This window comes from Rhinolophus hipposideros (genome assembly GCF_964194185.1).
Source record: "Rhinolophus hipposideros genome assembly, chromosome: 12".
Classification (NCBI taxonomy): domain Eukaryota; kingdom Metazoa; phylum Chordata; class Mammalia; order Chiroptera; family Rhinolophidae; genus Rhinolophus; species Rhinolophus hipposideros.
Genome location: NC_138058.1, coordinates 31232302 through 31303187, shown reverse-complemented (window position 1 = coordinate 31303187; position 70886 = coordinate 31232302). Strand labels below are relative to the sequence as shown.

General features: G+C 42.3%; 2 protein-coding genes across 6 annotated transcripts; one reads left to right on the top strand and one right to left on the bottom strand.

The window, feature by feature from the left end:
- Window positions 1-13600: 13600 nt before the first annotated feature.
- On the top strand, window positions 13601-41147 carry CEP68 (centrosomal protein 68). Of its 5 annotated transcripts, XM_081067865.1 has the most exons (11): window positions 13601-13750; window positions 15636-15731; window positions 25899-26276; window positions 27856-29364; window positions 30781-30903; window positions 33249-33345; window positions 36551-36723; window positions 36931-37089; window positions 37429-37521; window positions 37624-37693; window positions 39548-41146. In XM_081067865.1, the coding sequence occupies exons 3-10, from the start codon at window positions 25935-25937 to the stop codon at window positions 37645-37647; spliced, it is 2520 nt and encodes an 839-aa protein (XP_080923991.1). In that variant the 5' UTR covers window positions 13601-13750; window positions 15636-15731; window positions 25899-25934; the 3' UTR covers window positions 37648-37693; window positions 39548-41146. The 5 variants fall into 5 exon arrangements, with proteins under 5 accessions (XP_080923991.1, XP_080923992.1, XP_080923993.1 ...); XM_081067866.1 differs by lacking the exon at window positions 36931-37089 and having other exon boundaries at window positions 39548-41147; XM_081067867.1 differs by lacking the exons at window positions 36931-37089; window positions 37429-37521 and having other exon boundaries at window positions 39548-41147.
- On the bottom strand, window positions 40718-69725 carry RAB1A (RAB1A, member RAS oncogene family). The gene is made up of 7 exons (XM_081067869.1): window positions 69444-69725; window positions 68442-69327; window positions 54016-54088; window positions 49600-49695; window positions 44188-44283; window positions 42772-42903; window positions 40718-42527 (listed from the first exon to the last, which is right to left on the bottom strand). Exons 2-7 carry the CDS (start codon window positions 68462-68464, stop codon window positions 42330-42332), a joined length of 618 nt encoding a protein of 205 aa, XP_080923995.1. The 5' UTR covers window positions 68465-69327; window positions 69444-69725; the 3' UTR covers window positions 40718-42329.
- Window positions 69726-70886: the final 1161 nt, after the last annotated feature.

Genomic DNA, 70886 nt, shown 5'->3' with positions numbered 1-70886 from the left:
CAGAGCATTTGGCCTAGAGAGTTTCCCACGGTCTGGATTTTGCTGATTTTAACTCTATGGCGGCATCATTTCATGTATTTCTCTGTCCTTTCCTTTGAATGTCTTATAAATTGGATGTTGGAACTAGAGGCTCCTTCACATTCCAGTGCGGTGTTTTCATAAGCCTACTTCCTGGGGATTGGTGTGTTCTTCTAGCAGAAGGCTCTTTGTGTCTGGTTGTCTCTCTTTTTGTTGTGACAACAGGTATGGGCACTCAACACTTAGAACCTTTAATACATTAAGTCTTATCAAATGGTGACAGTCTAATTCCATCATTCTCCAAATAGCACTTAAACAAAGACACCCTTCATTTACTATTTGGTTACCCAGCGGTAGAGTTCATACAGGAGAGCAGTTTCTTTATCAGTTTTCAAAATACCAAGTTGACTTTAAATAGATTTGATGTGTTCTAATCCACCGCAGTTTTTATCCTTGTTGATGCTGAGCCAGTGAGAGGCTCAAGTTGACTCCTGAGTCCTCTTGGAATGATCCAAATCATCTTTGAAAGCTTCCTTACTCTCTAATATGACAAGATCTTCCAGGAGGTGGACAAGATCCACCTCTTATATTTCTCAGAGCCAACAATTTTTCCGAGGAGTACTGGCTCCTTTTAGTGGGAAATGGTATTTTATATGTATTAATCATGTTGTAATTTTATGATGTTTTGACATCTTGGGGAGCCTTGCTGACTGGGATGACACTGCCCTTCCTAGGGCTAGCTAATTCCTAAAATCATAAACCACTCACCTATAAACATACCTTTCATATGCAGACAAACCAATCCTCAGTCCATACCCCCTTACCATCTCCTTTATCTAACTCTCACACACCAAGCCAATACTCCCCCCATCTTGTCCTAAATCAACCCAGAACCAGGTACCAGGCAAGCAGAGCCCACCCCTCTAGCCCAGAGTCCACCAACATTATTCAAACTATCCAGACCTAAACTGTTTACCCTACCCTGCCTTGCCTTTCCCACAGAAAACACATTAAAGCCTCTGGACCATGCTTTCTCTTCCCTCTTTCTGCCTCCTGATAAAACGTGGTGCCTCCCCACATGGCCCTGCATTGCATGGCATGCTCCTTCTCTTGGGAAATGGAAGTAATAAGTCTTCTTCCTATGACATTACCTCTCCGTGTCATTATCACTCAGTCAGCTGTATAAATTAATATCCTATGGGTGCATTTTAATACATGAGACCACAATCTGGAGGCTAAGAGTACTCACTACCACAGGGGTGGTCATTATTTCTAGGTTTTTTCCATGAACAGAGCCAAGAAATACATTCTGGATTCATACTGATGCAAAATCAGGACCACAGGGATTTTATTTGACCTCTTCTATCTTACTTCCCTATCTCCTTTCTCCCACACTGAGAATTCTGGTTCTCATTTATGCTGGGAGTGAATTACAATGTCACATATTGTATTGCTTTATCATACCACGACAAACATACAACCATCTCAGAATACCAATTCTGCTAGCAAAAGTATGATTATTTTATACAGCATAATACTTTCATTTTGGCAGTTGTTTTTTTGTCCTCTGGGTCTATCCAATCAGGGATGTACATTTAAATGACTGGGTGTTACAGTCACTTAGAAGAGTTCCTTTCCTGAGTAGTTAATCCCCAAAACTGGTTTGTTTTTTGATTTGATTTTTTATTTTTAGGGGTGGCTTTAAAATTTTTGAATGTTATTGTACAATTATGTAAATTACTTCCATGGCTGCAAAGTCAAATCTACAAACAAAGATATGTTCAAAGAAGTCTCGCCCTATGAGCCCTGTTCCTGTCTTCTACAGGTAACCATTTTTAATTTTATTGGTTATCCTTCTATTATTTGGTTATATATTACAAATATTTAAATATATAATTATAAATATATATCATGATCATTACAAATATTTATATTTCTAAATTGCATATTTAAATATTTACATGTAACATGGTTGCATATTCTAGATACCTTTCTCTACCTTGCTTCTCTCACTTCACAATACGTGCTAGAGATCACTCCATGGCAGCATTCAGAGATACTCTTTATTCCTTTTACTTCGGTAACTGCCAACTGTGATTGCGTGCTTGGTTTACTGATGTGCCAGGTACTGTGCACAAATAATCCCATTTAATCCTCAGGACAACCCAGCACTATTGGCACTATTGTTGGCACTATTATATTTGCCATTTTACAAATGAGAAATAAAGGTTAAGTAACCTGTCCAAGGTCACCCAGCTGAAAAGCAGTCAATAATCTTTGGAGATAGAAAGAGGCAATGGATAAATCTTTATGTCTACATTATCTATACATTTCTATATCTCTAGTTAAACCTACGGATAGAGAAAACATTTACACCTGTGAATCAGCAGACGTCAGTGTGCCAGAATTCTCAGAAGCCCGGTCTAATTTGTAAAGAAGTCTTCATGGAAAAGTCTCTATGATGTTGAGGGCTTATCAAAAAGGGCAGACAATTAAAATGGACACATAAACTAACTTGAAAACCATTTTGAAAAGCTATTCTAGCATGTGAAAAAAATGCAGTGTAGATTAACTATATAAATGATATAAATGGTAATTTAGAATCAGTGAGAAATCAAAGTAGGTATAATATCACAAAAGTCATTTGGGGATTATAAATTCTTTGGACACAAAAGTAGAGACATGTCTATGGACATACTCCATCTCTTTTTCCATTTTGTTGTTCTTTTTTTGTTTGTTTTGCTCATAGCAGGGTCTCTTTTTGCCATCAGCTGCTGCTGGCCCCTACCTCAAGCAGGTGGAACAGGTTCCAGAGAAAGGGGAATGAATGGCTGGTGGCTGGGATGACACACCAAATGACATATATCCCAGACATATATCCCTTACAATGTTTTGTATTTGTTACTCCTATGCTTATTTTCACCTTTCTTTTAGACTATGATTTCATATAATCTTTACTACTCTCTTACTCCAAATGCAAACAAACTGGGGATTAGGACTTCAACATTTGAATTTGGGAAGAGGGGACACATTCAGCCCATAATGTAATCTAATGTAGTGGTTAAGAATGCAGGTTATGGAATCAGATTGCTTGGGTTCAAATCTTGGCTCCATCACTTACTAGTTATATGACCTTAGGCGAGTTACTTAAATCTCTAAGCCCCTTAGTTTCTTCATCTATAAAATGAGGATGAAAAAGTACATGCATACCAAAAATAGTATTTGATGATAATCATAAAACTGTTGGTGGGACTAAATGAGATTTATTAATATATAAATTGCTTAGCACTGTCTGGTACACAGGAAATGCCCATTAAATGTTAGCTATTATTGTAATGCATATTATTAATAAATTAGAAGTTTCAATAGAAGTGCCAAGATACAATAGATTTTTCATGCTAATGTGAATTGTGGGTTACATTAATCTGTAGGATTTCCAAAGTAGAGGGCTGAGATCTGTTAGACAAATTATCCAGATTGAGGATATCAAAGAGTACTGGTATTTAGAAATGAGGAGAGAAGATTTCCTGGAGCATTGTTTTAGAATAATAAATAAGGGATGTGGCAGTCATTAAGCTAAAGTTTCTCAGCTTCAAATCCACCCTCCGCACTAGGCTTTAGGATTCTGGAGTGGGGCTGCTCTTTTGCCCGCTGCTCCTTTTAGGCTCTGCCATAGGGGAGTGCTAGAGGAAATCACAAGGCTGGAGGAGCAAGAAGGATTTTTTTCCTTCCTGTCTGCTTACTAATCCTGCTTACTTCACCCGAGCAATGCTTCTTCACCTTGGCAGCAACAGTTCATTCCAATAGCAGTAGTTGATATAAATTTATAATTTTTCCACCTCTCTCTGACATAGCTAGTCACTCTCCCTTGAACACCCAGCACCAGCTGGCTGGTACCCCTTCCTCAGAGGTTTGGCTCCATAGGCCCCTCTAACAAGTGTCTTCATTTAAATAATTTCAACTGCTTCTTTTTGTGCTCCCAGCCCTAGGTGTGGTAGTGGCTTCCTGGAGTTTCTACCTCCATGATATCTTAATCTTCTCCTGTGGCTTTTTCAGTTCTTCAATACCTAATGAACAATTATTTATGTTAAATTTTCTCAGTTAAAATAACTGATGTGGTTTCTGTCTCCTGACTGGACCCTGACTGATTGGGTGGGGCAGTGCCTGCCTTCACCCAGGTTAGGTGAAAAGGGCTTCAACCAGAGCCCTTGGAAAGCAGGGTGTGTGTCTCCTACAGCTCTGGAGGCAGAGTAGATGAGTGTCTTGCTCTCATTCAGGAAATCTAGATGCAAGAGGTGGGCTGATGAGCTGCTCTGGGAGGAGACTGAAGAAGAGATACTGCTGCACTGGGATGGGCCTGCACACCCAGTTTCTCAGAGCAAGGACAATGAGAGAAGGAGAGTGTGTCTCATGCACCTTATGGAGGGAGAGCGAGAGAGAGAAAGCGGGAGAGAGAGAGAGAACCAGTATTGTTGTTCTAGACAACCAATAGGACCATCTGCAGGGGTGTCAAAACTGCGGCCCGCAATCCATTGTTAATTGGCCCGCAGCAAATTCCAAAAATATATTTATATTATTATATATATATTATATTATATGTATATTATATATATATAATATATTATTATATTATATTACTTAAATAAACCAGGTGAGGCAAAACGTACTTCACCTCGAGTGAGTGGCCCGGTTGTTTGTGTATTTTACTGCATATGGCCCTTGGTGAAAAACGTTGAAAAAAGTTTGGACACCCCTGATCTAGAGGAACAATGATCCTCAGCGAAAAGCAGTTTGAAGTGTATTCTTGTATTCTTAGGGACTGTGGAAGGAGCAAAAAAAAACAAAGAAACTGCTGGATTCCCAGGTCAAGAGAATTCATGTGAAACCAGCAGTGTTAGGGTTCTCAAAAGAGAACCCCATGAGAAAATCAACTTTAAACACCCCCAGGCCTGGAGAACATGAAGTCATACTACTATAATGCCAGTCCAGTAAAATTGGACCTGGCACCCTCCCACTCCTACCTCCTGTAATGCAGAGGGGTCCAAAAGCAAAGTTAGAAAGCTGGGGTAGAGGGTGTAAGACTGGAGCTAGGAGCAGGCGGAGACAGATTACTCCTTCCCCCGCATCCCCACATCTCATAGTATGCCTTTGTAGGGAGAGGGGAGATTTAAAATCACGTTTGGAGTTCTGATTACTTGGACTGACATCTTAATGGCTAAATTGAGATTGTGTTTATGATTTAAAGTGATGACCTCTTTTTACTTAAAGTGACCTGAAAAATAATGGGATTTGCAAAGTTTAATGTAGGTGAAAGGGAAGAATTACTTACCCCCACCACCACCACCACCACCCAGCGTGATAATGGGATTTAAAACGAAAGTTGCTGTATGGATTATAACGTGAACCCAGTTTTTTTTCCAACATGGTTAGATTAAGAATGCTGATAACAGTGTAATTCCTGTTAATAAGATATTTATTTTCTCTAGATAAAAGTTTACTGTCCCCCAACACTCTCTTTAGGGAAGATCTTCAGTCGGAGTTCCCCTTTTCAAATGTGTCAATGTCCTTGGTTTGTTTGTTTGTTTGTTTTTTAAAGTGGGGCAGTGGGAAAGAGCTTTAGTAAAACACCCCAAGAAATCTCTTGAGTTCTGTTAAATGTCCCCTTTTTTTCTAAGTCCATTTTCAGAAATAGAAAAGTACTTCTAGCTCTTAGGGAACCCGGTGTGCGTGTGCAATTGCCTCTACACCTCGTCAGATGTATCAGTGAACATCCTGGAAGGAAAGCTTCCCTGATCAGGTCAAAGGGTAAACCCCATGCTTTGGGGCAGCTGACAGCCCTCCCATCAGCTGCAGTCCCCGCCATACAAGTCAGGGAGCTTCTGGAAGGCAGAGTCCAGCACGGGGAAAATGCTCTGTGGATGTTTTGCTGATAAATGCGTGCTGCACTCCCATCCCGTCAGTCAACAGTTTAAGAAGCTCTTTGCGACAAAGCAGACTCCACCTTGTGGTCATAATGCACCACTGCCCTCTGGCTTACCCCCAAGGACAGCGAGATCACCACCCCCTCTTTCCTAGTCCTTCTCATACCTCTAGGTCTCTTAAAAAAGTATACCAAGATAAAGTCTACTGTGTGGAATCTCATGCTGACATCTTGAACACAATTTATCTCAAACCAAATATACTCTGCATTCTCTAAGTCTCTACATCTTTATTCTGTCAATATTATTGGTTTTCTTTAATTTCTTCAAAGCCATAGTAGGCCAGGTGCTTTAAAAACATTTTCACATTTAATCCTTACAAAAACCTGGGAGACTGACAAATGTTACTATGGCCATTTCACAAATGAATACATCTAGGCAAATGAGCTCCAAGTTTCAATAACTTGTCCAAGGCCACACAGCCAATGGGGGGAAGCTGGGATTTAAACTAGGTCAACTAGATCCACAAAACAAGTTCTTTCCACCAAACCACACTGCCTCTTGGTAGGATTCTCATCCACTCAGGTTTTGAAGCTGGAAATTGGTAAGGCGTTCTTGATCTCTCTCTCTCTCCTTCACCCATATTCGGAGATGGTTTATTGATATCACCTCCCAAATGACACCGGAATTTGTCCCGTCTTCTCTACCCACTGCCATAATCTTACTTTGACCCTTCCTCATGTCTCATATGAACTATTGCAATGGCCTCCTACTAGGTTTCCAATCTCTCCCCAACCCTACCCACTGCAGAGATGTCCCAGTTTTAAAATCCAAATCGGAAAAGGCACAACCCATCCAGAGGACATTTGGGCCATATGTCCAAGAGCCTTAAAAGTGTGTACACCCTTTCAATCAGCAATTCTACTTCTATGAATCTACCTAAGCATCCTGTGTATGTAGAAAGAGCGAGACGCACAAAGATGGTCAGAGCAGTGTGATTGATATAGTATACTCATCCCCTACAACTCTTACAAAACTCAGCTATGGAATACATGATCTCAATCAAGTTAATTTCAACTCCAAACCAACGGGAAATTCTGCTTCATGACATCCTTTAGAGGTCCTTGGAACACCCTGCAGTGACGGATTATCCGTGGTCACTGCCAAGGCCTCCAGCATCTCTGTTTACCTGGTTCTCTCAGTTCTAATAGCCCACTAGCTTACAGGCCACCCTTGGGATATAATGGATATTTGGTGAGGCTGGGAACCCCTCACTGCTCCTTTCTAAGGTCTGGCCACCTCCTTGAGGTGTTGTCAAGGAACAGAGCACAGGTCCCAGGTCCCAGCTGTTGAAGGAGCCTGGAGCCCCCACTCCCCACCCCCACTAGCCTGAGGACGTCTTTTAGCCTGGGGAAAATCCACCAATGCCTGCTCAGCTTCCCCTCAGAGCCATTTCCTTTTTCCTGTATACTAAGTCACCTCAGTGGGATTAGACTTTTAAAAACAAAGCCAGGAAGGGAAGTGTTTTGCAGGCAACTTCTTTCAGCTTGCCCCAAACCTCCCCAAGGAAAGTAAACACAGAGCTGGATACCTGCTTGAGGAGGGGGAAAGGGGAAATCCCACATTCGTATCACACAAAAAATGATCCTACTTTGAGAAGCTCAATGATCAGGCAATGTCATTAAAAGTGAGTGTTAGATGTGAAGTCTGTGGGCGACACACAGCTGCTGACACAGTCTGGACTTCTGACAGTTTAGTTTGCAAAATCTATTCCCTCTACTTGTTACGCTAGATTCACATTTCTGAAGTTGTGGTGAAAAGGGTCGAAAAATAAATATTATTTCATTAATTTCCTTTGCCTTTTCCAGCTTTCCGGTCTCTTCTATGCCTATGGAAATCTCTGTCCTTTCTGTAGCTTTGGCTATCACATCTATATGACCCACTATCTCCAGCCCTGACTTCTGAACTTCAGCTCCATGTCTCCAACTGACTACAAATCAGCACCACCTGGACATCTCACTTTCATTCTCTGTCTGAAATCAACCGCATTGGCTTTACCCTAGGACAGCTTCCTCTGTGCAAGTCTGATTTCTGCCAGTGAATGGGAGTGTATAGGCCAAGCTGTTACCTGGAAATGACATTGAAACCTCGGTTCTGGTCTTCTTGAAGGAAAGACTTCAATCATCCAGAGACAGAACTTTGCACAGCATGAACAGCAGAAGTTTATAGAAAAAGAAAGTACACTCTGAGACCTTGAAGGGCTGACCGAGGAGATGGAAGCAGCAACGCCTTACGTTGTATGGAAGCTTTTATTTCTGTGGCTAGAACTGCCTCCCTTTCTCTCTTCCCTTATCTCTCTTTCTCCCTCTGAGTTGCCTCGTCCTTTGGCATGTAGTGATGCATTTCTTTGATTTAAAGACGTCCCTTTGGGTGTGTGAAAACCTGGAATCCTATTGGGCTGTTGGGCTGGTAAGGTATTGATGGTCCTGACAAACAGGATGTGTGTCCCCCACCCCTACCCCCTGCATTCTCTGACATTTATTTTTTAGGTCCCCAAGAACTTTTTTTGAATTTGTTTATTTTCTTCACTTACAGTTGACATTCAGGTTTTTTTTTTTTTTTTTTTTTTTTTTAGTTTCAGATGTACATTTAACAACATATTTCTTTGATTTGGAGTTATGTGTAAGCCTGGAATCTTGCGGAGCAGCTGCCAGGGGTCTTAACCCAAGTAGGAGCTGCAGCAAGGGGCCTTCTAACTGGGGCTAAATTTCTCCTTCTCCTGCTCATGTCTACCTATCTACCTACCCTATCAAAGCCAAGTTCCTTCCTCTACACTGATCCCTTCTAGAAGCCTCAAAATGACTGTGGAAGTCCCCCGTTTGGAGGCTTTATTTTGCAGAACTTGTTCTGTCTGGTCCCACCTCAGAGGCAAATGAATGGACCAGACCGAGCCCCATCCCAAGGGCACCCAAGCTAGTGGCCACTTAGACCTTCTCAGATAGTTTGGAGTGAAAGCACTGACCAGTAGAACATTCTCTATTAAATAGTAATCATCTCTCTGGTGCCTTTAAAGAGCCAGACGGAGGGGCTTGATACTAGCAGGAGAGTAAAAGTAGAAATGGGGATTGATAGTAGTTGAGCTACCATAATGAGTACCTAAGAATTTTAGTCATCAGGAACTCTCCATGGATGCTGTTCTCCCCTACAGCCCGTGAGTTCTCCTGACAATTGAAGAGTAGGGAAGTAGAAGGAAGTACTATAGGAGATGTTTTCTCCTCTCTTCTCTTTTCTCTCTCCTCCCTCTCTTCCTACCTTCTTTCTTTTTTCTTTATCCTTTCCTTTTCCTCTCTCTCTCTCTCTCTCTCTCTCTCTCTCTCTCTCTCTCTCTCTCTGTCTCCCCCTACCTAGCTTCTAAATAACCTCCCAATTTGAGGGGGACGCCCCATCGTATGACTTCTGGCAGAATGCAGGGCCACAATTCCCACTATGGAAGCTCAGAGACTCAGGTACCTTCTGGCTTCACACCCTGAAAGCTGAAACTTGGGCACCTGATGATCCTGCTACTGAATCAGACACTCAAAGTCAGTTGAGAAATAATTTACTGCAGCAGAATCAAATGTCAGCAGTGGCAGCATGTAGTATGCAGTAGCCATAGTGCCAGTGGCAATGTGCAGGCTAAACTGTCCCTGTGGTGAGAAAAACAGCAAATCTACAGAAACATGGAAAGAGTACAGAGATCTACTCTTTATTTAGTAAACACTTGCTGTAAAATCAATTACTCCACAACAAAGCAGCTTAAAGAAACAAATATTTATCATGCCACACTTTCTGTGGTTTAGGAACCTAGGCACCACTCAGCTAGTGCCTCTGGCTCTGGGTCTGCCCCCGAGGTTGCAACCAAGGTTCTGATGGAGATGCAGTCTCACATGAAGGCTGCTTTTGAGAACCATCTGCTTCCCAGCTCACCCACATGGTTGTTGGCAAGATTCAGCTCCTTACAGATCGTCGGACTAACGGTCTCAGTTCCTCACTAGTTGTTGGCCTGAGGCCTCCCTCAGTTCCTTGCCACATGGGCCAGTTCACAGAACGGCAGCCAGCTTCCATCTGAGCCAGTGAGGAAGAGAAAATATCCAAGATGGAAGCCACCGTCTTTTTGTAACCTGATTACACAAGTGACATCCCATTATCTCTGCCTTACCTTGTGCTATTTGCTAGAAGCCAGTCACTAAACCTAGCTCTTATTCAAGAAAGGGGTTATACAGGGTGTGAATTCCAGGAAGAAAGGGCAGGATTCATTGAGTGCCATCTTAGACTCTGCCAACCACAGATTCATTGATTGTTAACATTTTACTACATTTGCTCCTCCTCCCCATTATGTAGATATGGCAATGATTGATTGACAGAGAGATCTGTATATATCTGTGTATATATTTTTTTTGGTTAAACAACCAAAAATAAGTTACAGCTGTCAAGATGCCAAAATGAAAGCTATTATCCATTAGTGGTTACTTCCCATCCCCCCCAACTCCCTTAGCCCTAAGCAACTACATATTAACCTACACTTTGTCTCTATAGACTTGCCTATTCTGGACATGTCATATACATGGAATTATATAATATGTGACCTTTTGCAAATGGCTTGTTTCACTTAGCATTGTGTTTTTAAGGTCATCCATGTTGTGAAATATGTATCAGTACTTCCTTCACTTTTGTTGCCAGATAACATTCCATTTTATGGATATACCACATTTTATTTACTCATTCATCCGTTGATGAAATTTGAGTTGTTTCCACTTTTTTGTGGTTATGAGTAATGCTGCTGTGAACTTTTATGTACAAGTGTTTATGTGAACATGTTTTAATCTCCCTTGGGTATATACCTAGGAGTGGAATTGCTGGGCCATGTGGAAACTCTATGTTTAACCTTTTCAGGAGCTGCCAGACTGTTTTTAAAAGTGGCTGCACCATTTTGTATGAGGGTTCCAATTTCTCCAACACTTTTTATTACCTTTTTTATTATAGTCATTCTAGTGGATGTGAACTAATATCTCATTGTGGTTTTGATTTACATTTCCCTGAGGCTAATCATATTGAGCCCACTTTTTCAGGTACCTTTGGTACCTTTCAAAAATGCATGTCTTATATTTCCTTGAAAATTTCCTTCTGTTATAGCTTTGTTTTACTGTTACGTTTTTCTCCTTTGGGGACTCTGATGATACATATGTTGGCTCTTCTTTGTCTTCTGTGTCTCTAACTTTCTAGTGTTTTTACTTCTTTTCCAAAGTTTTTTTGGTTCTTTTGATTGTTTAACTTTTTTTTCAATGTTCCTTATTGAGTTCTCAGTCTCTCTGTTTTCCCTTGGACACCGTGTAATTACACAGGCACATGACCAAGACTAGGCCAAATCAATGGTCCTGCCCAAAACTTGAATCTTTAGTGGATACTTAAAATCACAGAAGAGCTGAAAAATAATTCATGGTGACACCAAAATGCAGGCATGCATCCTAATCAGAGCACTTGAGGAGCTACATATTGCTGCCTGGCCTTGCTGGGTTTCTACCATTTCCAGACCTGGTTCTCCTGCTTTTCTGTTATATAGATTATAACCAAACACAGCTCTCAGCTTACTTCACCCACGCTTAGAGACACCAAAGGAAAAGAATGATCCTCTCTCCCAGCCTCCTCTGTAAAAGCCCAGACAAGAGCTCAGACCGTCTCAGGTTGGGTCATATCTATGAGGACTAGAGGAGGGAGACTAGATTTGGCCAACCTGGGGCTTCATGCCTCCCTCTCTCCCCACCCTTCCTGCCTTGAGAGGCCAGGGAAGTGTGATACCCTTAAGAACGATCTGATCCAGGGGGGTTCAGGCAATTCCTCAAAGGAGAGATTACTTGTCAGGCAAAACCAAAAGATGCTCACAACACAAAATTACAGAATATCAGAGCTGAAAGGAACCTCAGGAGTCATCTGTCTTATCCCCTCTTACAGATGAGGAAACCATACAGGGTATAAAATGATAAATGCCATAAGAAAGGCACATACCAAGTGCTGCAGAGTTCAAGGGAGGGACAGTACACATCTGGTTGAGGATATCAGGGTAGGCTTGTGAAGGTGGTGGGATTTGACCTGGGATGTGACACACAGTGTGGGTCAGGACGATGCTGGCTTTTTGCTAATTTCAAATTTTAGTTTTTTTGCTACTTTTCTGCTCATAGTTTGCTTACATCCGATTCCACCACCCACAACTTCCTTGGTCTTTTGAGATCTTATTCATTTGGCCTTGATCTTTTTCTCAAGTTCCCTACACTTGGATTTGGTGTGCTGGATCTCCTGATTGCCTGTTTGGACTTGGCCCTATTCTCTGTTCAGCTGGGTGTCTTGGCTAGGAAAGACCCAAGTCTCAGCCAGTGAGATTAGCTTTTCTGTGTATTCAGAGAAGACCAAGGGTCACAAACACAAATGCCTTCAGATGTCAGGCAGATAACAAATGTGTGAAGTGGCTGGCTGCTACTTAACACGCAAGTGCTGCTTGTGGGATTTGAATTCTTATTAAAAAATAAAACCAATGTGCTGCCCAAGCAAAACCATGTGGGGGCTAGTTTCTGCTTTGCTGTCAAAAGTTCGTGACTCCTGGAGTAGACAAAATCTCTATCATGATAGGTTCAAGAAAACCCAGCAAGTCTGTACCTCTTAAACTGCCTGGGGTCCAGGAGCTCCAAGGGAATTTGTACACTGGGGTTCATATTGCCCACAACTGGGATTCAAACATTTACAGGCTTGTTTTATGAACAAGTGAGGCCTTCAATGGAAGCCAGATCGCTGAAAGTGCTGCGGGGAGAAAAGCATCAGAAAGGAGGATGGGTCTGACATGGGCTCCCATGTGCCCCAGGATTCCCCCGAGCAGTAAAGCTAGAGTTGTGTTTTTAGGCAACTCGGCCGTCTGTTGGAGGCGGTGGAGAGGAAGGGGAAATGGTGGAAGGGGATGCGCATCACGGCCTCCCACAGGCTAGTTCCCACTTCCCCTTGGACTCCATCACCTATTTCCCATCAGACCAGGCAGCTCAGAAAGTCACGAGGCAGATCCCGGGTATTTACCCACACTTCTCCCATCCTTTCCGAGCCTGCGTTAAGTTTCACCTTCCCCCTGAAGCCGTCTCCAACCACCCAGCCTGGAGACATCGCCCGCCTCCGGGGCTAAGGGCCCGTGGCACCTGTTCGGATCTTGGTCACAAGCTTGGTTGTTAGATGAGAATGTAAACACGCCCTAAGACAGTGGGACCGCCTTCCTGGCAGTGGCGCGCCTGGAATACAGATGCACGCCCTGAGCAAAACGCATGAACGAATGCATGAGTCAGGGTGAGGCGTACAAGCAGGGAAAGAGCGCCCACCGCATCCAGCCCTCGGCGCTGGCTGGAACCACGCGCCCTCGCACGACCCCGCTAGCACAGAACACCCGGACTGAGCCGCCAGCGCGGAGGACGCGGGAGGACGCGCGCCCGAAGACGACCCGGCCTCCCATAGGCCAAGACGGCACAAGAGGTGGGCTCTTTCTGCACGACCGGGTCGCGCATTGGTCGAGACTCCGACATGAAGGTTGGGATTGGTCGCGCTTCTCCAAGGGACCGGCTTCGCCCGGAGGAGGGGCGGGTACAAGGGGCGTGGCCGGCGCTCGGTCCCGCCCCTAGCGCTCGGGGTCGCCCGCGCGGGCCGCGGTCTCTGTGTGGGACCCCAGCCTCTGGGACGCCGCATGGGGTTGTTAGGGCGCGGGGCGCCGCCGCGGGCCGGGTTAGGACCTCCGAAGCGTCCGAGGCGCGGTAGGTAGAGGCCGGCGCGCGCGGGTGTCGAGGGATCCGCGGCGCAGGGGGCGGCGGCCCCAGCACCCCCAGCCTGCGCGGCCCGGCCCCCTCCTGCCCTGCGGTCTTTCCGGGTCTGCAAGGCCGGGCCTGCCGGGCGGGCCGCCAGGCCTCACGTACCCCACCTGGAAGGGCACAAAGACTTTCTGGGGGCGGGGGCATCTCGTGCGTTCGCCTCCATTTTGCAGGCGGAATGGCGGGGGCGGGTCGCGGCCTGGTGGTCGGGGTTGGGAAAGCCCGAGCGGGCGGGGCGGGGCGGGGCGGGGCGGAGGGGGCGCGGGTGTCTTCGCACCCTCGTGGCGGCGCCTCTGATCGGCCTGCCGCGGGGGAGCTCATTTCCCCCCAGGGCCTCGACCGGCGCGTGCCCTGTTTTCCCGGTGCCCCGGCCGGGCGAGTTGTCCCCGCAGTAAGGGACTTGCCCTGCTCACACGGAGACACCGTCTCTCACCAGCTAGTGCTCATTCCCACTGAGAAGACGGAGACGAATGATGCTCTCTTGTCTCCTTGAATGCAGCTGTCCACGGCTGCCAAGGGGAAAAAGCAGGATGTCTCACTCCTGCCCAGAAGGGCCAGTTTCCAACTGTCACCACGAGAACAGTTTTCAGCAGTTTAGGGGCATAAGTCCAAAACCTATTTCAGGTCCTTTATAAGTATTAGGTTGAGTTCGTTGTGTTGTTTGTAATATGAAACCGAGCGGAGGGGGCCGTCGGCTAGCTCAGTTGGTTAGAGGGCGATGCTCCCAACACCAGGGTTGCGGGTTGGATCCCCACATGGGCCAGTGTGAGCTGCGGGGTCCACAACTAGATTGAAACAACTACTTGATTTGGAGCTGATGAGTCCTGAAAAAACACACTTAAAATAAAGTTAAAAAAAGAAAAGTGAGCAGAAACCTGCCAGAGCAGATTGTACCTCACTGGAAATTCACTGGGGGGAGAGGCAGTCAGAAGATAGGTAGCATTAATACACTAATAGTTAACCTCTAGACCTAGCGTATGAAGGATGATATTAAAACGCATGACAGTGTGACAGGTCAACAAGTCAAGGGTCTAAAGCTTGCTTAAAAGAAGTGGAGGTCATCACTTCTCATCCGTTTTTCCCTCCATCACCTGGATCAACCAATTCTGGGCCACTCAGTATAGAAAAGAGCAAACAACTCAGTTGATGACCTCTTCTGGAAAGCTTTTTAAGCTCTTCCCTCACCCCACAACTAATACTCCCTCTTTGGCCTCCCTTCTGTTTCCTCTGTTTATACATCACACTGTATTGTGGTTTCCCCAGCCCTTAGCCCAATGCTTGGAACACAGAAGGCACTGAGTGATTAAAGGAAGCCAAAAGAAAATGAATAATCAGCAGTGTAGCCAAAAAGTTGACAAAACACAAACTTTAATAACTTTAACTTGTTGCACCAGTTATTCTTACACAGGGGAGGGAGACAGTTGAGCTCTGGCTCTCTTAAGTCAAATCAGAATTGAGCTCTGCCATATTACTAACGCTGGACAAGTTATTTAACTTCTCTACAGTTCAGTTTCCTCATCTGTAAAATGGGAGTTATAATAGTACCTCCTTCATGGGTTCGAAGGATTAAATCAAATGTCGGCATAAAATGCTTAGCGTAGTTCCTGGCACAAAGGAAATGTTCAGTAGTTGTTAGCATAAAAATAAACAGATTCACTAATACTAAATATCTGTATAATACTTGACCCTTCAGGGTCTGTCTGCCTTTTGCTCTTTATGTGTTTCTTGATTTTAAAAAAATCCCTTAAACCTTTCCAGATACCCCTACCTCAGTAAAAGTGCATAAAGGCATACCTCATTGTATTGCGCTTCACAAATGTGTTTTATACAGATTGAAGGCAAGGCGCTTCAAGCAAAAAGATTTCAACTTGCTTTATTGCGATACTTCATTGCCATCATCTGGAACCAAACCTGCAATATCTCCAAGGTATGCCTGTAATTCATACAAAATTAACTCTATGCTTTTCGTCTCACTACCTGCTAGAGAGTGCTGAAGTGCCAAATTACATTTTGGCAAGTACTACAGTAGTAGTGAATACACTCAAAATGTGGTCTGTTACTCAACATGAGCAGAGGAATAAATCAAATGGGGCCCGGAGTGGCTTCTCACCTTATAACTTAAATCCTTTGTCATGAAGAAACCAGTTCCTATCTTTAAAGTTGTTCAAAAACATTGTGAAAAGAGGAAGAGGTCTTTCTGTTGGCTCTAGACCTATTTGCTAACCTAGAGATGGCAGATACAACCCCTAGAGGATATTGCCTCATTTCCAGGTTTTCTTGTACCACTTTCTGGTTGCAGGAAACAGGCTAACTTGTACATTTCCTTCCAGCTGTAGGTCCTCTTTGCATGTCAGTTTCTCAAATTATTTGAAGTTTCCAAAACAAATAAGCACTCCTCTCTTGTAATTATCACAAGAAGAGAAGAGAATTCTGGTCTCTGATTCTTCTTTCAGTGTAGCCACAAAGAATCTTGAATCCTTTCTAGGGAATAGTATTCTTTCTGGGGACTCCCTTCCAGCTATGAGATTTTATAATTAGCCATTAAAACCTGCCATCAAAAAAATAAAAATGAAAAATAACCTGCCACAAGGTGTGAGCTTTTTCTAGTGTCCTGTTGGAAAGACCTTAATGACAGGACCATAAATTCCTCCTTATATGTCCCTGGCATAAGACAGGCACTCAATGAATGCTTGTAAAGCCATTCTAATTGTACCTCTTCAGGGTGCTAAAACAGGCTTCCTAACCTAGTGGTCCTGAAACATTATTGTGCAGATTGTAATTCTAAGACTATGGGGTGGAGCCTGAGAATCTGTATTCCCCACAAGCTCTGGTGACGCAGATGCTGCTGGTTACAGACCACACTTTTGAGTAGAAAGGTACTAACGTAAATATCTGCATTTGCTTTTTAGAAGTACTGATAAACAGATTCTGTTTCCTTATGGTTTGGGAATGAAATCTTGGATTTAGGAGCTTTTTTTCCTGTTACTCTGTTTTTAACGATTCCTCTGTTTTGTTCCCTGTTTTGTTCTCTGTTTGTTGAGGAGTTTTTCCAAGATACTTTCAGTGTAACAAGATTTTTAAGAAAAGTGATTGAGGCAGGTAGAGTATAAAAAGTAAGAGGATGTCAAGGGTAAGATGAGTACAAAAAGTGAGTGCCTCTCTGTCCTGTATATTTTACTTGGGTGGGAGTGCAGATTTGGTCCTGAGCTTCCTAGCGGCCAAGGCGAAGAGGAAGTTTGTGTTTTTTTTTTTTAAATCAGTTTTGCCAGTACCTAGAAAGTAAAAATCAACTGGTTGCTCAGTGAAACAGCTATTTATTACTGAGACCAGAGAATTCTTCCCACATGGGTTCTCCAAAGAGGACACTTTGGTATAGGGAGTGACATTCTTAATAGCATCTCTTGAAAAAAATCAGTAAGATTCTTACCAATCTTCACACGTATATCCTCACAGGCTCACAGCAAACTGTTACTACAATAAAAGCAGTGGCCTGGGGAACTGCAACCAGGTGGTCCAGGGTCAGCTTTGTGGGACACTAGGATTGATTTTGGTACAGGAACTCTGTTTTTCTGCCGTGCCCTTTGGTGGGAACAGAGGGTACAGTTGATTGACATGTTCAGTCCTCATCATCCTTATACTTTGAGCTTTGTCGGATGGAGCTTTGTTGGATGCTGGCTACTGAGGAGGTCTGAGAGCTTGGGATTGAGGGGAGGGGTGGCTAGGAGCTCAGTCAAGTTCCTTATAGATGTGGCAGTTGCATCTCTTTGAAGGCCATCGAAAGACTTCTTATGACAAGTTAGAAGATTGGCCTTGTTGTGAGGCTGTCTGGTGATCCCAGTTAGTCAGCTACGTGGTGAGTGAGCAAGTGAGAAAGCGAGGGGAAAGCAGCCTGGCCACCGCATTGATCTAGAGGGACCCAGTGGCTCCTCCAAAGGCGCTGGAGGACCCTGTCTGGGACTAAGCAAAAGGTAGGGAAATAGCCCTAAGGGAAAGGAAAGGGGCGGCTGGTGCCCAAGGATCCTGAGGTGACAGCCCATTACCAAGCCATGTGAGACACGTCTGCCCCCCCGCAGGTTTGAACCTGTTCTTCTTTTCACATTGCTTTGCTTTTGCCTGCGAAGGAGGGCGACACCACACTCAGGGTGATTTGCCTTCCAGGGAAAGACAGGGACAGTATGGAGAACTAAAGGGCTTCAGGGCCTCTACAACCAGGGAAGGAGCACATGGAAATGACGGTTGCGCTTGGCCACTGGCCTCCCAGTCTCAAACCTCCAGCCACAGCTTTGCTAGCACCCACTGTGCTCTGAGGCAGGCCGGGGCCTCCTTGACTGCCCCTTTTGTTGGCCTCCCCCACATATGTCTTTACCCCCTCTCATGCTGCCTCCCACGCCTGGGCTTCTGTCTTTAAACTCCTTTCTTCCATCAGTCTCGTTCCCCCAGAAGCCTACCAGCAACCTTTTTGGTTCCTGACAGTGCTGGATTCTACCCCACCCACTTCTCCTTTCATTGTGGGCAGTTTCATGTTTCTAGAGAGAGAGCAGCATCACGAGCCTCTGTCTGGTTCTCTGGCCAGATTCTGCCACTATGTGTACATGGCATTTACCACTTATACCTGTGGCCTCCTGTGAACACAACAAGGAGTGTGAAGGCTTTAGCCCCTGAACTGGTAGGGCTTGCTCTGTCAAGCCACACCTGGCCTCTGGCTGGGACAGGTGCCTTTCTGTGCATTTGGATAGAGAGACAGGCCCTTGCAGGAATAGAGCTTCCCAGACAAAATTTGTGTAAATCAGATTGTTTCAAAGGGAGCTCATGATTTAAAGCATCCTTTTTTTGATCAGAGGAGGATTGCTCCCTAGCTGCTCATTGGTAGATTTGAATGGTTTACTTAAGAGAGGAACGTCAATGTCCCTTCACCCACCCCCAATTCCCACTCCTCCTTTCTCCATCCTAGATAGGAACAAGTGGGAGGAAGGCTTGGCAGCTGTTACGGGACTGCACGAGGATGTTTCAGTAGATACCAGGGTCAGATGTCCAGGCTTAGGGAGTTAGTGTTACCACATACGTGATGTGTGAGCATATTTTTACTGTAGGGCAAGAGTAAGCCAAGCCTACATCACTCCTAATTATATCTGGTAGGTCGTATGGCCTCTGCAAGTCCTGGAAGCTAGTGGGGAATTTTGACAGCAAAGTCCAGGTGTTCCCTAGAATATCCTGAACCTTATGTGACTTGTTTCTTGGTTTAGCCAAGGACAGGGCCGATCTGGTGTGTACAGAACTTTCTCAGATGTGAGGGCTGAATTCTTTATTCATTGTGTGTGCTCTGCAGCCTCGTCACTCAGTCCAATCTCCTGGTGCTTCTCTGTTAAGAAGGAGGCTAACTGAGGCCTCTGCCCACCAGAACTGCTAGCCCCCAGGAATATTGTCAAATGTGTGATCTGAGAGCAGAGAGGCCCCACAAAGAATAGTAGGTTGTTTAAAGCTCCTGACCTGGGAGACAGTGTTGTTCCAGCCCAGCAAGTCATTTTCGTCGGTCTCAGTAGTTCATCGGTGCCTTGAAAAGGAATAAGCTGTCTCTCATTGAGAGGGTCCGAGCAGAATCTCACTCTTCCACCCTCATCTCCAGAGGGCCAGGAAGAATGATGTGTAAAATCGAGAATATATGGAAACGAGGGCTGGACCTTCAAGCAGAATTACAGATGCCCACCTGGCAAATGCAGACAGAGTTGAGCCCCAGAAGTTCAAAACTTGTATATTTGCTAGGCCATTGTCCTCTTCAACATGACTGATGTTTTCAAAATGGTTTGCCTTCAGCAGTCATTACTTGAAGGAGTTTTCCCTGGTTATCTCTACCCCAGTTGATTTCCCCCCTTTCTTTGTATTCTGTAGCATCTTAATACAATTTAGAGTGAACTCTCATAGACTTCTTTTTATTCTTTACTTTCACATGTATCTGTCTTAGTTCTCCTAATAAACATGTAGTGCTGGGGAAAAGGCAAGATTTGTCAGGCAGATTAGTAAGTAACATTATAAAGGGACTGCTTATCCAGACTGAGAAAATAATCATCTATATAATTATCTTTTCAGAAATACCATTTCCATGAAAATAATTGAATTTCAGATCTTTCTTACCTGGTTGGTGAAGGGCCTCTGGCAACGCTGTTAACCTAGTTCAGGTTTGTGTGCATACTTGAAAGTTACCTAGAGATGTCTCTTGAATAGTTTATAATTCTGTTCTGCCTCATCAGTTGCCACCCCCCCCCCCCCAAGGGATAAATGGATACTTTTTCGAATAATGAAATCCACACAAGACAAAAAGTCCCTCATCAAAACAAAGACAGAGATCATTTGTTTGCACCGCTCTCTTGCCCCAGTATCATCTTATTCCAGCCTCCCACCTCACCCCACCCCCGTAGCCGGATCACACCCTTTAGTTAACCATCACAGCCTGACACTGGTCAGTGAGAGAGTTTAGGAATGGAGCAAGAAGTAGACGGGGCGGGATCTAAGATGGTGGAGTAGATACATGCTGCGTTTGCCTTATCCTTTGAACACATCAAAATTACAACTAAATTATGGAACAGTCAACCTGGAGAACCATCTGAAGACTGGCTGAGCAGAAGTTTTATAACTCAAGTTATAAAGAAGAAGCAACATCAAGACTGGTAGGGAGGGCAGAGATGCAAAACGGGCTGGCCCCAAGCCTCTGTGTGGCAGATAAAAATTGGGAGGGATATCTTGGCCACAGAGGTTCCCCACGGAGCAACAAGGGACCTCAGCTCCACATCAGACTCCCCAGACTGGAGTATTGGTGCTGGGAAAAGGAGCCCCCGTAACACCTGGCTGTGAAAAACTGGGGATTCCGACCATCTGTGTGAGACAGAAGGCTGTGGGAAACCCCAGATATCCTATTAAAGGTCCCGCACAGACTTGTTGCAGACACTCACCCTGGGCTCTGGGGAAGGGACAGACTTGGGTGGCATCAGAGACATATGGGGGGTAGACTGAGGTATGTGGCTTCGCACTAGGGATGGAAGATAGTTGCCATTTTCCTTGTGTGGGGTCCTTCTCCATGCAGACAGCAGGCGCTTACGGCCAAATCTGAATCTGATTGATCTGGTGAGCCCTGGGGCTCCACCCTGCTGACTCCTTGGGATCCTGCTCCATGCAGCTCCCCCGAAAACCAGAGGCATTCTCTGGCCCCGCCCACATTGCACTTTCTTGGAAAACTATCAGAGTCCGTGGGCCCCAGGCAGGCAGTACTGGCCTTGGTGTGCTCTAAGGCTTTTGCTTAGTAGCTTTGGCTCAGCACTGGTACCTAAACCAACTAGCACCCCATCAGAATCTACATTAACCTGGTGACCACAACTCTTCCCACTCTAGTGATTCCCTGAGACCCTGCCTCACCCAACTTGTGTACCACCTGAGGCTCTATCAGCAGTGGAACCTTACGGGAGCTGGCACTTGGTAGTAGGCCTCGGATGAAGTGTCCTAGCTTTTTGCAGAGCTACCCCAGAGCTGGTACTGGTGGCAGCCATCCTTGGTTCACAGCATGGCCTCTCCCACACATCTCCAGGGTTAACACAGGCAATGAACAACTGCGGATTGCTCTGTAGCTCCTACCAAGTAGTCCCTGTCTGATCACAGGCAGTGGCTGCCCTGGGCCTGCACCAGGTCCCCTCCCAAAGCCCCAGAACCAACATACTTAGAGGTTGACTTCAGACCACAGCAGAGCACCACCCAATTAGCCCCACAGGTGACATACCCAAAGGGTGATCTCAACAGGCACCAGAGCCCACTGGGGCAAATCCCATTCTGTGTGGCAGGCCCCCTGTACAGCAGCCCAGACGCTGTAGACATGGCCAAACCCCATAGCCAGTCAGACTGAGGGGCAATCCCACTCACTGATGTCCCAGTAGCAATCAAGGCTCAAGTATAACAGGAGGGCACACAAAACCTACGCAAGGGACACTCCTGGAGCACTCAGCACAGGTGACCAGGGAGACTGTGCCACTGGGCACCATAGGGCACATACTACATAAGGCCACCTGGCAAGACTGGGAGACACAGCAGATCTACCTAATAATACTTAGAAAAAAACACAGGCAGCCAAAATGAGGAAACAAATACATCCCATGTGAAGGAACTGGAGAAAACTCCAGAAAAAAACTAAACGACATGGAAGCAAGCAACCTACCAGAGGCAGAATTCAAAATACTGGTTATAAGGATGCTCAAGTAATTTAGAACTTCAACAAAGAGACAGCAAGCATAAACAAGGACATAGAAACCATAAAACAAAACCAGTCAGAAGTGAAGACTACACTAGAAGGAATCACCAGCAGACTAGATGAAGCAGAGGATCGAATTGATTTGGAAGAAGACAAGGTAGCATAAAACAATTGGTTGTCACAAAATAGTCATGGGGATGTAGGATATAGCACAAGGAATATAATCAATAATATTGTAAAAACTATGGTGTCAGATGGGTACTAGATTTGTTGGGGTGATAGATGGGAGAGGGGTTGGAGGAAGGGTGAAAAAAGTGACAGGATTATGAAGTACAGATTGATAATTAGAAAACAGTCATGGGGATGTAAAGTAAAGCATAGGGAATAAATATAGTCAATAATGTAATAGCTATGTAGTGCCAGGTGGGTACTAGACTAATCGGGAATTCTTAAATTACACAAATGTCTCACCGCTATCCTGTACACCTGAAATTAACACAAAATAATATTGAATGTTAACTGTAATTGAGAAATTTAAAAAGATAAAGCGGAACAAGTGGTTCAAATTTGCAGATATAAAGCAAGTAAGTCATGGGGATGCAATGTACAGCATGGGGAATGTAGCCAATATTGTGATAGAGTAGTACAGTGTCAGAGGGTTGCTGGACTTACGGTGATCACTTCTTCAGGTATATACATGTTGAACAACTATGGTGTACCCTGAAACTGATAGACTATTGTATATTAGCTGTATATTTTTAATAAAAATCTTTCTTTAAAAGCTACCATTTAAAAAATAATAGAAATAAAGGATATAATTCAGGTCCTCAAGTATCTTGCAAGCTAGTTAGAGGCGGTGGGGCTCGTGGGGAAGATATATAATCAACATTTATAGTTTAAGGTGAAGTGCATCATTCATTCTAGCCAACATGTTTATTGAATGTGTATCATTAGAGAGAGTTCTAAGCATTGGGATAAAGTGAGGTACAAGACATATTACAGCATTTGCTCCCTGGTTACATGGTAATTGGACACTGAGAGCATGGAAGGGAGGTGTCTCCATTAACTGGATCCCCCAATAATCTCAGTTTCTTTTCCCTCTAAACCCAGATTCTTATTCCCAAACTCCTGCCAAGTGGGCTTCTTATTCAGTCGGTCTGGGGTGAGAACTGGAATTTGATTTTTTTTGAAGCTCTCTACCTAATTTTTAGTAGTTTAGTAGCTTGGGCTCAGCATTGTATAGAATTCTGATACAAAGTCAAGTTTGGGAACCAATGTATGACTAAATAGCCCTAATGATCTCACACAGAAGTCGGAGAAATTGTTGGAAAGCAGCAGAGAAATGTTTCTTTGAATCATTTTTCCTCACCACATCTTGCTGCTGTTAGAAGACTCACCTGTGCTCTTCTAGATGATTTATTTTTATTTTTGGATGATTCTTTTTGTAAATTATTGAATTAATATTCAATTGAAGGTATTGTTTTTATTTGAAATTATCTTCTTATAAAAATAATGTTACATTTTTTTTAAATGTCAGAGAAAAAGTAGAAACTGGGGGCTCTGGGTTAGATTTAGCAATCACCCTAATTTTTCCAGCTCAGGGGCTCAGCTTATTCCCATAGTTGTGAAAGCAATTTGCCTGTTAAGCACCTTCATGTGCAGTCTTTTAAATAGCCACAAGGTGAGGCTGTGGCTCCATGAAAATTGTCCCAGCATGACTTGGTCACTCATCTGTCCCTCTGCCAGCCTCTTCCCTCTTCTACTTCATGTGCCTGTTTTGTAACTTGTTCCATAAAGTGGTTCATAAACAGCTCAAGTTGTGGAGTCACACAGTTCTAGATTTGAGTCTGTCTGAGCCTTGGTTCCTACCTCTGTGAATTGAGGATGAGAGCACCTGCCACACTGGCACCCTTGCATGCTGCTGGTGGGAGCTGAAGTTTAGATGCCACCGGGTAGAGGGTCACTTGGCAGCATATGCCAGAAGTACACATGCAGGTACCCTTGCCTCAGCAGTTCTGGCTGTTCACGTGGGTGTGCTACACAGCATGTATGCAAGTGATGTGTGTATGTGGTTTTTCATCACAGCATTGTTTGTAATAGCAAAAGATTAGAAATAATCCAATTATCCACTAGTAAGGGACCAGTGAAATAAACTAGTGTGCAGCCTTACAATGGAATACAGTACTGGACAGAGATAAAAAGGAAGGACGCTCTGTATTGCTAAGGAATGGTCTCCAAGATGTTTCGTTTAAAGTGAAGGAACAAAAAGCAAGGTTCTGAACAGCGTGTCCTATACAGTTTGCTACTTTTATGTATAAAGAGGCAGAAGGATGAAACAAATTTTTGTGTTTGTCTGCATATGCACCGGGAGATGAGAGAGACACACAGAATTAATGAGACTGTTCACCTGTTTCTGTGAGAGTATCTAGTACATAATTTGCTTGATTATATGAAAAGTTGGCTGTTTTTTCTCCCCCTGTTGGACTTCTTTGTTCCTTGGAAGGTGACTTGTCACTCCGACCTCCGCCCTGTGAAGTGATGGCACGAGCTGACACTGGGTGTGCATGAGGCACCTGGCACTGTCGTCCTGAGCTGTGTACCAGCTCGTTGTAGGGAGGAATGGGGGCACGGTTGGAGGGATACTTGATCTGCAGTGCATTTTATACTTGCACCCTGTATTGAATCTGTCTAAAATACTGTTTTCCTATTTAGTTTCTGCCACGTACGGCGGTTGTGAGAAGTAAATGAGAGTTCATGTGACATGTATGCTCTTCTCCAGGGTGGGCTCTGAATTGGTCTGGAGCCCGGGCAGGCAGGGCAGGACCCTGTTATACAGGCTGTCTCAGGGTGTAGCTGTCCCCACGCAGTTGTGTTTCCTGGTGTGCAAGCTGAGCAGGGTGAGCTCATATCTACAGCCTCCTACACCTCAGGCTTTTTGCTGCCACCAGCTTGCCATCGCTTCACCTTCTGGTCTCTGAGGAAACAGGCTATTTGTGTCCAGGTTTGAGCTTTGAGTTTGGCCATTCCAGGCGGCTGCCGAAATCCTGGGTGCTCCTGGTTCCCATGCCTGCCCTTCCAAACCCTCCCAGAGTTGTGCTCCCAGCAGCAGCCCTTGCCTGCACACTTAAGCTGAGGGGCTCTCCCTCTGTTGTCCCAAAGCTCTTACTGGAATGGCCCTATTTTCAAATCCAGCTCCCAGGTTATTCCTTCTTCCCTCCCTGAGTGCTCATCCTGGTTCTGCCTCCCTGCCTGCCAGCTGCCTAATGTGCTTTTCTCTCTCTGGTCAGCTGCCATCCTTCAGATGGGAAGTCCCCACCTGCTCCACAGCCTGGGGTGTGGCTTCTGTGCTTTGAGAGGCCCTGCCTCCTCTGCAGGGCAGAGTGGGCACTGGGGAAGCACCCTGGGCGTGCCCCGACTTGCTCTTGTCCAGAGCAGAGCGGTCAGAGCCAGGCCAGAGCTGCCTGCTGACAGAGGCATTGCGACAGCAGATCTGCTGCAGGGCTGGCACGGGGAGGGACCGGGCCTTGACCAGTGGGCTGGGCTGAAGGGACAGGGAAGCAAAGGTGACTTTAGTCAGGGCCCAGCCTTGACTCTGCTGTAGGCCTCTGCATTGACTCTCCTGGGCACTGCCGCTAGGGCTGGTACAGGCCGCATAGCAGCAGAGGACAAATGCTGTGCTCCTGCGTTCCCTGTGGAAGGATTTGCGCCAAGGGCAAACTGGACCTCTGTTGTGCTCTGAGGAAGTAGCCATAATTTGTTCTTTTCTTCCTTTGGCCAAAAAATGTTTTCCTTAATCATTAAAAAGCAAGATTTCCTGTACACAGATGTAGAAAATTTATCTTTTTCTCTCCCTTTCCCACTTTGTAGGAGGCTGAAGGCTTCAGGAAACCCTGGCCTAGGGACATGGAAATGGCCCTGGGAGAAGAAAAGGCAGAGGTGGAGTCATCCACAGACACAAAGGCCCCGTCCTGTGGGAGGTGGAGCTGCAGGGAACCCGAGGTAGACACCCCAGGGCCTGTGAGTGGGGAGCAGCCGCCGCGCCTGGAAGCTGAGGGGGGACCTGCCTCCCCTGTGTGGGGGGCAGAGGGGCTACCTGCCCCTGCCTGCTGCCCCTCTGGAGCCTGCCAGCCACAGGCCAGCAACACCCGCGGGGAAACGATAGCTGGTGCGTGTCAGCAAGCCCGCGGCCACTTGCTTCCTCCTTCCTGCATGAGGACTGGAGATCTGCCCTCTGAGGGCAGCCAGGTAGGTCTCAGGCAAGTGGGGCTGTAGATGTCCCTGGTGCTGTCCTCGGGAGTGTGCGCCAGTGTTCTGTCACCGTCTTCCAGGCTTTCCCAGCCCCTGTGCACGGTAGAGCACTAGGGGGCTGGGGTGCGACGGTTTCTATTTATAGATTCACCTGGGAGGTTGGGCCTTGGGCCTTGTCCACCGCATCTGCTGTCCCCAAGGGTGTGACTGACCTTTTGAGGACCAGGGATGCTATGGCCAAGACATACTGCCTGTCGGGAGAGTTCTGACAGGGAGCCATGTCCTACTTCTGACTTGGTGATCTGGTGGTTTCAGGGGGGCCCTGAGGAGATTTGGGGAACAAGGGTTCAGGGCTGTGGGCTCCTGAGGGCTCTGAGTGTGTCCCCTTGGGACCGAGGGAACCTGGCAGAGCCCTGGAGGCCCTGTGGTAAGCAGCCCTGTCCTGGGCAAGGAGCGTTTCTTGGGTCTCCCTGACTGCAGGGCAGCCTTACCTAGTGGGAGTCACACAGAGCAGGTGACCTCAGGCAAATCAGCAAATCTTTCAGGCCCTCGGTATAACGGGGAAGGTGACATGTATCACCCCTCCCTGCCAGTTCTGACCTCCTATCAAGTTCTGCTTGCCGAGGCCTTTCATGGGAATAGCATTGAGCTCTTGGGTGTCATTGTGGCCTGCACAATGCAGCGCGCTGTCCCTGTGGAGCCCAATCCTGTGAGGATCCTCTGAGTGTGATGGTGGGAGAAACAAGGTGGGCCCCCCTGCCTGGGAGCCAGGGGGGTGGCTCGGGCACCTGTGAGTCACATCAGTGATGCAGGAAGCACAGCAGCAAACACAGACGGGCTGTTTCACGAGTGAGTCTGGTGCGTATTGTAACGCCCCTTGTTTGTTGAACTCGCACTCTGCTTTTCCCTGTATCCTGGGGAAGCGGTACTATTACTATCCCCATTTTACAGGTGTGGGAAGTGAGGCTCAAAGTCATACATCTGGAAAGTGGCCGGGGTTGGTGCCAGGTCTCTGGTTCCAAAGCCCATGCTCTTAACCCACTGTGCTATCCAGCCTCCCTCAAGGCAAGTTCTTCATGGAGCAGATTAAAAATTCAAAGTGAAGAGGCTGAGATGAGTGACTCATTTTGCCAGTGTTCAGTTACCATGGGCTTGTGAGCCAAGCCGGGTGGGGCCTGCTGGCTTTGGACGTGTCTCTTGTTAGTGCCAGAATGATTGAAGTTTCATCTGCCCAGGACACACTTCTCAGAGGTTAGGCAGTGTGCTCCAGCTTCAGAGTGACAGAGCACTCTGCATTCTGCTCACTCACAGGCAGGGTGTCTGCGGAGGAAGCACGTTTGAAAGGACTGAGGGTGGGATGGTCTGGGGAGGACGGTGTGCTGCCGAGAGCCGGTGAGTCTCCGGGCTGTCCTAGCAGCACTCCCCTCTGATTCTTCCATCGGGTCACAGACTCTTCATGTTGACTTCTCCCGAATGTCGTCTGGGCCCCCCAAAGAAAACTACTGATGTGTCATCTAAGAAAGAAATTTGGTTTGCTTTTTCTCACCTGGATGCGTTTTCTTCCCTCTGATTGCAGATGGAAACCAGGCTTCCTGCGTCAGAGGAGCTGCCTCGGACTCTCACTGTTCCCAGAACTACAGCTCTTTGCTCAGGACATGATGCCGACACTGAACAGGACCCGTCCCCGGTGGAGTCACCGCGGGTGCTGGACCTCAGCCGGCAGCCGCGCATCTCAGCTTTCCCCTTCTCGTCCCAGTGGGGCTCTGTGAGGAGCCCAGGCGCCCCTGCGCCTCAGTTTGCCAGCTGCAGCGTCTCTGCCTCATCGCGGGGCAGCAGTCTGCAGGGTCACCAAGAGAGGGTGGAGCCTCAGAGTCACCCCCTTGCCAACGTCTCCTCCTCGCTAGAGCTGGCCGTCCCCAAGTCGGCCCCGTCTATGGTGGGGCCAGGGCCTCGGCCCCAGTGGACTCCACAGCCTGTGCCCTCCGGGCGTGGCGGGAGGCGTCTGTCCTTCCAGGCCGAGTACTGGGCCTGCGTGCTGCCGGATTCCCTGCCCCCTTCCCCCGACCGCCACTCCCCTCTCTGGAACCCAAACAAAGAGTACGAAGACCTGCTAGACTATACGTACCCACTTAGGCCCAGGCCTCCGCTCCCCAAGCACCTGGACAGCCGAGTGCTGGCTGACCCCATTCTGCAGGACTCGGGAGTAGACCTGGATAGCTTTTCTGTCTCGCCAGCAAGCACCCTGAAGTCACCCACTGATGTCTCCCACAGTTGCCCACCAATGGAGGCCACTGCCCTGCCCTTCTCCGGGCCCAGAGAGCAAAGCCTTAAGCAGTGGCACTCTGGAGTACCCCATCAGCAGGGCAGTGTGGGGATGGCATCTTGTAGCCAGCTCACGTCTACCCCCAGGGCCCCAGGCAGTAAGGAGACTCCTTGGAAGAGCAGAGAGCCAGCCCTGAGGGGCGTGAAGGACTGGCGACCTATGGGCAAGCATCTCAAGGTGGGCTCTCCTCAGCTGAGGACATGGGACAGAGGGTGGCCCTCACCCAGGCCAGAGAGAGAGAACAGGGCCTGCCAGGGTATCCAGCGCCCTCCTTGCGTCGAGCCTGGATGGAAACCAGAAGAGGAGCTGGAAAGTGACGACGAGTATCTTGCCTTGCCCCCTCGGCTGACACAGGTTTCTAGCTTGGTTTCGTATCTAGGTTCCATTCCCACCTTGACGCTGCCCACTGGGGCTGCTGAAGGGCAGAGCTCCCTGGATGTGTCAGACAGTGAGGGGCCTGCTTCCCTCGCATCGGACTCCAGCCAAAGCCAGCTGCCCTCGGGGGCTGCCCTCAGAGGGTCTGGGAACCCTGACGGCCAGAACCACTGTTTGCTGCGCTCCTTCATCCATGCAGGGGACTCTGCAGGGGACGGCAGCCTGGTGAGCAGCCAGGCGCTGGGCGTCTCCTCTGGGCCGCTGAGAACGTGCTCCTCCTTCACAGCTGTGTTGGACCGGCGGCCATTCGTGGATCCAGATGCTAAAGGACTGCCTCCCAGGAGAGGAGGAGAGCAGGGAAGAGAGTCACTTGTGCAGTGTGTGAAGGTAAACTCAGCAGTTAAGAGGCTTTGCGTGGAGGTGTCTCATCTCTTCTTCCCCCAGTCCACTCCTAGGATAAATCTTAGTAACACTGAGCACGTTTCATGTGTCAGGCACCGCACGTACCTTGTCCTATTTAATCCTCACAACTCTACCCAGTAAGGACTTCTCATTTCACAGTTGGAGAAAAAGGCCGCGAGAGGGTAGGTAACCTGCCCACTCACAACGAGCAAGGGTTGGAGCCTGAGCTCTTAACTGCTACCCCAGGCTGCTTCCCGAGGCTCTTGACCTTGAGGATTAAGAGGCACTCACTCTGCACAAGGGCCTGTCCTTGGGAAACACTGGGCTAAATAAAGGTAAGTGCTCTCAACTGCGGGACTTCTCAGAGCTCCCATTTCATCACGTGGTGTGACTGCAGAGCATCAGGTAGATCATTTCCTAGACGTGCTGGCCACTGAACCCTCTCGTGGGCCACCCAGGAGGATCTGGAGATACAGTGAATACTATGGGCACAGGTTGTCCGTATCAGGCGGATCTGAATTTGAATGATGGCACTGCTATCTTTGGAATTTCCGCTCAGTCTCTTGAGTTTGCTCATTTCTAACATGTAGAGATTTGCCTCTGGGGTATTGTGTGGATTAAATGAAATCAGTTCATGTTGAGGGCTCTGTGCCGTCCCTGACACGGGGCTGTCCAGGGGTGTGGCTCTCACACTGGGAGAGCCCCACACTTGCCCCTTGGGGAGCACATGGACGCCGCATCTGTGTGGCCGGAGGGCAGCTGGCCAGAGGGCCGCGTCCGTGAGCCCATCCACAGACTTCCCAGCACTGCCCCTCAGGTCCTGTGGGTGATTTTATTTGAACTGGGAAACAGGTCGGGTAAGTGTGAGCAGGTGCCCCCCTTTGTGACAAGATTGAGATGCGGAGATAAAGTGCAGGGCTCAGTCTCCCTGGGGCGAGTGGCGGGCAGGAGTCTATGGGCCCCGTTCCCTGGGCAGTGGGAGCGGGACAGGGCCACGCAGTTTTCATTCAGTTGTTGGCAGCCATACGTTCAGGTTGGTCGTGATTATAGTTTTATGCTCACATTTTCCCCAGGAACAGTTTGACAGTTAGCAATGGTGCTGACGCAAGAATTGGTTTCTGCGGTAGGCATGCCTCTTCTGGGCTTCCCATCCCTGCCCTCACCTTCGCTGCTCTGTTCCCACATTCAGGGCTGGCTTTTCTCAGCCTGTCACTTTTCATGTCACATCAGGCTGAGGGGAGACAGAACCAAGGTGGGGTAGGGTCAGGCAGGGGAGGAGAGAGGAGACGAAAGCCTCAAGTGAAGGAATGCTCTGGAAAGGTGCATACTCCCACATCTGGGAATCCCCTGGATACTTTTAGCCTTTTGAAAATGTAAACAGCATGTATCTTTTATCTACAGACATTTTGCTGTCAGCTGGAAGAGCTGATCCGTTGGCTGTACGATGTAGCAGACGTCACCGACCACTTGACTCCACCAAAGTCCAGTCTTACGGGTCTCAAGTCTTCTCTGCAGCTTTACCGGGTAACGTGTGGTCCTGGCTTCTGGCCCAGCACTCACCAGAGAGGTGGCTAAATTACTTGATTACAAAGTAAAAGGTCAAATAACTGATGCGTAAAACATATGTTGTGGCTTAGTTGACTTTTACCTGAAGTCTAATCAGAGGCCCTTTTTGTATTCTTAATGCTAAAAAGATAAAATGTAGGAGTTATTTCCCAGACCGTATAGAGCCTGGAGAAAATACATTATATTTATCCTCAATCAAAAATACTTACAGGTGATTAGCAATGTAATTTTCCAAATATCTCAGGAATTGACAAGCATAGATGTGCACTGTTATGGAGTCACTAGGCACATACGACTAAGTAAAATTAAAGATTTAGATTCCTCAGGTGCGCGATCCACATTCCAGGTGTTTGTCATCACACTGGTCTGGGGGCTGCCACACCGGACATTTCCATCATCAGAAAGTGCTGTTGAAGTATTTGAGCTGAAATTGTACTGACTCCAGAATCGACATAGGGCATTTTGATGGTATTTAAACAAAAATACGACTCAATTTGTTTCTCAGTCTGTTTTGTTTTTTGAGGGTTTTGGCCTCTTTTTCATTGAGTTATTTTAAAAATCTCTCTGTGATTCTAGTTGCCAACTTTAGATCAGGTGTATTGAAGGTAAGTCTTTGCCTGCTGTTCTGGCATAATTATCAGTAGATCCCCCTTCATTCCCAAAAGTTTTCGGAATTGGATGACGGTCACCTTAAGTACAACACTAACCTTGGCTGAACTACCTATGACTTAGCACGTCTGGTTGGCCGAGCCTTTATCATCTTTTCTGAAGGAGCAGGGGTATTTGTGGTCTGAGCAGGATGCTAGTCCAGAAAGGGTTTTCTGGGCCAGTTCTTTGAATTTCTACTTTATAACCTGACCATGTGCCTTCAACAGGAGAGGGAGTGATTTCCCAGTGACGGTGCCAGGGCCCCACCCGCAGGCCTGAGCCTCCTCAGAACTCCCACCACCCCACCCCAAAGCAGGAGGGAAGTCTTTGTTTTCCGACTTGGAGCTAACTAAAATACAAGGGAGGGCCTGGGTGGGCCAGCTGCCCTGCCCCAGTGGGAAAGCTGTTTCCTGCTGTGAGGAGAGGTTGCCATGAGTTCCTTGCCTAGAGTACACCAAGGAAGGAGAGGAATGCTGCGTATGAGGGTCCTGTGTGCAGCCCCTGGCGTGTATGCACAGCTGTGCAGGGCCCACCCCCAGGAGGCCCAGGGGCGGTTCTGTGGGAGAGGAAATTGCCCATGTTAGACTTGCCCGGTGGCCTTTCCACAGGGCCTGACATACATCCCTGTCAGAGCAGGGGCCATTCCCTCCATTGTGTCCCTCATTCCATCCTGTGCCTAAACTTGCAGGCTAGCCAGAAGCAACTATCTTTGTTTTGTGGGTAGAGCGGAGATCTGAGCTGGAAGTTACCCCTGCACGTCAGTGAAGCCTAGCCTGGTGTCACCCACACAACTGTGGGACCACACTGTCAAGCCCTGCCCCATGCAGAAGGGTGCACGGCTCATACATGTATATGTGCTACCTTGACCCAAGCTCAGGCACTTAACATAGCACGAGTGTGGGTACGCATGCGTATATCTTAACTGTGACGCTGTCTCATACATTTTGTCTTAATAACACAGTAAGTTTGCGGCAGCATAGAAACTCCAAAGAGTATAAAGAATAAAATAAGCACAGGTATTAGGGCAAAGGGATGTAGTAAATCCAAGACAGGAATGTAGTAAATCCAAGAGTAAAATTACAACTTCAAGGATGTGAACCAGGTTCTGTACGCTATACTAAAGCTGGTCATGGATTTGATTTTACACTTCATGGCAGCTAAAGGAACATCAAAAACAATCCACACAAGGCCTGGTACCTGCGAGGGGAAAACAAATCAGCTGCTTAGGAGACCCACAACCTCCCTAAGGCCTGAAAGCAGGACCCTGAGAAAGGCAGCAGGTCCTGTGGTCCAGTTAACGGCACATCTTGTGGCTCTTACCAGGTCCTGAAGACGTGTGTTTTGAGAATCCCATAGCCCTGGAGTTGAGAGAACCCCATGGGGTGTGGTACAGAAGGACACCCTGACTCCAAGCCGCGGAGGAGCCAGGCTTTGCCAGGAAAACTTTCTCTTTTGTTAGACTAGAAACAGAAGAAATGGATTGACTGTGGTCACCTTGGGTTCAGAGAAGGTGAAGTGAAGCTTGCAGAGTTCTGAAGACGGGGGTTTATCCCCCAGGTTAGAGGGGAGTAAGCTGCCCTGCGGGGGGGTCATTTTTAGTAACTTTCACACAGCCATAGTAAGGTTTTTTCTTTCTTTTTCTGATGCGCTTGAAGCAATTTAAGAAAGACATAGCTGAGCACCAGTCCCTGACGGAAAATGTCTTACAGAAAGGGGAGATTCTTCTTCAGTGCCTGTTGGATAACACGCCAGGTGAGATGCTTGAGGCTTTGAATTAAGGCAGCGCCTAACGCCTCTCAGCAGCGGGTCCCAGAGGCGGGTCCCGGGAGCCCCACTGTCACTGGCCGGAGCCCCTCCCACACGCACCCACTGCCTTAGAGTCCCTGACCGTCTGGCAGCCCCCCACATCGTCACTGCCCCCGCAGCCGCACCGTGAAGCGCCCCCAAGTCATGGTAAGCTGAGTAGAAGTCAGGCGTCAGCCTGTGAGAATGACACTCTTGCTTCTGTTCTTTTCCTGGTGGGGTCCTGGGTGGGAATACTGGTTTTCATCCAGCTCCTTGGTTTTCTGCTAGGATGTGTACCTTGGGGAGCATTCAGGGGTTCCTCTCCTTTCCCAGTGCAGGCTGAACCCCTCTGTTTGGTCTGCCCTGGGGGAGGTTTTGTTTTAGGACTTGAGAGAGGTCGGTCTATTTTATGGGAACAGACTGAAGGAAGAAGTGAACTTAGGAGAGGGGACAGGGTGGCGATGGTGCACAAACTGAATTTGAGCCCATTTTGTAGGATGGGTTCCCAATTTAAGACAATGTAAAAATTACAGGCTTTGATTACATCTCAGCGTGTAAGGTGCAAGGATTTACGACTGGTATTGCCCTTGCTGAGGACAGATACAACATGGAGGATGAGCTAGAATCGAACTAGGTTAAAGCAGTGAACCGAGGGACCCCCCAAGCGCAGTCTCTAATTCCTGTGAGACTGACGTCCGAGTGCTAAAAGACCCCATCTGTATAGTGCCTCAGATTTGGGGCGAGGTGGGGTTTTCTCTGGAAGCAAGCGGCATAAGCAAATATGGGTAGGACCCAAGGGCTTGACAGGCAATGAGGATGCATTTCCCTGACCAGAAGTGGTAGACTGTTGCATTTTAGGGAGGTCGTATGGGGCAGAATTTCTCAGCCGGGGCACTAACGTTGTAGGGTGCATAGTTCTTTGTTGTGGGGGCGGGGGCTGTCCTGTGCGCGGCACAGGCCTCTACCATTAGAGGCCAGTAGTATCTTCTCCCTAGTTGTGACACCCCAAAATATCTCCAGACATTGCCAAATGTCCCCTGGGAAGAAAAATCACCAGGGTTGAGAACAGAACAGGCAGAGGGGTTTCTGGGAGCCATGGAGCCACTGAAGGGCTTTCCACAGGGCAGTGATTATCCGGTGTGAGTTGTGTGAACCCTTTGCAATCAATCCCCTGCCCTTGGGCAGCCTCTCTTCTGGTGTTCTCCTGCACTGGGGATGTGGGGTTTCCACTGGGACAGAAATTCAATATGCCAAGCTCCAGCTCCTCCACTACCTGCAGTTACACCAGCATTTTACTGAAGTTTGTGCCATACACTGTGCTGAAGCCGTTGATATATTGACTTTTTGTTTAATTACAGTCCTATGAGACAGATGTTATTACTCTAAAAATGTTATTATTAGTCGTGAATTTGCCTTGGGCCACACGAGGAGGGGCAGCCTGGCTCCATCCCCCCGTGCTGCCTCCCATAGTGCTGTGTGTGTGGAGGTGCAGGGGCCTGAGCAGGAAAGGGAGTCCAATACCAGGAAGCTCTTCCCCGAGGCCACATGTAACAGTGGGCCTCTGGAAAGCTACAGGTTCTCTGACCATCACTGAAAAATCAATTCAGTAGTACTTCTCCGTGCTTAATCTGTAGTAAGAATATCCCACTTTTCCTTTTTCTTGAAAGGAGTCTAGAGGTATTTTACTGCCCAAATAAGAGGCTTTGGGTTTCTGTGGTTTTCAGATAGGAATCCAGGCTCTTTCAGATGGACACACTGCCCCTCCCCGTCCTTTGCTTGGCAGTCAGGAACCTGGCTGTCGTGTGAAAATCACAAGTTCCCCTTGATATTCACGGGGTGTCTCAGGCGAGGCTCAGTGCGTGACTGTTGCTCCAGAGCACACTGTCAGAGCCTGCTCTCTTCCTCTGCCAGTGTAACTGTAGGTACAGGAAGCCAAATTTGTTTCCCCTCCGAAACGTTCCCATTCAGGCTCCTGCCAAAGGCCTCCGCTGGGAAATCGGGCAGGTCGTCACTACATTTTAGTGCATGAGTCCACAGTCCTGTCTCCCACGCAAACTCCGTACTGATGGCTGGGACCCACCGGCATGAAGCTGAACCAGGACCCTATATGCATGTGTCAGTTTAAAAAAATCTCACTGGGAAAGATTTCATTCCCATTCCCAGCTTTCCTTTTACTCAACCCCAAAGATTGTAACATTCTAAAGTAAAAGTTCGAAAAAAATAAAGGTCCCCCGAATTCCACTGACTCAAGGGACCTGGTGAACGTGGCGGGGCGACCCTCCCCTGCCCCCCAGCTGCATCCCTCTGCCTGCCGGCTCCTGAGCTGTCAGGGCTGCACTGCCCGGTGACGGTGCAGCGCTGTGGCTTCCCGGGGGCCGGGGGCCGCACGGCCCCCCAGTCAGCATCCTCTGCAGATAGGCAGCTTCCCCTTTCCTTTCCGCTGCTGGCAGATGTTGCAGCTGTGGCAGGAAACTAGGGAGAGTGTTAACAGCTGATAAAGGCTGGAAGCTAAAGCAGGCTTTGTGTTTACCAAAGGAAAATAGTCTCTCAGAGAAAAAAACCAGCCTGCTGTGTATGCTGCACTCTGAACCTAGCCCATCCCTTCCTCAAATGAACACTTGGCCTGCAGGAGGGAATCCTGGCCTCCCTACCCACTGTGTCTTTGCCCTGATTTCAGGTAATTTTCTTTTGAAGTCTGTTGATGCAGGACCCACAAAAGAGGACTCCCAAGAATTCCCACGTACGCTACCAGGCCACCCGTACACATGCTCAGTGTCAGCCCCCAGCCAAGAAGCTGGTAGGACCTGGGAACAGGACCCAGACCCTAGTGTAGGCATGTTGTTTCATTTAATCCTTCTGCCCCACGAGACCTGGGTATGTCCTGTGTCTCGTCTCCAAAAATCAGATCACACCAGTCACCAAAGAACCAAGTCTGTCTTTTTGTGAATTAGATAATTCCAAAGTGGAGCCAGTGAAACTCGCAACTTTAATCAGCAGTTAACAGATCCTCCGTGCAATAGCAGTTCCTTGAGAGTCACTGTTAAAAAAAGAGTGGACATTCTGAAACTTGCCATATTCCTAGTTTGTATAAAATGCTACACCGTCATTCGTTCTTTTGAAAATACACTTGCAAGATGTTTTTGGCCTAATTGCTCTGCACCTCGTTTGTTAGTGTTACAGGATGTCCTCGGGAGGATCTCAAAGCAGCCCGGCGAGCTGGAGAGCCACGCAGAGCACCTGTATGACACTATCTTGGCCTCTCTGGACACGCTGGCCGGCTGCACCCTCATCCCTGACAGCACACCAGTGGCGCACAGCAGTGCCGACGTGACTGGGGTTAGTCTGGTAAGTAGAGTAACCCGAGAGCATCTGTCCTCAGACCTGCTCTAACAGTTGGCTGCTGCTTAGAAGCTTGAGCCAAGAGCTACTGAAACACATGCGATGCTGGCAGAAGCCCGATACTGAACAAGGGAGGTGCTACCACTGCCAGGAAGAAGGTTGGGGGTCTTCCTGTGGTGACGAAGGCTCACTGCACTGCTTTCCGTTACTCAGTTTCACCCCTGCTGCTTGCTGAAGATTAGAGGGCTTCATGCTCCCATTTCTGTGGCTGTCCCTTCACCACCACCCGAGGACAACAGCTACAAAACTTATCTCTGCCTACTTTTTATGTCTGCACATCTACACTTGAGGCTCTTCTTGCCCAACTCTTCGGTACTCTATCTCCAAGCAACTCTTGACAGCACCAGCGTCACCTCCCTTTCCCACAGAGGGTCTCTGCAAACTTCCCATACCACTCCCTTCCCAGATGGGCTGGGGGCGACAGTTACGGGGAACATGCCCGGAAACTTAACAGTACAACTTTCTTTTGATCTTGGAAAGTCAAACGGAATGATAAGAAAGGGGAGCTAAGAGAGCAGGGGGAGGGGGTTGGTATCCACTGTGGGACTGTCACTGCCCGACGTCCTTTATGATTCCACAGTTGGACTATACTGTCTCTGAAACTGCCTCTCCTACAACCAAAATGTCGTGCTTCATTCATGGATTTTCTAGGTTAGAATTCTCTGCAGACAAAGGAATGTAAAGGATAAAAATCCAGGCATGTCAAGAGCAGGAACTCCATGTAACTGCATCAAAGAAATTCGAGTAAGAGTCATTTTAGTTCTAGAATGAATGCAGGTGATGGCTGTTGTCATTTCTTCCTGTGCAGCATTCTGCCTGTAACAAAAGCTTCTGTTTCTCTTTCAGGCATCTTCTCAGACAGAGATGTAATCTGTCAGCCAGAACGTGGCTGGTGGGAAACTTTCAGGAAGTCCTTGTAAGAGCCATTTAACATTGGTATCAAGGGGAAAATTTAACTAATGTACTAGCTTTATAATGCCTTTCTCTTCCCTGAAGTAAGGGCTATCGAATTACTATTTTTATTTAAAATGAATCCTTCCAAAACTAAAGCTTTAGTTTTGGTGCTTCTCTATAAAGAGCATGTATGTGGCTTTGCAGTTTTTCATAAAATAATGCTAATAAGGCTTATAGGTCTTTCCTTCCCCCTCTATCCAGTTACAAAGAGCAGACAGCTCCTAAACTAGTCCACCTGCCGAGATCATTTAAAGAAGGCTGGTATGAGAAAGAAGATACCAAATGTCTGGTACTCGCAGGCACACAAGAGGACCCAAGAGACTGAAAAAAGTGAATGGTTGGCCAGGAAGAACTTGGGTCTTGTAATAAATGAAGCTTAGGGCTCCATTTGCCTACTTAACTGGCATCTTAAAGGAAAATGTGTCAGGGACTTGAAGAACTGCCACTGAGCTTCAGCAGGGCCACAGACTCATTATCCCCCTTAAGGGTACCGCTAGGATGACGCACCCCTCCATTCCTACTGTGCTGTGGTAGAGTGGTCCATGATCAGGGAAGGGAAAGGCATGGATAACTACAGAAACTAAGGCTGTCAGTAGTGAAGGGAAAAAGGGAATTCTTTGTTGCTCAGGAGTTGACGTGTAAGTACCTTGATAGAAATAAACGTATGGGTGAACCCCTTAAACCATCAATTCTATAGCTTTTTAAAGCAAAATGATCGATTATTGCTGGTAACCACAAATTCTGCAAAAACAAAAAAGCACGTTCGAAAAGTTCTGCGCCATGAACGAACATGTAAGAAAGCACACTTCCCCCCAGGTTTTTAGTATTACTGTGAGCTAAGACAAGGGTAGGTTCTTCACACTTCAGTCTATGTGAGATAAGCACTTAAAGATGTGTCATACTCCATCCAGATTCTCACTGGAGAAAGGTGCTTAAGAAAGTAAGATCTTTTTTAAGTTTTAAAAAAAAAATGAACACGTCATCTTGAACCCAAAGGTGATGTTGGAGCAGTTATTCTATAAGCAGACTTATGATATCCCCTCAGAACAAAACATTTAATACAAAATTACCTTCTTTAAAAGGTTAGGACTTGAGTCACATATCTGAACACCACCTCATACATCTCCTAAAGTCCTGTTATTAAATGTAACTTTTCTGCTTTAAAATTTCTCAGACTTTATAGTCACTGGAAAATAAGATGTTAAATTCTAACATTTAAAGATTATAAAATTCAGTATTAGAAGTGCCTGCTGTTACTATGGTGGGATTTACCACAATGTTTACTTAAGGGCATGATGAGAGTTAAACCGTGCATTATGATGCTACCTCTGAGTCTCCGTATTTATCGTGGTTCCATATATAGATTTTAAAAAGAGAAGACAAAACACTCTTAGCAAATAATTGTATGTGTGAAACCATCTTAAAAGCCTAAAATTGGTTTAAAAAGGAGATGTGTCTAAGGGCCTCTTTTTCAATTGACATATTTCCCCTTCTCTTGGATGTGGCTATAAATTGGTACATGCCTTTGCACTGAGTATGTTACAGGATAACCTTTAAGAGTTACACCCATTTAGTTACTAGTATTTGATAAGCATGAAAATAAGTCTGTATTCGTTAGCAAAAACAATTAAAGATGACAACCCTATAGAAACAAACTGGCTGATGTTACAGTAATTGCTGAATATGCCGTTCTATTCCCAATCAGTCTAGTAATTATAATTTACAGAGTATTTCAAAATACCCTTTTTCCTAAGAAAGTACTACTTCACCTAGAGATGATCTAAGATATTTTTGTTTTTATCTCCTCTGCAATAAGGTGTGACTGAAGGGTGCTTACTCTGGACCTAGCTGTGAATACCACTGAAGAATATCAGCACAACTAATTATATCTTCAGCAGTGCTATAAAAAGTTGAAGACCTCCCTTAAAACTGAACCTGAAATTGTTTCAGCCTAGGAGGATGCTGCCCGCATCACTTCCATAAGCAGACATGGCCAGGTCAGATTCAAGCAGCCTGGCCGGCCAGTGTGCCGTGGTACACATTAGCCTTAAAGACAGTGGTGGCCTATAGTAACGTAAGTGTGGTTACGAAATCCCAAGTTTACCTGTCGTAAAATTTCCTAGTAGTTCCTTTCAATTAGTAGAATTTAAGTCCACAGAGAAGTGGCAATACTAAGAGTTATACTGGTAGTTTCAAGACCTGGGTTCTTGCTGCAGCTCCATGGCTAAGCTCATTTGCAAATGGAGACAATGTTTTGAAGCTTAAATGGGAAGATAAAAAAGGGGCTGGTGTAAAATATGCTGCAATGGCAACATGTATGTATGCTAAAGGAAATGTCAGTCCAAGGTCAAAGAACAAGAACTTACTGCTCAGTCCAGAATGGCTGTCATTCTGCAAGGATTTCCCAGAGACTACACCGCTTAAGTTTAGAACAGCTTTAACTTACATGAGTTAATTTATGGCAGCCACCTACAGTGAAAAGATTATTAAAGCCCATAATAGTTTGAAATGTGTGTACTTGAAAATGGGGGTAGGAATGGGAATGTATTTTTTTCCAAAACTGCATTTATTGGCATATTCATAAAAGCAAATGGTAGAGCATGCTGAAACATCTTGTGGTAAGCCCGTCTTGACTGCAATGGGAAAGAACACCAGAATTTTCAAAACTAAGTATGTACATATGCTTACATCTTAAATTCATGTAATGTTGTTTGTAACTGACAACGAGTAAGGTGACAGTTTGAACTTGCTGTATAAAACTGAAGTGCACGGCATCACAGTGTCTGACATTTGCTGTCATTTATCTACTTTGGTAAATAGTTTCTGAATTCTTTCCCCCTTTATACTATCCTGTATTGTTAAGGCAAAAAACAAACCCTTGAGCATTTTTTAAAATCTTCACGCATATAACTATGTGGTAAACTTGAGGAATTTTTTTAGTTGTCTTATGTGAGGATGAATAGATCCAACAAGCACATCTATAATACAAAGTAAACTATGATTTTATTGTGAAATTCTCATAGATGGAAAATTAAATTGAATATTTCTGTCCATTTCATTTTACAATAATCTTACCACTTATTTTTGTACCATGTATTTCAATTGCCTGTTTACTGAAAATAAAACTGTAATTTTTGGCTTGCTTTTAATTTAAATTTATCATTGAATTCAAAACCCCACCATAAAATGTGTTGCCAACAGCCACACCCCAAACCCCTAAGTAAAGAATGTTTTGGCAAGTACTTCAACCCCAAGGAAACAGGCTGTGATTTTTATCACCTTAAAATGCTAGTGTTACCAAAAGATTTTGGTTTCCCACAATAAAAGCAAACCCTAGGATCTTTAAGGTCCTATTTAACAAAATTTTCACATGTGCAAAATTCCACTGAAATAAATATATTTCATTTATCATTCCCATCCCGCATTCATGTTTTCATTTAATTTTTAGGGATATAATTTCTAAAATTAGGGCAATCAAACAGTAAAATTTTTCCTGCTTTCTACTTTAATGCTTTAACTCCTCCAACCTGTTATACAATTGTGAAGGATAAAATAGTCTCCATCTGACTCAGCATGGAAGAAATAATACTAGCACATGCATTAGTCTGATTATTTGCCAGTTAGGACAGGTATGCTGCTTTCCACCTCTGCCACAGAAAAGAATTAAAATGTTGATCAAAGGAACCATTTCAAATGATTTTAGAGAAAGGATCAGAGATAACAGGCTAAACAGCATACATCCTAAACTTGTTTTCCATACAATTTAATCTCCCTGAACCACTAAGCTTGGTTAAATCCCCACCCAGCACAGAAGCCTGCCCATGTCATCAGTTGGGTGTATTATCTGGAAAGCATATTGGATGCTGCTCTAAGATAGGTCTACAATGCCCTGGTTGCACACAACAGATGGCTGTTTTAAGACTAATGCAAGGCTCTATTTCCCTTTAACCATAAGAATTAAAACAATACTTATCACCATACAGTTTGATATTACTTCCAATAAGTACAATATTTATTAAACATATCTTCAGTTTTGTTACATAGTGTGCAACAAATTACAATATTCTGCAGCCACAAATTATATGCAGAGTATGAAGAAACTATTAATCAGATAGTGTAATCTTTCCATTTATAACTCTACAAGGAAGAACTAGCAAATCAGATCTTACATATAACATCTCACTAAACTTTATGCATGGAAAGTGACAGACACTGGTTGTGCTGTTTGATACAAAATGGCTGAACTTCATCTTCAGAAGACTAAACCTGACATCTAAACATGCCAATATAAACAAAACAAAATATATTCTAACCAACCACGGGAAACAGTCTGGTATCAGGAAAGCAACAGGATTACACACATTATTTTATAAACCAGCACACAAAGGTTTAAAACAGTTCTGAAAATGAAGTTAGCTGTCTTGAGTCAAGGGAATAAAAAAAAAGTCAGTATTGACCATTTACAATCTCTGACCTTTGTGGAGACGGTAAGAATCTGTTGTAGTGCAGCTACATACAGTACAATTCAGGCAATTTTGTTTTTTCACTTGGGTTCAGATTGCAAATTCATTGCTGTGAGAAAAGGATGGAGGCAAATTTTAGCAGCAACCTCCACCTGACTGCTTGACCGGAGTGCTCTGAATTTTAACATTGGACTTCTCTGCACCACCAGCTGTTGCTCCAGGACCCATTCGCTTTTTAATCTCAGCTGCCATCGTCATGAAAGACTGTTCTACATTCGTTGCGTTCTTAGCACTGGTTTCCAAAAATGGAATTCCAAGGGAATCAGCAAATTCCTGAGAATAACAGGGCACAATTAACACTGAAAAATCTTTATCACTTAGTGCATTTCTATCCGAAATGGGCAGTGAGGAGACTAAGTTTACTCAGACACTACACAAATTGTCATGTCAAGGTATTCTAGTGCACATATGTACTTTGAAAGTTAAGATGGTTGTGATCATTGTATGACTCCACACCCACACATAGTTCAAATCCAACACCTTCAAATTCAGTTGAAAAATCAAACTTTAAACATACCTTTGCTGTTGTGTAGTCTACTACTTTCTTTGTGGTCAGATCACATTTGTTCCCTACCAACAACTTGTTGACGTTTTCACTGGCATAACGATCTATTTCCTGCAGCCATTGTTTAACATTATTAAAGGACTCCTAAAAAGACAGACATTTTTAAGAATGATAATATAGTTCTGGACACAAGTGCTCTAATGAAGCAAATGACAAACAGAAGTGTCTTTCTTGACCTAAGAAGAGCTAGTGAGACAACTCTAGCTACAAAACAGTACCCTATAGTGCTGGCAAAGTGAACTGATACATTAAAATGACTGACTGTGCCTAGATGAGTAAGAAATTAGAACTTGAAAGCGTGAGGATGAAAACACCTTCTTCGAGAGGGAAATACAACTCAGCATCAAACTATAGCTCAAGCAAATTTGATAAATTTGAAATTTGATTATCTGGATTTATGAATAAGCCTACTAAAAATATTACTAGAGATGTCAAAGAATATTATTAAATGAGTCCAAAGGAAAGATGCTTGTTTTCCAGTCATTTAGGAGAGGAAAGTTTTCACTTTTAAATATTTCATGGTAACGACTTGAGATTTTTTAAATTAGCACCATTTTTTTCTTCTTTTAATAGCACCCAATATTTCTAGTGGCACTGACTCTAAAGTCTATGATTCCAGTCATTTCCTAATTAGCTATGATTTCATAGTTGAGGTGAGACTCAACATTTGCTAAAAGAAAGATAAATTCTAAGTTTATCTTTTATCCTGTGATAGGGAAAAAAAACCCTGAAATTTTCTAACTTTCTCATTGAGAGAACAGCTATAGCCCTTGGACCACATTCTTCACACTATCCCTGCGTCCACCTACCTTCTCTCAACAACTAATTGTCAGATCTTCATTGTCCTCTCAAAATCTTTCTCTAGCTCATCCTATTTCTGAACCATATCCTCTACAGGCAGAGACCCGCAGTTTCTCTTGGCAATTCTAACGAGTTTAATTACCAGGCAAATTCCTGTTAATATTTAACACCAAGAACATAGTATAAACCGAACTCGCAGTTCCCTATAAACTCTTGTCAAAATGATCAGTTAGTTGATAATAAATATAACCAGAGTCCCTCGAAAGCAAATGTAAAAACAATTACTAAATTTTCTATTTCAGAAAAATAAGAAATTTTGGTTGACCAATTCATTAGGTACTCAAGTAATGGAGGGGAGAAAAATAATGTACCTGTTTTTAAAAGATTGTTTTAAAACAAATGTTTATGTGATTCATGTATTTGGGGATGATTCACTTATTTGGGGATGGACAGTTTTTGGCCATTTGAATAATCCTGATGGCTTATATGCAAAGTAAAAGAATCTGATAGTTATCAACAGTAACTTCCTACTTTGTCACTGTAACACAGTTTCCTCCTGGAACTTACCTGATCTGTCACATCATACACAACTATGATGCCATGGGCTCCTCTGTAATAACTGGAGGTGATTGTTCGAAATCTTTCTTGGCCAGCTGTATCCCACTATTACAAAACAATCAAGAAATCCAAACAATTCCATTAAGATAGAGTTGGGGGAAAGGACAGGAGCTGGGAGAGCAATTTAGTTTACATAGTTATGGACATGATTGGGATTTCATATGGAAACAGTGCTCAGTGCTCACAGTACTAAATTGCATGGTCATTGCCAAATACCTGAAGGTCCAGAAAAGAAGGTAGTGCCTACAGTTTAGCTTATGGTAATGCTACCAATATTATAAGCTCTTTGAGATTAGAAACTGCGACGTCATACTTTTCATGTTCCCTACAGCCCTTAATACTGTGCGAGGCATTCAGTATGAATGGAGAAACAGGCTGACTGGAGTAGGCAGGCGACTGGCCTAACACCCCGTTAGCACACTATATACGCACACAGACTAAATCATTTGCTAGCACAGTTACCTTCATAGTGAGCACTGAAAGGACCTAATTCGGATAATTACCAGCGAAGATAGCACTTTAACCATCTCTGGAAGAGACTGTCTTAATCTTAGGGAAAACAATGTACGAAAGATGATTCAAAATACTTTTATAAAATTATTTTAAGAGCAATTTGCCATATATTCAACCATTTAGGCACAAACACCAAAAACAGATGCTTACATTACTACATTAAAGGTCTGAGTTTTTTTAAAAAAACTATTAAAACTATCAAGAGGAAAACTCAATTTTTAGATTTTAAAAGCCTGATTTTAACAAGGGCAATGAGAATTTTGTTTAAATTGCTTAGACAATGGCCTTTCAAAATATATATATATATTTAAAATATATATATATAAACATATAATTATATATATATATATATAATTAGAATAGCTACCTAAGATATTGGTAAAAGGTCTTGACTGATGGGAAAGTTAACAGAATGGTTACTGTAAAAAAAAAATTGACTTGAAGCCTAAGACGAGTGGAGATTAAAATGCAACAGCCTTAAGGGAAAAAAAAGATGCAACAGCCTTCTAGAAGGAGGGAATTACAAGTTTTGGAGTACGTGTATCTGTGAACTTGACATTGATGTCCACCAACGTTTTAAATAGCAAATAGCAAAATAAAATTAAAAGAAATTCAGAAGCACTCAGTGAAATCACTTCTAAGACCCAGCCAACACAAGACTATTAAAAAAACAAGTTGTAATTTGAGGGAAATTTGAATAAAGACTGAATATTAGATAACATTAAAGCATTAGTGTCAATTTTGTTAAATGTGATAATGGTTACATAGTAAATTAGAGATGCATACTACACAATATGTTTCAAGTAAATCTCATAATGTCTGTAATTTAACATATTCCAGGAGGAAAAAATAATGAAGCAAATAAAGTTAACATTGCTAACCTAAAACAAAAATCCCAGCTTCATTACCGTTTTGTGCAAAGTACTAGCCTGGAGCTCAGAAGGAGCATCAGTCTTTCAGGATATCATCATTGGAGAAGAAGCATGAGCTTTGGAGTCAAGCCACCTTGACTTCAAAATACTCAATCTAGTTTTCCTGGTTATTTAATTATAGAGAGAGTCACTTAACAGTTTCTTTATCTATAAATCCTAGGACTCACTCACCTTATAGAATTGCTAAATGGTTTAAATGAACAACTGTCTGTAAAACGCCTTGCATAGTGCGATTGTAGAAGCTGTTCAATGTTTACATTACACCACTCAGTAGATTCGAGGTTAGAGGTGAATGAAACAGCCCCAGAGGAGATCCCATTTCAGTGGGAGAGATGAACATGGGAAAAGCATTTACCCTGTGATTATGAGGGGTAATGAGGATTAGACACAGAAGAGAGTTCTTCTCTTCTCCACCCACTAACCCCCTTCACAAAGATCACACAAGAAAAATTGTTTCTGAATAAGTGTTTACAAAGAATTTTAGCTGACTAAGCAATGGCATCCAAAGAGTAAACTTTCCGTTGTCTCCCTGCCACTCTCAGTCTCTTAACTCCATATCCTAACAGTCCTTTCCCTGTAACTGATCACCCTTTGTATCTAATCCTCATTACCCTTCATAATCGCAGGGTAACTGATTTTCCCATGTTTGTCTCTCCCACTTAAATGGCATCTCCTCCTCCGGGGTTATGTTTCACTTATCTCTGTAACCTCAAATCTATCTGAGGGCCTGGTGTAACATAAGCATTTCCATAAATGCTTCATCAATGAAGGAACAATCATAGAAAGACGCCTTCCATTATATGGGACTGGATTGTACTTGCCCTGCTCTGCTGAATGTTTTGTAATCACTAAGTCTGAAAAAAGACCCAGATGACAGACTTGAAAAGGAAAAGCTAAAAGGATAATTAAAATATAGGTCAACACAAACACTTTGAAAGACCTAAAACTTGGAAGGATAACAACTCAAGCCAAGCAAGATGAAATGCAATGGGGCAAAAGTAAAATTTTGCACTTAGATTTAAAAAATAGTCACAAGGTATAAGACTTTTAAAAAACAAAAACAAACCCAAAGCTGTAGGTAATTTGGCTATTAAGACAGCAAATGTAATAAATTCAGATGCTTTTTTTATAACCTTGAATGGACTAATGATGACAAAAGGCCATGAGTCCCCGAAGTCCAAGAGGGGGAGAAAAAAAGAAATTCAGAGTCCAAATCAAGAGAGGATTTACCTCATGTAGTCCACATTGGCTGCACTATATCTTGTATTTGATTTTAGAAATCACATTTTACTAAAAGGCACTTATAAAACACAAGAGTAACTCAAATTGTAAAAGGTTCTGAAAACATGCTTCCAGAAAGAAATAACTGACTTCAGAGGTAGAGGCTGTGATAAAATCAATCTAAAGGGCAGGCTGCCAACAGAAAAGGAATTAATCTCATTCAGGTAGCTCCAAAAGGCAAAGGAATAAAAGATAGAAGTTAAAGGAAATTGGCTTCAGCTCAATATAAAGAATTAACAATTAGAGGTTATTTATAAATGGAACTAGTTTCTTTGAAAAACGGTGAGCTTCCTTAAAATGTTCAAAGGAAGGCACCCGATAGGGAAAGGAAATTCCTACTGAAGATGAAAGGAAGACTGAGTGAGTGACCTATTAAGATCCATTCCAGCCATAGGAAAGTAGCAGTATACACGTGTTTCCCGAATACACAATCAAATCGTATAGAGACAAATGATCACATATAACAACTATTTCATATAGAAGCTGGATACATCTTTCTGAAAAACACCTGGTGCCAGGTATAAAGTGCTATATATAATGGGAAATAATATGTTAAGTAATCTGTTCTATGGCTTAAAGTATTGCAAGCTATCTATGATAACTATATCCCTGCAAGTCCTAATGTGGAATATCATGTGTGTTCACTTGTATCAAAATCTACAATTCTTTTGTAAAGTACCTTTCCGTTCCTCACCAGGGAAAGAAAAATAAGGGAGCAACTAAAAAAAAAATTACCTATCATATCCATCCATGTGGGTATATTATCAGTAACATATGTATACAATAGTCCCCTCCTTATCCGAGGTTTCACTTTCTGTAGTTTCAGTTACCCGCAGACAACCGTGGTCTAAAAATATTAAATGGAAAATCCCAGAAATAATTCCTAAATTTGAAATCAAATGCCATTCTCAGTAGTGTGATAAGATCTCATGCAGTGGCACTCCACCCCAACCCAACATGAGTCATCCCGAGCCCAGCTTATCCACCTCACTGCATCTTATCACACAGGCACTGTATCATCTCACATTGCCACAGGGTGAGTCCAGTACAGTAAGGTATTTTGAGAGACCACATTCAAATATATATAATATTTAAAATAGATAATATATATAATTTTTATTATGCTATATTGTTATAACTGTTCTATTTCATTGTTAGTTGTTGTTAATCTCTTCCTGTGCCTTATTTACAAATTCAACTTTATCACAGGTATATAGTTACAGGAAAAAAACAGTCTATATAGGGTTCGGTACTAGCTGTGGTTTCAGACATCCCCTGGGGGTCTTGGAACGTATCCCTCATGGATAAGGGGGGACTACTGTACTGCCCAAAATTTACAAAGCGCTTTCATATACATTATCACATACACATACACAGAGATACTACATTTGGTTCTCACAACTACCTTATGATTTAGTAAATCCAGTAGCACCACACTCAATATGTAGATAAGAAACCGTCTCAGGAAAAAGGCTGAAAAGTAAGTTAAACCCATGACTCTAATAAATGGCAGAATGAAGACAATGAATCCAAGTTTTCTACCTCCAAATCCGGAACTCTCAGTTCAGTGTATTATCCATTTCATGAAAACAATAATCACTGATTTTCTATGCCACCTTATACTTTTAGTCAACTCTAAGATACCCAGAGATTAATATTTTTAAGACCACAGCTATATCCACATGTCCACATGTGGATAGTCCCAGACTCATATTAAAGCAATAACAATTGAACTACTATACTACGATTGTTGTTTTTAACTTGGGGTTAGGGTTTTAAGGATGGATAAGGGGCTAGGATGGCAGAGGGACACAAAATATTGAAGACAGAAGGTTTGAGTCACTTGGTTCTGCTAGTAACTGTAATCAAGTCATTAAATCTCTCAGCATCCATTTTCTGAGCTATAAAACATGTTAGAAAAGCAAAGTTCCTTTCCAATAAAATTCTATGTTTCTCAGAGTTGGTACATACTATCTAATAAATCTAACAGAACTAAATAAATATAGCTGACTCTTGAACAACACAGAGGTTGGGGTGCCCACGATTGGGGCAGTAAAAAATTCACATACAACTTAAGTCTGCTCTCCACATATGCGCATTCCCAACCACCAGCTGACTCTTGGACAATGCGGGTTTCAATTGCACCGGTCAAATGAACATCACAGTCATTGAAACAAATCCATGTATCAGCGGACCTGCGCAGTTAAAACGCCTGTTGTTCAAGGGTCAACTGAACACTTCAACTAAGCCACGTACGAAGAACCTCCCCCAGGTTTCTTTTCATATTGCACAATATTCAGAGCACAGTAAAAGACAAATAAAATGCTCAATATATTTTCACTATTAGACAAAATAAACTTCAACATATACTGGTTAACAAAGCACAAGAAAAAGAATTAGGACTAAGTTTGACTTAAAACATGTAATTTCTCTGCTTTATAAACAGAAAATTCAATGAGGAAGGTTCTCTTAGAGAAGTCATTTTTAATCTAAACAATTCTTACTCTACCACTATCATAGATGTATGAGTCTTAAAGATACTTTAAATTTAATTTCGTTAACATATTAGAAAACAAATACATTCTAAATTTACCAATAATTCCAATAAAAAACTCTTCATCCAAAGATTACTTACTATTTGAAGCTTGATTGTTTTCCCATCTAACTCTATAGTTCTTATTTTGAAGTCCACACCAATTGTGCTGATGTAGCTTTCTGTATACGTATCATCCTGAAGGGAAAAGAAAGTTAATGATTAAAATTAACGCTCAATAGAGTAAATAATGTGTTAACTTTTATGTACAAAGTTGATAGTTTATAAGGCATAATACCTTAAGAACAACCACTCCATCCTGCTCCAATACTCAGTTCGTGATCTGATTACAAAGCAGTATTTAACAGTAGTTTCTTTTTAAGATTTTTTCAATAGCTATTCTTTAATTTTTCCAAATCTCTCGGCAAATTTTTTACATACATTATACAGAAAAAAGTTTTATATTTTCAATGATTATGAATGATTTTCCTAATTGCTAATCAGTGAAACTCTGCTCTCCGTCCCCTCATCCAATTTATTCACCACAAAGCAATCAATGATCATGTCACTCTCCTGGATTTTTTTAGAAGTCAATTTTATTTCCTAGTTATGACTTTTAAAAATTCACATAAAATTTACCCTTTTAAAAAGTGTACACAATTCAGTTAATTTTAGTATGTTCACATGGCTGTGCGACCATCACTACTACTTAACTATAGACAATTTTCATCACCCAGTGATAAAACCCTTTACACAGCAGCAGTCACTCTCCATTTCCTCCTCTTCCCCTAGACCCTGGAAACTACTAATCTGCTTTATGTCTCTATAGATTTGCCTACTCTGGATATTTCATGTGAATGGAATCTACAATATGTGGCCTTTTGTGTCTGGCTCTTGAACTCAGCATAAAGTGTTCAAGGTTCATCCGTGTTATAGTATGTATCAGTACTCCATTCCTTTTCATGGCTGTGGGTATATTATTTTGTTTATCCTTCATCAGTTGAGGGGCACCTGGGTTGTTTCTACTTTTTGGCTATTAGGAATAATGCTGCTATGACCATTTGTGTACAAGTTTTTATATAACAATGTTTAACCCAATGTTAAACTTTATAAAAATTAATTTTTTCAAATATCTGTTATGACATTTTACCAGAATGGAAACAAAACTGTTTTTTCTTTAAGTGAAAATGTTTATGAAAAGATATGTGAATGGAGAGATCAGGCTATCACCACCTAAATCCACTGAACAATCTTAGCAAGCACAAAGCACCACCTAGCAAGTATTCTGCCAACAAAAATGGGCTAAAATCTAATTAAACCTAAAGCTATTAAGAACTTTCTTTGATGATGGAAAGGTCCTATAAGTTGAGCCAATCAATACAGGAGCCACTAGCCCCAAGTGGCCAGTGAGAACAAGGAACTGAATTTTTAATTCTCTTCAACTTTAATTAATTTTAATGTATACAGCTGCATGGGGCAAGCAGTTACCATAAGGAAATCACAGCTTGGGGCTTACTTCCAATTACAGCAACACAAGGGATTTGAACAAATTTAAAGACACCACAAGGAAGCAAAGTGACAAATCTAAAATGTTATACCATCTATAGGAAAACTGCCCCCGTTTCTGCAAAAAGTAAATGACATGAAAAATATATAAATTAAAAAGGAAGAGGTTGGAAAAACTCTAGATTAAGAGACTAAGCAGCAAAACAACCAAATGGAATGTGTGGACCATGTTTGAACCTTTACTTAAACCAACTGTAACACCAACAGTTCTGAGACAATGAGGGAAATTTATTTTCTAAATCAACAATGACAATGTTATTTTATATGAAAATGTCCAGTTTTCAGAAATGCATTCTGAAGTATACAGGGGGGAAATGACACATTTGAGACATGCATTACAACACTCCAACAAAGAGAAGGTGAAAAAAGCATTAATGAAGCCAGTGTGGGCACGTCTTGATAATGCTGACTCTGATGCATATATGGGATTGGGGGGAAAAACAACTAAAGAAAACTGTAAAATGTGATCAGAGGGAGTTCCAAGTGGCTAGAGGTATAACTATATTGACTTCTCTTCCTCGCATGTTCACACTTAGGCACATGTAGAATCATTTGGTAAAAGGATATTACATATTTAAAGAATTGAATGCAATTTGACAAACTGTTCATCATTACTAGACACTCATTTTGAAAATTTTTATTTATTTTTAATTGCATGTCTGGTAAGTATCAGATACTGTAGAAAGTGGATAGAGAACAAATGAATGCAATAAATATTCACTTAGCACTTCTACATGCCAGGTATTTTGTTAGAAATACTTACAAATGCTTTGTGAGACCTCTCATAAATCCCTAAATGATCCTTACCTGCATGTCTCTGAGCCACTGCTCATGCTCTCTTCCTTCTGTCCAAATTCTCAGTATATCTTTCTGCATACCCCTTAAGGATTCCCGTCCCTGGGTCATGTGGCAATTTTTATTTGTACTTCAATTTGAGCCAAGGCAATACTAATTGTCCAAACATTCTCCAATTCCTCAGCCAATAGTTAAAGAGATCCTTCTTTCTGTGCTGCCATAGCTTATGCATTTCTTTATTATACCTTTTGTAGCTCATCTCTATTTTGAGGATCCAGAAATCAGTATTTTTTTAAATCTTTCCCAGGTGATTTTACTGTGTAGGTAGCACTCAAAACCTGTGACTTAGATCAACAGGCGTCCCAGAGAGAATTTTCCTGGCAGCACAAACACCTCAGGCTATATAGCCATTTTCATCAAGAGATGCCAGATTCTTCCCCCTACCTATAATTGCTGATTTAATACTAGAAATCATTCTTATTTTTAATGTTTGCCAATTTAATAAAAATTAAGTAAAATCTAATTTTAAGACTTTAATTACAAATAAAATTGAATGTTTTTACATATTTATTGGCAATTTGTATTTCTTCTTGTGTGAATTGCCTGCTCATGTGTTTGCCCATATTTCTATCAGGACATCCTTTTCTTATTAATGTGTAGGTGTGCTGGTATATTGAAAATACCATCCTTTCCTCATATATATTTTTTGCTAGTTATTTGTTTTCTAATAGTTTTATGTGCTTAATGTTAATTTTAATGCCATCAAGTTAATTTTAATGCCATCAAATTTAACTATCTTTTTTCCCCCAATTTTTTGTTAGAAAATACTTTCACAAGATTAAAGAATCACCTGTGTTTTATTTTGGTACGTCATGGTTTCATTTTTAAACTATGACATATAATGAAATTATATATATTTTTAAATGACGTTAATATTATCATTCATGTAATCAGAAAAGTCGTATTAAGCATCTGAGGTGCTCTCAACTTCACAGTGGTGAATTACATGTTTTCTAAAATTCTAATTTTCCCTTGAAAGCTTGAATTTTATTACAGGCAGCAAATGCTATCAAATATTTTCCTAGAAATAACAGTCTCGGTTCATTTGAAAAATGTCTGCCGAATACCCAATCTATAATACATAACTATAGTTTGTCAGTTGTTCTTTCAAGTGAAAAAAAGAATTTTGCTTTCGTTTCCTCGAGACAACCAAAACACTCTATTAAGCAGTAGAAGTGCTTCAGGCATACTCTTCATTTCTTCACAACGTAATAGTTAAAAACGAATCCTCAAGGATCAAGATTTTTAAAACTTACTCATTTTTACTGTTTCACCAGACTCTCTGAAGTGGAAACGGTCCCCCTGCCCCCACTCCGCTGTGAGTGAAGAGCTTGGGTGAAGAGAGCGAAGACCATGAGTGTGAGCAGTGTGGGCTGAGCAATGTGAGGCACCTGCACTCTTACCCCGCCACTGCTTCTGCGGCGTCAGAGCAAATGTCAACACAGAGAAAGAGGCAAATGTCTTTTGCCTTAGTACTAAGTAATTATTTACTTAGTAAATACTAACAGTTTAATATTAGTACGATAATAGTTTTCATTTCATGGACCCCCTAAGAGGGTCTTGATAATCCCCAGGGGTCTTTAATCCATACTCTGAGAATCAATGATTGAAATAGTGAGAAGGAAAACATACTGAATTTGAAGGCAGTTGATAAAACACACATAAACACTATGAAGGAGACCGTGAATTCTATTCATTAGGTTGAAAGTCATACATCTGTCTGTAAATTTCAGCATATAGAACACTATGCTATTGTCAGAAAAGTTTGTACCAGGCCCGGCTTTTTCTTTTTGTTCTACTATTAAACTTTTACTTGAAGATTCATTTTCTATCAAGTCACTTTCAACACAGGCCAACCATTTTCCCTTCACCTCACTACCTATGGTGGAATGAAACATTGTCTGACCTCTACAAAAACTATCACTTTGACTTTATAACCACAATTTGCTGAGTTTAAGAGCAACAGCATTTCTTTTATTTAGGACTCCAAGATATCACTGGGATGTATAGTTGGAGGCTTTAAATACATAAATTCTAGAAGAATTAATTTATTCTGAATAAATTAATTTCTTTAAAGGCATTTCAATTTCAACTTACTGCAAACCTAAGAAGGAGGCAAGACTTTCCAACTCCAGAGTCTCCAATCAGAAGTAACTTGAATAAATAATCACTGCAAAAAGAAAAAGAAAGACACATTAATAAGAATCATATTGCATTTTAAATTCTGCAAAAACAAAACTATAGCAAGAATAATAAGCAGGTCACTGAGAAAGACTATAGTTCCCAAAAAACCCTTAACAGAAGCCAAAGTTGCAACCAACAGCAGAAACGTTTTGATGAATCACTGAACAGGACAGAATTATATAAAAGATACACAATGCTACCCATCATCTCTGAGATCAGTGAACTTCCATTCCACTTCCAAGGAAAGAATAAAAGGAAACATAAGTGATGCATATTCTTGGAGAGCCCAAGAAACTGTGCGAGATAAATCCCACTCCCTCTGCAGTATTAGAATATAGGAAATTAACTTTCCATTGTTCTTGCCAATGAAACATAAATATCTCCTTCAAATTCTAAAATCAAATCATTATTTCATAGCAATCCCCTAATGAAGGGGCTTTTATGATTATTTCCTAAAATCTACCTGAAAATTCTCCCTTTAAAAAAAGAATCATTTAACTTCTGAAAGCCTGCATTATTACAAACATTTTAAACTGAAGATATGGTAAAAATCAAAGGCCGTTTATGCAAACGCACAACTTTACATTCTATGCTTGTATTACAGCATCCTTCAGAAAACACTGAAAGTTAGGCTCTGTTTAGTTACACTGACCACTCACTGCCAGGCCTGATTCAAAGATTCCCTCCCGGAACAGGAGCCCTCATGGACCTGAAGACGACGGACTTTGCCCAGGGTTACCAAATGAAGCCCTCGGAGATTCTTCCTAACTCTGACCAGTTCTGTATGTTCTTTTACGCTATCCCCAAAAAGATAAAAATAACCAGAATTTATAAGGGTTTTTTTAGAAGATAGACATGAGTTTCAATTTTGTTCTTTGTGGCTTAGTTTTTCAAAAATGCTACCTACTTAAGGTGTAACCCAAGTATCACTCACAATTTAAGTTTAGATTACAATTATATTTACATTGTAAGCAAGATGTAAAACTTTTGGCAGTAATCATCTTTGTGAATATCCATCAATTGTTACATAGGTTTACAGTGATGTGTATTAACATCTTTTTGCTTACACCAAGTTTCCACACTATAGTAGACTTATTGTCCCTGATTATATCCCACGAATAAAAAATCCAAAGTGCCCTAGTCAGCAGCAAGCTAAAGGTCATAGAAGGAAATAAGCTTTTAAACAAGTCTTTAAGGTGACTGAAGCATAGGATGAACTAAATAATATCCTTTCCAGTTTGAGCTACCAAAGAAAATAGGAGGGGGAGAAGGACTGTAAAATTGTACCCTTAATAAATGATTGATACTTAGTACCACACAGCTTCTATTAGGCAGTACTGTTGCTGACTGACTTGAGTACTATCCATAGCCTCTTCCTTAATTAGACCAAATTCTTAAGAATGATGAATCCTGAACATTAGTGATGAGTACACGGTAAGGATGTAACATTTCAGTTCACATGAATAATCACACCATCGGATGATACTACTATGCTTCCTTAGTTTTTAACAGAAGTTTCAACACCAGAGATGCCCTGAATTTACCAATGTCCCTGAGTACAGTGCCAGGCATCTAACAGACCTTCAGTAAACATCCCCTCAATCAACTGTACGTGACCCTGTTGCAATATCTGACAGCACTGGGCCACAGATGTCGCCTGAGGACGCAGTCATTACCTTAAAGATGAACTTCTCTATTTCAGAGTAATGAATGCTTCCTACGTAAGTGTGCTACAAATTACATTATGGTTTCAAGAAATTAATAGTCTTTTTTTTTTAAATCACCTTTTTTCAATTATCACATTCTTTTTAAATGTTACAGTGTTATTTAAAACATTAATTTATGAGTTCTGGATAATTTAAGGGTCACAGTCATTATATATAATATGAAGAGTTGAGTACTATGCAATGAAATAATCACTGCTAAACAAGACTCACACACGGGTTTGAAGTGCATGAGTCCATTTATACACAAATTTTTAACATCCACATTGTCTAAGGGTTAACAGTATCTTCAATCTGCAGTGGGGAATCCACGCATGCACAGGGCCGACTTAAGTTACACGGGGATTTTAGACCGTGCTGGACCGTGGGAGCCCTTAACCTCCACACTGTTCAGGGGTCTATTATTTTGTTTTCTTCCAAACCATCAGCTTTACTAACATGACAGAAGACATGGAGAATCGCAAACAAAGTCTAACTCAAAAAGTTCCTCCCGTTATTGAATATACACACCAGAGTGTTACTTGTATGTTACTTGCACTGGCACATTTAAAATTACCTACTACTGTAGTAGCTTATTTCTAAACTATTAATATACTGAATGTTCGAGAGAATTCAGAGATTTGAGATTGCTTAAATACATTTCTTTAACTATAATTACAGAACAAAACAGTAAAAATGTTGACAATGTGCACACCTAAAATTAGAAAGCACGAGGTCAGAATTTTGGTACAGAGTCAAAAATAATATAGCAAATGGTAAGACTTTAAATACATTTTTTCCTTTATTCCTCAAGAATTTGGATTAGGTTTTCAGCCTACAATACAATTTTGACTTAAGCGAAAAAATACTAGTTCAGAAATCTTTAGAGTTACAACTGTAATCACCATTCTCCTACATTATTCTAGTAAATCCTTTCCACTGTTCCCAAATCAGAACTTCCTCTAGTCTTTTTTACATCTAATTTACTATAACACTTCATACTTTCCCCCCCTAAGTAGTCTGGAGTCTATTTTCCCCTACTCTTACATTCAACATACCTATCTGTTGAGTGTGAAGGTAAACTGATTTATTCATCTGTGTATCCAAAATCTAGCATTGTGCCTTTTACAAAGCATGCGCTAAGAGTGCAGAGGGCATTTTAACTTTGCTTTTTTAATCAGCCTCTTTCATCCTGAGATACAGCCAATGACTATAGCCATCTTTGATTAACACTTCAGGCAAAATAATAGGGGGAGAAAATGGATGGGCACATGGCACACACAGGACACACGAGGAGCCAACCTGAAATTTTCCCCAATGGCCAAAGCAGAACAATTTGGGCCATAAAATGAACAACCATGCATTGGATTATAACCCAAAGAATAGAATAAATATCCATGAGTCTACTGGTATAAATGATTGAATAAGTGGGAGAGAAGAGATAAATCTTCCTTACATGAGGATTCCAAATAACACATGAAGAGGAAACGAGAGAAATAGAAAATCATCTGCAGATCATCGCCATAATAACTGCTGCAGGCAGGATCCACCAATGAATGCTAAAATTAGTGGGTACAACTTTAAGGAGAAGCAATACTTGCATGGCTTCAAAGAATGTCCTCCAAAATATTGACTTATTACTGTGGTGGTTTTAACATGCTCACAAATTCTTTAAATTCTCCTTCCTCTAGGAGATGGAGCTTATTAATTCCCTTGGCTCGAGTGCATGCTCTTAATGACTGCTTTCTAACAGAGTACGGAAAGAAAACAATAGTGACCTTACAGGGGGAGAAACCCAATGGATGCCACCTTAACTAAGTGATCAAGGTAAGTATCACCTGTAACAAGTCGTACCAATAACATGCACCCTCAGACAGGATGTGATGAGAAGAGTGCTTCACCTCTGTGGTTATCTTCCCCCAAATCTGTAAGCCCAATCTAATCACGAAAAAACATCAGATAAATGTAAACTTAGGAACCTGCTACAAAATACCCTGCATTACTCTTCAAGTGTCAAGATCATGAAAATCAAGGCACAATCGAAGGAGGCTAACATAACAACTAAATACAACATGGTATCATGGATTAAATCCTGGAACAGAAAATGGACATTCATTAGTACAGAAATTGGAATACAACTCTATAGCTAAGTTAATAATATACCAGTGTTAACTTCTTAATTTTGACAAATGTACCATGCTATGTAAGATGTTAATATTTGGAGAACTTGGGTGAAGGTATATAGGAATTCTCTGTACTATTTTTAGAATTCTTCTATAAATCTAAATTTATTTCAACAAGGTTTTAAAAAAACCTATGAAGACATTAGTAAAATGGGTACAAACAACAATCTCTTGGAAAAATCTACCTCCTAATATTTTTTAAACATGAGATATTTTGTGTTTTCTCAAGTTAAATCAAGAAATCATAAATTATGCTGGAATCTGTAAAATAAAAACTTAAAACGACAGCTGCTTTTGAGGCGCAAGTGTTTTTAAGTATTAGAGAAAATTCTTTTGAACAGCTTAAATTTATAACACCATAAAGAAGTATCGTATTTTCATTTAAAGAGGAGATAACTCAGTGAGAAAGCTAAGACAAGTTAAGACTGACATAGATTAAAGCTATAGAAAGGGGTAGACAGAGGGAAATTAACAGGCTTTTAGCAATTGGATGGTGGGGCATCAAAGATAATAACAAGTAAAAAATTATTTTTGCTAACAGTTCATCTTGTAAGTCAACTTGTGGTCTACTGTAGCATTACTGGAGATTCTCTATTTCCATGATTTATAATCTGAATGAACATAATCTTAATACCTATGCCATTTTTGCATGAAAGCACCAATATTTTCTACACCTTTAACAAAATCACTACTGTGAAAGCATGAAACAATATTCTTTTAAAAAATTACTAAAACAGATCTTCAAAATTCTATTTAGGTAAACTGCTTTCCTTTACCAACTATGTATATAAAACATTGAAGTACGGGATAAATCCACTTGTTCTGCCTCTAAAATGCTACTGGAAATTCTGAAATCTCAAAAGAGACTGCTACGTGAAACACTGTTATGTGAAAAGATTATAGTACATTTTGTTTAGTATAACCAATTTTTGTTTTTTTAAAATTTTGCACATATATTAAAGATTTGGAAAAATGGACACTTTTAAATTTTAGGATTACAATTGATGGGTACTTTTCTTTATACTTTTTTAACAGTCTGCAGTAAGCCTGTATTACTTTTATAACCAGAAAAAAAGTTTACTTGGGGACAGGAAAAATTTTTAATCAGAGTGTTTATTCAATGACTTAACACCTTTGCCAAGTTCGCTCAGCTTACCTGCCATAACACAAACGATTTCTAAGTAGGTAGAGTAGGTCAAGGTCGTAAGTAGATAGCACTGGCATATTCTCAATATAACCACAAGTACATAAAGTCACTTTTTGAATTAAATTAGAATAAACAGTTTTTCTTTTATGAAATAAAATGTGGATTATCAGACATAGTTCACGTCAGTGAATATTTTTTAAGAGAAAAGTTGACTGACATTATTAACATGTACCTTTCAACATTCCACACTTTGGAAACATATACCAAGAATGAGAAGACAAAGTAAAACAGTGGAGGACGATAATGTCTAGTTGTTTTTATCCAAATAGTACCCACAAAATACAAATTTCATAATGTCTATATATAAGCTGTAAGTATACCTTAACAAAGGCCTGATATTTTAAAAAGTGCAATGGAAACTAAGTTTGTTCTCTTTCATCTAGAACGAATTTACTTGCATGAGAGAAATATTACTTTTACCTTCACATTATTTTTAACTTTCATACATGTCACATTTGAAAATACCTAAGACTAAGTTCACATATCAAATTTAAAACAAAATCATAACTATTGTATTATATAATTCACTATTAATTCATTATTAAACTACACACTATTCTGTTAGCTTTTGGGGTATGGAATGTTTAATAAAAACTTGAGTTGCAATAATTGTGTTTGATATCCACTTTTCTTTTTCGCTTACTTTAAGTATGCTCCACAGAAAATTCAAAATTGATTATCAGGCTGGAGAAAAGAGGTATGAACTTTTAGTTACTTCATATGCTTCTATACTGTTTGAATTTTATAGAGCACATGTTAGTTTTGTGATTAAATAAAAATAAATACGCATCCAGCTATAGACAAAAGCAGCCTGTTAGTCAAAATAATCAATTACCAAGAATCTGAGAAGGCAGTAGTCTTTCCTCCAAATTTAAGAAATTAGCCAAGCAATTTTTAAAAAACTATCCCCATAATCAACACCTAAAACTGATGTTTTTCTTTCATATTTATAGACAATAGATTAATTTTCCAAAAATTCAAAGCTGGAATTCTGAAAATGAGGGAAATTTTGGCAGTGCTGAAGGAAGTGGCAAGTCATACAAGAGGACAAAAGAATAGGTGGTCTTACAACCTATGTAACAACAAATATTTAGCTGAGAAACCTGCCAAGGAGGAGGTGTAAATGCCCTCTAACTCCTTACCTTTCAAAGCCTGCATAGGTTTTTAGAGCTGGAAAGATCTTCATTTGAATGCAGGAACCATCTCCTACTAGATGTTAATTGAGGCAAGGTATTCAACCATTGTGAGCCTCAATTTCCTCATCTGTAAGAAGACTGTATTAGCATCCTCTACCACCCAATTGGGTTTCTTATCAGGATTAGAAATAATACCTCTAAAAACTCTTAACACAGTTGTCTGGCATATTATAGGAGCACAATAAGTGGCAATTATTTTTCCTTCCTCCATTCAAACCATGAGGTAACTTGAAAAATTTTAAGAGCTACAGACAAAAACTTTGAAGCTATTTATCCAAAGCTTCTGTTCAGATGATGGATGACAAGGCATCACGGGAGTTTACAGTATAATCTAAAATGAAAGTTTAAAAATTACCAACTAATAGTTATAAGTACTATAATCACACCCGTCACAACTCCCAAAGCGTGGCAACATACATAGTAACACAGTCTGCAGCATGTGCCCTCTCCAGCAAGAGAACGGCAGTTCTCTGCTTCGTTTGCTTTACTCAGAGACATCCATGATTTCTAAGGACCCAAGTATAAATATTTAAAGGAGAGTCATGAGAGTAGAAAAACTGAGAATGGATACAATAATTAACTTCAAGCCTAAAGAAGCTTTAAATATCAACCCAAAACAAGATGCAAAGGAGAAAGTCAAAGGTCCCTTCACAATATGTAACTCACAAACCCTTAACATTTTTAAAAAGACCTCTCCAATAATGAATTTTAAAGTAATTGACCACAAAAATGTTAGCTGTCTAATTAATTGGCTTAAATTTTAAATTTTAGAAGTTAACCACACACAGTAAACTGGAAACAGCATATTTGGACTGTGAAATCACAGGTCCTTAAGTTAAAATTCCAACTCTGCTGCTTCCCCTGAATGCCCTTGGGCAAGCCACTTCAACTCTGCCTCCTTTTCCACATCTGTAAAACTAGGGCACTATTTCTTCAGAGGATTAAGAGAAGTAATGTACATACATAAATTTTCTGGCTGGTGGTGGGAACTCAAATTGTTATTATGTGACCAGGACTAGCTAGCATCCATCAAGGGCTCTGGAACTTCTCTCAGCTACATCAAACATAACAAAACCTTTCTGTTAATAATAGAAATCACAGGTCCCTTCCCCAAATCTTTTACGCTATCTTGCCATCCTAAAAAAGTATCACAATATTTATTTGTGCTAATACTATTATACTGATTATGCCTGTCACCTTCTTAACTAATTGGTAAGCACCAGGAAGCAGAGTTCACAATTAAAAAACAAAAAACGAAAAATCCCTCAACTCCTAACAAATTCTAACTGATGACAGAAAAGGAAAGAGCTGGCTGTTTTCTTTACCGAGCTTTCTTCCAAGGTGAATTTAGCCATGTGTGTATGTGCGCGCACACGCGTGCACGCACATGTATGCATGTGTGTGTATATATATATATTTATTTATGCATATAAATTCACTGGAAGATTTTAAAAGTCTGTACTGAAAAAATTATTAAAGCAGACAAAGACAGAGATAAATCCATAATGATTAAATGTGTAAGAAAAACTTGACACCACCTGCCATTTACACATATTCTAACATACCTTACTAGAATATACATGTCAAATAATGTCTGTATAGCGCTATACAGTTTACTCTTGAGACTCAGAACTGAGGTGAAACTAATCAAGTTTTATAAAGAAATAGGCTCAAAAGGCATGAATGACTTATATGAGGTTTAAGTGGCAATCTGAACTTAAACCTAGGAATTACAATTCCAAATGCTATGTTCTTTTTATCATACCACATTCCATCAGTGATGTATTTCATATAATCAGATGATTAAAATGTCATAAATATGTAAGTTCCACATATAAAACCTGCCAGAATGAATCAAAGCATCCATGAACTAGGACACAGGACCTGACCAAATATAATGGAAAGTGTGATTCACAGCTTAAATTAACTTAGAACATCTGTTTTAGTAAATAAGTTAGCTCAGCTCAAAAGAGCATGGTAAATTTTGGAATTCAGACTTCATTAGCTTTAGTACGTGATGAACCCAAATGTTCTTCACAAGGACAGGTGATAGCCACCAATCTACAAATGAAGCACTAAATAATTATCCCTGGTGTGTATTTCACCAAGTTGCTTCAAATGTCCTTTTATAAATCTAGCTATTTAACTATTTTAATAAGTTACATCTAATCCACTTAAGACTACATTACACTTGGCTAGGCATTTATCCTAACTACATCCATATAGACTTTAAAGTAGTCAAGACACTAGAGATGAACTATTGTTCTTAATGTGAAAGCTAATGTTCTGTGAATTTGGTGTGTCCCTTTTTTTCAAGACTCTTGGAAACACTCCATATATTAGTAACTTAATGAGGAAGAGAAAGATAAACATTTAAAAAAAGAAAGGAAGAGAAAAGTATAGACTAAGTCATCAAAACAAAGCCACGCCCAAACAAATCTCACATTTTAAAATCAATTAGTTCAGATTTAAAATTAAACTCTTGTCACTCCCAGGTTTCCATATTTCAAGAGCGGTAGTGAACATTCTCTTTTCTGTTTTCAATCTCCTAAATCAGGCATTCTTAACTTGCGGTTTATGAATAGGCTCATGCAGTGTGAATAGCTTGCAACTTTATGCAAAATAGGAGTATGTATGCACACAGGGAGCAGGTCCGCAGGGTTCACCCAATGCTCCTCAGGGTACATGACCATAAGTGGGTTAATAATAACTGTCCTAAGTCAAGCTACGAGAAAATACCTATAGACAGAAAGGAAAGGACAAAGAATTATTCCACTTAAGTTCTACTGTTAGTCAAAAGAAATACATTCAGACAAGTTAAACCCATCACTGCTCTTGGAAAACTTCAATTATACAATTTTCTCAGTTTCATTTGTAAAGCTCACTAGTTGGAAGTGCAGACTACATAAAATGCCCTGTGTAAAGACCCTAACAGAGTGGTTAGCACACAAAGCACTCATTATTGTTAGGAAAAAATGTTTCCAAAGACTGGTTCCTCTTGTGAGCAAAGGCACTCACACTTAATACTACTTGTCAGAATTAGCAATCTACAAACATGAAACAGAATCAACTTCACTAGAACCTATGACAGGTTTAATAAAACAAGGTGGTTCTGACCAATCAAGCCAACCAGTCACAAAGTACCAAAAAAAATTTCCATTTCTTATTTTTCCTTTGTACCCTATTTCTTCACATGTTTAAGTCAGTCAACAAACCAACAAACACTTGTTCTCCGGCTTCTGGGGCCTCACGACTATTTTATCCCCCAAGCATTATTCCATCATTACCCTTTTATAATCTAAAACACTCACAGGATGGTTTCAAAAAGAAAAAAGCCAAGCCCTAGGTTTTCGTCCCTAAATTCTATTCCAGACATCAAAGAAGCAATCTCAGCCCCACCTTCTACAGGAAAACAGTGGAATAGTCTTAACCGCCCCACCCTCCAAGATTTAAAAAAAAAAAAAAAAAAGTGTGGGCATTTTGCCTGCATCTCTTACTAAAACTCCAAAATGTAATTCAGACAAAGTGGTAAAAAGCTGGTGAGCCACACATCTAAAATATCTCATGCACTGGCATCCTATACCAATTTTTGGTTTCTCTTCATCTTAAAACTTTTAACAAATCTTTAAAATTCTCAAAACCTTAAAAAGCATTTTACTTAATCTTAAATATGTTCATATATTAGGAGACAAAAAGTAGATAAATTAGCAAAAGGAAGTTATTCTTAATCAAAAATGAAACAACTATTACAACTGCAAAAAAAAAAAAACCTTGGTCTGTGTGTGTGTGTGTGTGTGTGTGTGTGTGCAGTTACAAGTTGCCAACAAGAAAACACACATACACAGCCAAAGGATTGCTAATAGGATGTGAATATAACAAGATGTTAGCACATAGGCAAATTACTAAGACTGCTTCCAGAATAAAAAATAAAAAATATTTTAAAAAAGACTGAAATATCCAAGAAATAAAATTACTCAGAAAGTAAAATTCTCTTTAAAAGCCAACTACAATTGGCAAGAAAACACTTGATTCTGAAGTTCTTCCATCTTTAAGGCATTTTTTAAAAGAAATTTTAAAAGACTTGCTGGAATATTTAGGAAACTGTCAATAGCCCTTATTTTAACTTAATGATGATGAAAAAGAATAGGACATTTTTAAATGCAAAATGTATCAGTTATCTTTAAATGATTATCCACTGACACAAAACATAAGATACATTTTGTGGAGATTCTATGTAGTTACTGGAAACTTACATTACCCAAAGAATTATATATGTTGTTGATTCTCTAGACATTAAGGAATCATATTCTGGATAGTGAAATTACTGGTTATTTTTCTTTTAACTTTTCTGAATTTTTCAAACCACTGCCAACACCACCAAAAAAGTCATCAAAACAACCAACAAAACGACAACTTACTTTTAGTTGATTTTCAGCATCTTTTCTAATAAAAAAAATCCTAACTAAAAATTATATGAAAGCCAGTAATGATATACTTATTAATGAAATACACTGTCAGACAGATAACAGAACTGATTAACTTGCTTTTCTTTTCAAATCCTTAAAAGACAGATTTATTCAAAGCACAATACTGGCAAAAAATAAAAGTCAAATGTTCCTTGAGTCTACCATGATAGAAGAACAAAGTTTGAAAGACTGATTAAATCTTGAGACAATCTCAAATATCATCTGGAGCCATGATTTAAAAAAAAAAGAAAAAAAATACTATAAACAAGGGAAATATTAAAAAATTTTCGTGCATTAAAGAACCACAGTTGATCCAAGTAGACTATTCTACTGTAGTTACCTGGTATATTCATGATAGGTACACATACTTCATTCTTAACACATTCCTTATAGATGAAACAGCCAAAATGATTTTCTTGACACTAAAATATCCCACTAGAAACTAATGGATTAGGAAAAATGCTTCTGGTATGAGAATAATGTTAAGTATTTCTTAACCAGTGTGCTGAAATAATCATTGCCTGCTTCACCACCTAGCTCAGAAAATCAAAATCTTTCTTCAGATTTCCAGAAGAAATCTCTGACTCTATTTACTTTTTCCACTTTTCAGATTCCACTTCCAGTTGTTTTGTTTTTATTTGTTCTTGAAATTGAAGTGAGTCAATCATTTCCCTTAACTTCTACTATAAAGATAATCCAGAGTTGTCAATTCTCCCAAATCAGGTAAGTAACATGGAAAACAGTCAAAGGGACAGCTTAAAATTTAATAACCAGTAATTGATAGATATGCTTCTTATTCTCCTCACTCCCAAACCTAAAGCTTACAACTTAAAGATCATAAGGCAAATGCATTCAGTAATAAAGCTACCAACAGGTAATCTTATGTCAACCAATATAAATCTAAAATCCTGTTCCAAGAACCAAACTTTTCCTTTTGTCAAGAACTCATCATGGAATCATGAAAGGCAGCATCCACCCATTAAAAGTTTTAATTTAAGAAAAAATATAAGATTTTAAAGTTTAGAACAAGCTGTTAAACAGAGTCATATGTGGGTGATAAAATAGAATTCTTTCCTTTTCTTTATTTTCCAATCTTTCTCTAATTACTTTTGTGATGATAACAAATTTCATTAAAGAAAAAAAGAAGAAACTACTGAAATCAGATTGCTTAAAATCTTTTTGCTCGTTGCTCTTGTGACCGTCCCTAATAAAATATCCATAATTTTCTCTAACCTCGTTATTTTCACTAATACTTTTCCAAAGTTTTCCCGAACTCCTATATTATTTTACTAGACACAATATGAAATATATAGTGGGCCAGGTACTGGCATATTCAATGACAGAAAAAATGTAAACATGATTTCAGGGTTTGATTCTGTTGAGGTCATTCACAGAGTATTCAAAGGAAAGGATGATTTGGCACTGTATTTACTTAAGGATTACAATATTTGCCACTTATTAACCATTCTTCCTTCCTCCCCCTTGAAAAATTTTCCTCATTCCCTTCTGCTTCTCCAGACCTACTGCTAATAATTCCCTAACAGGTCTTTCTGTAAAGCCTTCCTGAACCCAGCTGGCCAACCACAACCCACTACCCTCCTTTGAAATCTTACTGCTCCAAACCATGCCACACATCTGGAACTTGCTGTATCTACTGGCATTTAACATACACACAATCTATTTTTCATATTCCATTATAAGTTCCTGGAGGGTAAGGATTATTATTCCTAAATCGCAGCACTACTGGAATCTTACATGTAATGAATGTACACCACCTAGGCTGTTCTTACAGTTTTCCAAATCCTTTCACATACACTTCAACCTGACAGCTACTCTGACAGGAATAATGACTCCTATCACCTTATTTTTTACAAAAGGAGAAACAAATTCAGAGGCTACATAATGTCACGGTTCTGCTCAACTAATTTTCCGGGTCTATTTACAGTACTAAATAGGTGTAGCAAATACAAGAAACTTCCTAACAAAGGCGGTTTACAAATCCCCAGACAGTGGCAATTTCATGTACTTTATTGTTGCCAGGAAAACTACTCCTTTAGGGACTTCTAGTTCAACTCTGTCCAACTAAGCAAAACCAACTTTGTCCTTGGAGCCCTTCATAAAGAAATCAAAAAGTTTTAATTTGCCAACATAGCAAATACGGCACTATCAGAACACTATCCTCAACTTAGAGTTGATGAAATTTTAACACAAAGTATAGCTTCTGTTGAATACAAAAAGGGGACATGTCAGCATCAAACCACAGTATTACAAAACTTGAAGTCAGAACGCATTTTGCAAGAGCCATGTGACACACACATGACAGTCAGCTAAACTGATGGATGACCCTTTTAGGGAAAATGTTTAGCAGTAACTGACCAAAGCAAGCAAATAAACAAAACTTTTAGAATAAATCCTGACTTTTGCTTTTAAAAAAATTCCACCCTCTCCTCCAAAGCCTTCTGACACCAAAGAGGAATACCAATAAAATCTCCTCTGATTAGTCATTGATTTATATATGCAAACTGTTGCAGGATTTTTTTTTTTTTTTAAGGCCCTGAAGGAGAGAGCCCAACAAAGTCTTCCCAAGGAAAGTGAACACCAGTTCCCAGGAAAAGTGCCAGGTGTGTCACATCTGCTGTGGTGACTTCTTCAGTAAGCAAGAAAAAGAAATGCATTAACTTTTCATGACACGTCATGGAACCTCATCGCCTATCTGCACACAGTCAAGCAGGTAACACAAAACCTACAGATCTATCGTAGGGCCCATCCGTTTCTCTTCCAACCTGACAGCAAAGGCTTTCTTTCCTCCGGTAATATCGGAAAGGCGTCCCTACGTTTTTAAGCACGTTTTTCCTTGACCTACACAAAACAAAATGACTTTCGTGTCCTCTAAAAAAAAAAAAAAAAAAAAAATCCTCCCAAACGTCCAGGTTTTTAGGAAGGCAGTGGGCCCGGCGAGTGCTTTAAGGGAACTCCAGGAAATAACTAACACAGAGAACTAAAAATTTTAAATCACTTCCCACCATCTACTCTTTCCCTTCAATCCCACGCAGTCCTGAAAAGCATCCATATTACCTGCAACCTGGCGGGGAGAGTGGAAGGACAGAGAGCCGACAAGCTCAAGATTTACCAGTGAAGCTGGTGTGCACCGCGACGGCTCTGACAGCTCGGCAGCGCAGGGCCGGGCAGGGCCGGGCAGGGCCCCCAGGGCGGGCTCCCCCCGTCCGCTCCCCCGGAAAACAAGTCCTCCTCCAAAAGTCACTGCCTCCCAGAGAAGCTGCCCCTTCCCACCGACTCCCGAACGCCCCCCCCCCCCAGCAGACTGTCCCTCCGCATCAGCCCGGCCCTCAGGCCCTCCAGCCGGACCTGGTCCACGCCCGGCTGGCTCATCCCTCCGGCCGGACCCCTCCCCGAGGCCGCCCCTCCTCCGTCAGATAATGGGGCCCGACTCCCGTCCGCCCGCGTCTCCGGCCCCATCACCTTCACCTCACCCCGGCCGAGGCCCATCCCCGCCCTCCTCGCCCCCTTTAAGCTTTCCCAAGCGGGCCCACCGACCCAGCCGACCGGTGTTCTCCTGCACTCACTATTCAGGATTCATGCTGGACATGTCACTGCAGCTGCCGCCGCCGCCACCGCCGCCCTTGCTGCTGCAGCCGCCGCCCTGACTCTCCGCGCCACGGGTAATCGAAGGAGAGGAATGATAGGCTGTTCCGGGAGAGCAAACGTCTTCCCCTATTCCGTCCCCTTAGAACACAATCAGCAGCCGCCGCCACTCAGCTATCGCTTCCACCCAAAATGGCCGCCGGCGAACCAGGAAATAGGGAAGCCTTAGACCGAGGGGCCTTTACACAGCCCAGAGGGCGGACGCACCGCGTGGCATGCCGGGAAAGAGAGTGGCTAGAGCGCATGTGGGCGCTGGGAACTGACGGTGCGTAGCGGAGGCCAGGACTCAACTTCCCGCCAAGCCTCGCGCCTTTGGTGCATGCGTACTTGAGGGGTTGTCGCCCTCCCCATTCCCCACTCTCTCACCGCCCTCCTCCGCCCCTCCCTGCTCCCCTCCCCGCTGACTCGCTGGCCAGGACTTCGCTCGGACTCCCCCTAGCGGATTGGCTAAGGCCGAGCGGCCCTGGTGATGTCATCAGTGAGACGTGGCAGCCGGGCGAGTCAGCACCCCACGGGGGAGGGGGAGGAAAGGGGCTGGAGGCGGTGCTGGCTGCAGATGGAGGATGGGGGTGGGGGAGATCGGGAGACTCGGATGGGCGAGGGGAGAGGGGTCGGAACCCGAAGGAACGCCGGAATACGGAGGCGGGTTAGGAAGGGGTGCTGGAGGCCACTCCGGGGTGGTCCTGCCTCCCGAGCGCCTTTTGCTGGCCTGACCAGCTTGAGGCTTGAGCTTTTCGGCTGCTCCCAGGACGTCCGCGCTAAGGACGGAAGAGGAGTCAGGGCGTCCCTACTGAAAACTTCGGATCCCTGGAAAACACAAAGCCGTTCTTTCAGTTTTCTTGCTCGCTCAGCTAACCCCACTGAGTCCGGTCATCTCCCAGTGCTGGCCGCAGGCACTACCATTTTCTTTTTTGATTTCTTACCATTCCCTTTCAGCCCTGCTCTGATCTCCGCAGCTTGGACATTGCAGTGGCCTCGGAGGGGACTAGCTGCCTCTCTCTCTTCTCTGTTTCAGGCCATTGGCACACACAGCCACATTTATCTTCCTGGAATTGCACTTCCGTCACTACCGCACAACTTTTAGTGGCTCCGCATTCTGTGAACGGGTCACAGCCCAGAGTCAACCAAAAATTCAAGGTGTTCCCTGGTCTCAGTCTTCAAGTTGAATTGTCGTTATTTTTAGTTGTTTAACGCTGAGCTGTTCTGCAAGATTGGAAAGTAATAAGCTATATAAACCTGCAGTTCATCACTATATACCTAGAAACTGGGAGTAATATTAACACGTTTTTGTTTTTTTACATGAGAGTTGTTCTTAACAACTCTCTTTAGTCAACTCAGGAATTTAAATCTCCACTAAACTTTAACACATTATCTTGGGTTATTTAATTACAAAGGGCATAGTATAATACATTGTCCAAAGTTTATCTTCCAACTTGTCTAAGAACCGGGAAAAGTATCCCCCAAGAGTGATTGCAAAATCACTTTAAATTTCCATGACACCAAGTTATGGAAAGAAGGCAGTTCTTATTACTACCCATTTACTAGTAACTACACTCCTTAATTCCTAAATTTCACCACGTGCCTCAGTGGACAACCTCATCAAACAGTACTCTAGAATTCTTTCACCTCATTATTGGCTCCTGAAATGAAGACGGTCACCATACCAGAAGTATCCTGAAAGGATCAACATCAAACTGTTTATTACCCTAAACTCTTGTCCTTACCTGCGTATTGTAATTTTACAGAAGGAAAACTCAGAAAATCTCTGAAGAACTCATCCTGAGCCAAAAATACAATTTTTAACCTTCCCCTCTCCTTGGAGATATACCCCTAAATTTCCTTGAATTGTCTATTTCCTTTCTCAATGAAAAATACCTCCTAATAATTTCTAACCTAAGTGAGAGAGCAGTTGTAAGAAAAATACAATATAGTACAATGACTGGGGGCAATTGGTAAATGTTAATTACCTTTCTTCTTCCCTTAACTTTCCTGAAACTTTTAAGTGTACTATATACCAAGGACAGAATGCCTCATATCTTATAGTGTTGTAACATACAAGGAGATCAGACGCAGCTTAGGTGGGGAGTGGTGGCTAGTTGTTTCCTACATCCTACTGCAACTTATATGTCATTTACATTAAGATTTCCTTCCCAACTGAAAGTCTCAGTTTTTCTGATTCAGACAATATATTTTGTGTAGGTGTTTAAGAGCAGCTACTTTCATAGTTCAGATTAGGAACTCAGAATGATTCATTAAACTAGCAAGAGCCCTATTAGTTGAACTCTCCCAGGGCTGTTTGTCCATTTGTTCTTTGGGTCATTCTTTTCTTCCTTTTTTTCTTCTTTCTTTTTCCTTTTTTTTTTCTT

Bases quoted from the DNA above. Each gene is read 5' to 3' on its own strand.
- CEP68 (XM_081067868.1), top strand. From the start codon at position 25,935: ATGGAAATGGCCCTGGGAGAAGAAAAGGCAGAGGTGGAGTCATCCACA. The intron at 26,277-27,855 runs GTAGGTCTCAGG...CTCTGATTGCAG, and splicing joins TGCCCTCTGAGGGCAGCCAG to ATGGAAACCAGGCTTCCTGC. The intron at 36,724-36,930 runs GTAAGTAGAGTA...TCCGTTACTCAG, and splicing joins ACGTGACTGGGGTTAGTCTG to TTTCACCCCTGCTGCTTGCT.
- RAB1A (XM_081067869.1), bottom strand. From the start codon at position 68,464: ATGTCCAGCATGAATCCTGAATA. The intron at 54,089-68,441 runs GTGAGTGCAGGA...TTCTTTTTGCAG, and splicing joins TCCAGCATGAATCCTGAATA to TGATTATTTATTCAAGTTAC. The intron at 42,904-44,187 runs GTAAGTTCCAGG...CTGTCTTTTTAG, and splicing joins TGTATGATGTGACAGATCAG to GAGTCCTTTAATAATGTTAA.